This window comes from Neoarius graeffei, chromosome 1, assembly GCF_027579695.1.
Source record: "Neoarius graeffei isolate fNeoGra1 chromosome 1, fNeoGra1.pri, whole genome shotgun sequence".
NCBI lineage: Eukaryota > Metazoa > Chordata > Actinopteri > Siluriformes > Ariidae > Neoarius > Neoarius graeffei.
Window position 1 is genome coordinate 10,599,991 of NC_083569.1, and position 72,089 is coordinate 10,672,079.

Genomic DNA, 72,089 nt, shown 5'->3' on the forward strand with positions numbered 1-72,089 from the left:
TATGATTAGTCATAAGATCATCATCTTTAACACAAGATAACAACAACACAATGAGTAGATGTACAAAGTAGGAAGATATTCACAGGGTACATGACAAAGAAAGATAGATTCATTTCCAATAGTTTTCCATGAAGGAGTTAGAAAATTTGACGCAGCTGTTTATTGTAAGTGCAGAATACTAATGAAACTGAAATCCTCCAGCCTATTTTTTTATTTTTTTGTCTAAGGCTGGATGCTCAGGGATGAAGAACCGAGGGCCAAATTTCTGTCCTTGACCTGGGCATGATCCCTCACAGCTATCTGCATTCACATCTTCCTGCTCCTGGCCTTGAAGTAAAACTCATCATCTTTTCTTGCATACAAATCAAGGTCTATTCTTATTTTCTGAACACTGTGTATTAGGAGCACACACAGATCCGGCTTGTAAAAACAGGTCCTCCCTCAGTCTCAAAGACGATATATAAAAATAAAACAAAGTCTCAATTTTTGGCATCAGTGTTGTCTTATTTGCGATTAACAAACGACTTAAGGTGGATTTTTTAAATTTTTGTCTTTTGTGGAACCAAGAACATCAGTATTACCAACAGAATGGTATGAAGTAAAGTCTGGGGCTGATTTCTTTCTAGCCCACACTGTAGATTGACACAGCCTGTTGTTGACAATCATGTGAAACATCCCTTTGAATTTTACAATTTTAAAAGTCTGTTTTGATGACACATTTGTAATATGTTGCTATCAGCAATATTTTGCAATCATAGAATAAACTAAATGTAGGGATAAATGGCAAAACCATACATTTTAGGCCTATAATGAGATTCTGAAACTCAAATGGCTTAATAATAATAATTAAAAAAAATAACAACAGCAAATTCACCTGAACTGAATTCTTTACTGTTGACGAATTTAAAATGAGAAGACCCTAAAATGGAATTCAGCCATGGCTTCACAGTGCGCAACACTACTTTAATGCTAAGGTCTCACATAGCTGGAATCACTTCATGGTAGACGCTGGTAGATGATTCTGAGCTTTTTGGGGGTCAACTGGCACACATTCCAAGCCCTTCCATTGGAATATGTGACAGCCGGGGAGCTACCTTTACAACCGAGAGGGCATGGCTTCCATCCCTGGAAAGTTTAGTCATGTTGAAAATGATTGTGGGTTAAGCACTGGATGAATTCATCCATCACAACTGTGAAGGCATCTGTGAGCATCCTTTAGGTATACATGAGCATCCTTGAGGCATTTGTGAGGCTTACGTGGGCTACCGGGGGTTACTGTAGCATTCCATCGCAACCATCGAGCTCAAAGTGTTCACAGAACCACAGTCTGCAGAAAGTAATCTTGCCATGGCTATGCTGTGCTTCAGTCATGAAAACCGTACACACTGCCATCATTGCCATTAGGCCACACGTCACTATACAGTGGTGCTTGAAAGTTTGTGAACCCTTTAGAATTTTCTATATTTCTGCATAAATATGACCTAAAACATCATCAGATTTTCACACAAGTCCTAAAAGTAGGTAAAGAGAACCCAGGTAAACAAATGAGGCAAAAATATTATACTTGGTCATTTATTTATTGAGTAAAATGATCCAATAGTACATATCTGTGAGTGGCAAAAGTATGTGAACCTCTAGGATTAGCAGTTAATTTGAAGGTGAAATTAGAGTCAGGTATTTTCAATCAATGGGATGACAATTATGTGTGAGTGGCCACCCTGTTTTATTTAAAGAACAGGGATCTATCAAAGTCTGATCTTCACAACACATGTTTGTGGAAGAGTATCATGGCACGAACAAAGGAGATTTCTGAGGACCTCAGAAAAAGCATTGTTGATGCTCATCAGGCTGGAAAAGGATACAAAACTATCTCTAAAGAGTTTGGACTCCACCAATCCACAGTCAGACAGATTGTGTACAAATGGAGGAAATTCAAGACCATTGTTACCCTCCCCAGGAGTGGTCAACAAACAAAGATCACTCAGAGAGCAAGGTGTGTGTAATAGTCGGTGAGGTCACAAAGGACCCCAGGGTAACCTCTAAGCAACTGAAGGCCTCTCTCACATTGGCTAATGTTGATGTTCATGAGTCCACCATCAGGAGAACACTGAACAACAATGGTGTGCATGGCAGGGTTGCAAGGAGAAAGCCACTGCTCTCCAAAAAGGATATTGCTACTCGTCTGCAGTTTGCTAAAGATCATGTGGACAAGCCAGAAGGCTATTGGAAAAATGTTTTGTGGATGGATGAGACCAAAATAGAACTTTTTGGTTTAAATGAGAAGTGTTATGTTTGGAGAAAGGAAAACACTGCATTCCAGCATAAGAACCTTATCCCATCTGTGAAACATGGTGGTGGTAGTATCATGGTTTGGGCCTGTTTTGCTGCATCTGGGCCAGGACAGCTTGCCATCATCGATGGAACAATTAATTCTGAATTATACCAGTGAATTCTAAAGGAAAATGTCAGGACATCTGTCCATAAACTGAATCTCAAGAGAAGGTGGGTCATGCAGCAAGACAACGACCCTAAGCACACAAGTCAGTCTACCAAAGAATGGTTAAAGAAGTGTTCTGGCCCTACCAGCAGTTCTTATGTTAAAGTATGCAGAGACTTTTATTTTGCCTATTGTTTACACCCCACATTGTAGCTGCAGGAAATCTGTAGAGAGGAGAAGAAGAAAAAGTTAGACAGCATGGTTATAAGCAGCATGGAAGTTTGTTGTTGTGCTCCTCCTTCTGTGTAGCTGTTCAAAGGCATTCTCTGTAAGTAAATCATAGTAAAGTTGAGATCAAGTTGTGATGTTTGTGCCTGTGAAATTAGATTAAGATTATCTTTGAGCATTATGATTTTCAGCCAGAGTTAGCTATACCAGTGTATTTACCCTGTTAGCTTCTGTTAGCTTTTGTATCGATTGCACCTGAGCCAAACCTTTTATTTGGAAGATTCATATTTCTTTTATTGACTGGTGCATGTATCTGTGTTTTAGTTTCACAATTTTCCATATAAAGAGTCAACTTCACCCTCGGTGTCCCGGACTTATTGTGTGGAGTTGTTTAGCTTGCTGGATAGCTGAATTAGGACATTCTGTGAAGCCAGTACAGTGAAAAGAGAGACTTGTGAAGAGCTACTGATGACCAAACTGCAGTATTGTGCCGGCAGCCCGAACCAGTACGACAACTGCAACGTCGCTAGGAAGGATTGAGGTAAAACACATCCATAGTAGCCATGGACAGAGCAAATGCATCAGTCAGATCATCAGATTCCCATGTGAGTAGTGCTTCATGTAAAGTTGCATTGGCAGCAGCCACAGCACGTGCCAGAGCCCAAGCTGCGCATGCAAGAGCTGCTTATTCACGTAAAGAGATTGAATTAAAGATGGAAAAAGCCCGTCTTGATGCAACACTCATCGCCTTAGAAAGGGAGAGAGAGGCAGAAGCCGCCATGGCTGAAGCAGCAGTAATGGAGGCTGCAGCCGTAGACTTTGAAGATGAGTGCCGCAGTCGTGGACCAGAGTTACTGCCCAGGCAAAGTGCAGAACGGCGTACTGAGGAATATGTAGAAAGACACAGCCATCTCAGTGGCAGCTCACATTCACTCGAAGATTTACACTCATGTGAGGAGCAAATACCCCTCAATCCCAGTGCTTATGTATCTGTATGTGGAGATAAGGAAGGTGAACTCCCAACTCCTGATCACCATCAGCAATGTGACCATTTCGCAGATGGTAACCCCCATGTGGGCGATGTTCGTGCGAATACACAAGTGTGTACTGAGCCGATGAGTACCCAGCTGCATGCAGGCTTACCTGCTCACACACCCCGGCGTGCTGAACAAAGCGCGCTCAGGTCAGGCTTACCTGCTCACACATCCAGGCACGCTGACCACAGTCCACTCAGGTCAGGCTTACCTGCTTACACCTCCAGGCGTGCTGACCACAGCGCACTCAGGTCAGGCTTACCTGCTCACACATCCAGGAACGCTGACCACGGTCCACTCAGGTCAGGCTTACCTGCTCACACGTCCGGGCATGCTCACCACAGCCCACTCAGGTCGGGTTTACCTGCTCACACATCCAGACACGCTGACTACAGCCATTTCAGGCCAGGCATACCAGTTTATACACACAGGCACAACGACCACAGCCCCACCACATCTAGGGCTGCACATTGCCCCAGCGACACAGCCACATCTGACTTAGCGAGGTACCTAGCACGAAGTCAGCTAGTGTCATTAGGACTAACCAGGTTTGATGATAAGCCAGGAAATTACTTATCCTGGAAGAGCTCATTCCTGAACACCATTGACAGCCTAGATCTTACAGCAGGAGAAGAGATGGATTTATTAATAAGATGGCTAGGCCCAGAATCTGCAGCACATGCAAGGCGTATTAGATCAGTGAATGTGAGAGATCAAGCAGCAGGCTTATGGCTTGTGTGGGAGAGACTGGAGGAGATGTATGGCTCACCTGAAGCTATAGAGGGCGCTCTCTTCACTAAACTCGATCAATTCCCCAAAATATCAAACAAGGAGCATCATAAACTTAGGGAGCTGTCTGATTTGCTGTTAGAGATTCATTCTGCAAAACGTGAAGGATACTTACCTGGCCTATCCTATCTCGACACAGCAAGGGGCATAAACCCAATAGTGGAGAAACTGCCATACACGCTCCAGGACAAGTGGGTAATGGAAGGCTCCCGATACAAACAAGAATTCAGGGTCCCTTATCCTCCATTTGAATTCTTTTTACAGTTTGTACACAGGCAAGCAAAGGCACGCAATGACCCAAGCTTTAGTCTTCCTCTCTTAAGTACAGCAGTCAGGAAAGATAAGTTCAGTGAAAGCAGCCGAAGGACAGTTTCTGTGCATAAAACTGACGTTGCACACTCCGACTCCGCATCCACTGCCGAAGACCCAGAGAAGCAATGCCCTATGCATCAAAAACCACACTCCCTGCAAGTGTGCCGCGGCTTCAGGGAAAAGCTAATGGATGAACGAAAGAGAATACTAAAGGAGAATAACATATGTTTTAAATGCTGCGCGTCAAATAAGCATGTAGCCCGAGACTGTGAGGCAGCCATCAAATGTGCTGAGTGTGACAGCCATAGACACCCAACAGCGCTGCACCCAGGCCCAGCTCCGTGGGTCTCCAAGACCTCTCCACCCCCATCAGGGAATGGCGGGGAGAGCGATGAAGCATTAGAAACTGCTGTGGTTTCCAAATGCACGGAGGTATGTGGGGAAGGCTTCAATGGCAAATCATGCTCCAAGATATGTCTTGTGACGGTCTACCCGGCAGACTGCCGCAACCAGGGCAAAAGGATGTACGCCATGCTGGATGACCAAAGCAATAGGTCGCTGGCACGCTCAGAGTTTTTTGATATCTTCCATGTAGGCGGGCCCACATACTCTTACACTCTAAAAACCTGCTCTGGTGTTGGTGATGCGGCCGGCCGCCGAGCTACAGGCTTCGTCATCGAACCTGCAGATGGTGACATCAGCCTAACTCTGCCCACACTCCTGGAGTGTAACATGATTCCCAACAACAGAGACGAAATCCCCACTCAAGCCGCCGCGCACAGCCACCCTCACCTCAGAGCTATAGCCAATGAAATACCAGAAGTGGACATGAATGCTGAGATCCTGCTGCTTCTGGGCAGGGACATGCTGAGAGCGCACAAGGTGCGTAAACAGATCAACGGACCACATGACGCACCCTACGCACAGAGGCTGGACTTAGGATGGGTCATAGTTGGCGATGTGTGCCTGGGCAGCACACATCGGCCTCCCGAAGTCACCAGCATGAAAACATACATCCTTGAAAATGGCAGGCCAAGCCACTTTCCCCCATGTGAGAACCACTTGAAGGTAAAGGAGAAAATCTGTTCCCCTAATCAGCCCCAGCCTGTCAGCCGTGTGACATACAGTGACAACCTGGGCCTATCGGTTTTCCAGCAAACCAAGGATGATCACAAGCTTGCGCCATCAATGGAAGATCTCCTATTCCTTGAAACAATGGAAAATGAATTCTTCCAGGATTCGGCTAACAGTTGGGTGGCCCCGCTACCGTTCCGCCAACCCAGGATGTGTCTGCCTAATAACCGCCAATATGCCATGGGTCGGCTGAAGTCTCTGCACCGAACACTCAACAAAAATCCAGAGATGAAATCTCATTTTATGGACTTTATGCAAAAAATGCTGGACAGCCACCACGCAGAGCTTGCTCCTCCCATGCAAGATGGGAAGGAGTATTGGTACCTGCCCTTTTTTGGTGTCTACCACCCACAAAAACCCTCACAGATCCGTGTGGTGTTTGATTCAAGTGCACAGTTTGAAGGCAAGTCACTCAACAACGTGCTGCTCTCTGGGCCGAACATGAACAATAGCCTGCTAGGGGTTCTTATAAGGTTCAGGAAGAACTCAGTTGCATTCACAGCTGACATACAACAAATGTTTCATTGTTTTCTTGTCCGAGAAGACTGCAGGGATGTTCTACGCTTTCTCTGGCACAGAGATAATGACCTGAGTAAAGAGGTGGTGGACTACAGAATGAGGGTGCATGTCTTCAGAAACAGTCCCTCTCCTGCTGTGGCCATCTACGGATTACGAAGAGCTGCCCGCCAGGGAGAAGAACTGTATGGCAGTGATGTGCGGTACCTCACTGATCGAGATTTCTATGTGGATGATGTCCTCAAGTCCGTCTCCACCGTGGAGCAAGCAGTCGATCTACTCAAAAGAACACAGAAGATGCTGGCAGCCTCCAACCTCCGGCTCCACAAGGTAGCCTCCAACAAAGCCGATGTGATGGATGCATTTCCAGTCGAAGATCGCGCCAAAGACATCCAGGATCTTGACCTGTTTGTAGATGACTTACCAGATCAGCGAAGCCTCGGGGTGAAATGGAGCCTCATGTTAGACCACCTTACCTTTCATGTTCCTCAGGACGAAAGCCCTTACACACGCAGGGGCGTACTTTCAATGGTGAACAGCCTCTTCGACCCATTGGGGTTCTTGGCACCAGTGACTATCCAGGGCCGGCTATTGTTAAGAGAGCTGTCAGCACAGGCCTCGGACTGGGACTCACCCCTCCCTGAGGAAATGCGTGAGAAATGGACAGAGTGGCGAAGCTCACTGAGCCATCTCAGCAGCATTCATGTGCCCCGCACATACTTTTCCATTCCCCCCTCTGAGATACAAAGCATTGAACTATGCGTCTTTTCTGATGCATCTGTCAAAGCCATATCTGCTGTTGCCTACCTGAGAGTCACTAGCACCAAAGGGACAGTAGAACTGGGATTCGTCATGGGTAAAGCGCGGCTCGCCCCTCAGCCTGAACTCACAATCCCCAGGCTTGAACTGTGCGCAGCGGTCATGGCTGTTGAAATCGCAGAGGTAATAAGTGAAGAAATAGACCTCCCACTCAACTCCGTCATCTTTTACACAGACAGCAAGGTTGTCCTGGGCTACATATTCAACCAGTCAAGGCGCTTCTATGTATACGTAAACAACAGAGTTCAGCGTATAAGACAATCTACCATGCCTGAACAATGGCATTATGTGCCAACGGATCGGAATCCTGCAGACCATGGCTCACGCTCTGTTCCAGCCTCAAGACTCGGCAACACCTCATGGCTCACAGGCCCCTCGTTTCTCCTCAACTCTAAGCTTCCACCTGAGCAGCACACAGAGTTTGACCTTATCAACCCCGATAAGGACGTAGAAATCCGCCCTGAAGTCAAAACCCTATCCACACACGTCACTGAGAGCTTCCTTGACTCCAAACGCTGGGAGCGCTTCTCCACATGGAGATCACTGATCCATGCTGTGGCCAAACTCAGACACATAGCCCTGTGTTTCGCTCACTCACAGAATGATGGAGACTGTGCTGGGTGGCACATCTGTAAGAAGGCCATCTCCAGTGGTACTCTCGAAGAGGCAGAGAACCTTGTCATCTGGAGTGTGCAGCATGAAGTCTATGGAGAGGAGTTCCGTTGCATCACTGCGAAATGTGACCTCTCCAAGCAAAGCCCACTCATCAAGTTGAATCCCACCATCGACAGCAGTGGCCTACTGAGAGTAGGTGGTCGTATCAGTCAGTCAGGCCTTGAAGTAAAGGAAACAAACCCCATCATCTTACCTGGCAGTCATCACATCACCACTCTTATTGTACGACACCATCATGAGAGAGTGCAGCACCAGGGCAGGCACTTTACAGAGGGCGCTGTCAGAGAGAGCGGCCTGTGGATAATGGGAGCAAAGAGGTGTATTGGGAAGATATTAAACAAATGTGTGATTTGCAGACGACTCAGAGGCAAGATTGAGGTGCAGCAAATGAGTGAACTACCTGCAGATCGTCTTCAGCCAGGCCCCCCTTTCTCACATGTGGGCATGGACATGTTCGGGCCATGGGAAGTGTCCGCAAGGAGAACACGCGGGGGTCAGGCTAATAGTAAGAGATGGGCAATCCTGTTCACCTGTTTATGCACAAGGGCTGTCCACATCGAAGTGGTTGAAGAGATGAGCGCTTCTAGTTTCATCAATGCTCTGAGGCGTTTCTTTGCGCTGCGCGGCCCAGCCAAACAGTTGCGCTCAGACTGTGGGACCAACTTTGTTGGTGCATGCCGAGAAATGGGCATCAGCATTGTAGAGCAGAGTGAAGTCCAGAATTATCTGCAAGAAGAAAAATGTTCTTGGATCTTTAACCCACCCCATTCATCCCACATGGGTGGAGTGTGGGAACGCATGATCGGCGTTGCACGACGCATACTGGACAGTGTGCTGCTGCGTGCTGGACAAGCACATCTTACGCATGAATCACTCACCACTTTCCTTGCCGAGGTCACAGCCATAATTAACGCTCGTCCTTTGATACCAGTCTCATCTGACCCTGAGCATCCCCACATTCTGTCACCCTCCATCCTGTTGACCCAGAAATCAGGTACATCAGTTCCACCTTTGGGAAGCTGCAGTCCAAGGGAGATCTTAAAGAATCAGTGGAAACGTGTACAGCTGCTGGCTGACGAGTTCTGGAATAGGTGGCGCAAGGAGTATCTTGGCACTCTGCAGTCACGGCACAAGTGGCAACACAAGAGACCAGATCTCAAGCCAGGAGACGTTGTTCTTCTCAAGGAGAAACGGGTCAGGAGGAATGAGTGGCCTATGGGGGTTGTCGTTAAGACAGTCCCAAGCCAGGATGGACTAATAAGGAAGGCTGAAGTCAAGATTGTTCAGCAAGGAACAACAAAGAACTATTATAGACCTATTTCAGAACTAGTGTTCCTTCTATCCCCAGAGTAAGGTATCATTCTAATGTGTTATGGTATCTCTAAGATACCAGACGGGGAGTGTTCTGGCCCTACCAGCAGTTCTTATGTTAAAGTATGCAGAGACTTTTATTTTGCCTATTGTTTACACCCCACATTGTAGCTGCAGGAAATCTGTAGAGAGGAGAAGAAGAAAAAGTTAGACAGCATGGTTATAAGCAGCATGGAAGTTTGTTGTTGTGCTCCTCCTTCTGTGTAGCTGTTCAAAGGCATTCTCTGTAAGTAAATCATAGTAAAGTTGAGATCAAGTTGTGATGTTTGTGCCTGTGAAATTAGATTAAGATTATCTTTGAGCATTATGATTTTCAGCCAGAGTTAGCTATACCAGTGTATTTACCCTGTTAGCTTCTGTTAGCTTTTGTATCGATTGCACCTGAGCCAAACCTTTTATTTGGAAGATTCATATTTCTTTTATTGACTGGTGCATGTATCTGTGTTTTAGTTTCACAATTTTCCATATAAAGAGTCAACTTCACCCTCGGTGTCCCGGACTTATTGTGTGGAGTTGTTTAGCTTGCTGGATAGCTGAATTAGGACATTCTGTGAAGCCAGTACAAGAAGAATAAAGTTAATGTTTTGGAATGGCCAAGTCAAAGTCCTGACCTTAATCCAATCGAAATGTTGTGGAAGGACTTGAAGCGAGCAGTTCATGTGAGGAAACCCACCAACATCCCAGAGTTGAAGCTGTTCTGTACAGAGGAATGAGCTAAAATTCCTCCAAGCCGGTGTGCAGGATCAACAGTTACCGGAAACGTTTAGTTGAAGTTATTGCTGCACAAAGGGGTCACACCAGATACTGAAAGCAAAGGTTCACATACTTTTGCCACTCACAGATATGTAATATTGGATCATTTTCCTCAATAAATAAATGACCAAGTATAATATTTTTGTCTCATTTGTTTAACTGGGTTCTCTTTATCTACTTTTAGAACTTGTGTGAAAATCTGATGATGTTTTAGGTCATATTTATGCAGAAATATAGAAAATTCTAAAGGGTTCACAAACTTTCAAGCACCACTGGACGTTGCTGTTGCCACCATTGGTTTTACCAGCATCTTTCGTTGCTATCGTCATGGCTACTGTGGCTTCATTTGCATATTTACTCTGCCCAAATTTATGATAGATCGCCTCCAAAATCTGCCAGAATGGTCACCGTAGGTCTTAGCCACGGTTCCCATGGATCAACCGGCTTTGTATAACCTTAGCATAAGGCAGAAATTTAGCAGGACAGAATGAAAAAAAGTTTAAATTTACAATTCTTAGCCACTAGCACAACATCTAGGCATTTAGCACAAATTAGTAGCTATTTAAATATAAAAACCCTTTCACTGTCTCTGATCTTTTCAATAACATTTTTTTCACTTCGTTAAATGCTGAGCCAAAGCCAATTTGATTCAGAAGACAGAAAACAGTGGATCCCTGGCCTATGAAGCAACATGTGGCAACATGTGTAATTCCAGGTGGACAAAAAATTGTCATCTGGTGTTTTCATACTGATGTGAGAGCAATGGGTCTGAGAATGTTTTCAGAGATTTATCTTCTCGATTAGGATCATTATCTATAAGTGGGGATAACTGTATTGTAAAGTGATGGAAGGTGCTGGAAAAATAAGATGTACCGTAAGACTTCTGAACAGAGGGCGGCACGGTGGTGTAGTGGTTAGCGCTGTCGCCTCACAGCAAGAGGGTCCTGGGTTCGAGCCCAGCGGCCGGTGAGGGCCTTTCTGTGTGGAGTTTGCATGTTCTGTCTGTGTGGGTTTCCTCCGGATGCTCAGGTTTCCCCCACAGTCCAAAGACATGCAGGTTAGGTTATTTGGTGGTTCTAAATTGACCGCAGGTGTGAGTGTGAATGTTTGTTTGTCTCTGTGTCAGCCCTGCGATAACCTGGTGACTTGTCCAGGGTGTACCCCGCCTCTTGCCCATAGTCAGGGCCTGTGACCCTGTAAAACAGGATAAGCAACTACAGATAATGAATGGATGTGTTAGGGTTTTGCTGGGATTCGAACCTGGTTCGTTGGTGTGATGATCCAGCAAACCCCCACTAGGCCACCAGGGGAATGACTCAAATGCAGAGGCGTGAGGCGGAAGTAGAAAAAGTAACAAAAGGTTTATTTATACTATGTACACTATATACAATCCAAGGCAAAACAAAAAAAAACAAAAACAAAGAGTATAATTCAAAAAGAAAAAGGCAAAAATGCAAAAGCTCAGAAGATCCACAAAACACAGTACAAAGGAAACTGGAGATAAACATAACAGCACAAAGACTCCGTGACAAGAGGACTGAACTCAGGGGTATAAATACACAAACTAATTAAGGACACAGGTGAAGATAATTAGGACTAACAGGCAATTAACAAAAAAAAAAACACAAAACACAGGAACAGTGGTGGCCTCTAGAGGCCAAAATAAATATGACACGAAAAGGAAATAACAGCGGCCTCTAGAGGCCAAAACAGTCCAAGTCCTAACAGGACCCCCCCCTCTAGGAGCGTCTCCTGACGTTCCCAGGGCGATCCGGATGGGCCGAATGGAAGTCCCGACACAGTTCTTTATCCAGGACATCCCGAGCAGGAACCCAGCAGTGCTCCTCAGGACCATAGCCCTCCCAGTCCACCAGATATTGCAACCCGCCGCGGACCCGGCGGGAGTCAAGCAGGCGATGCACAGTGAACACAGTCTGCCCCTGGAAGATGCGGGGGGGTGGGGGGTTCCTAGGGGCAGGGGCATACGTAGACGTCAGTACAGGCCGCAACAGGGAAACATGGAAAGTGGGGTTGATCCTCAGAGTCCGGGGCAACTGGAGCCGGTAGGAGACAGGGTTCACCCTGCGCACCACCTTGAAGGGGCCAATGTAGCGAGGAGCAAGCTTGCGGTTCTCCACCCACAGCGGAAGGTCCTTAGTGGACAGCCAAACCCGCTGCCCAGGGCGGAAAGTGTGTGCAGGTCTTCTATGGCGGTTGGCCTGAGTCTGGTTGGTTCTGGAGGTCTGTATGAGGGTCTTCCTGACCTTGCTCCAGGTCTTGCGACACCGTCTCACATATTGGTTGACCGAGGGCACCCCCGCGTCCTCCTCCTGGTCCGGGAACAGAGGTGGCTGGAACCCGAATTGGCACTGGAATGGCGACAGCTTGGTGGCTGATGACTGCAGGGTGTTGTGGGCGTACTCTGCCCATGGCAGCCAGGTGCTCCACGATGTCGGGTTATCCATAGCCAGGCCTCGCAGGGTGGTTTCCAGGTCCTGGTTGAGCCTCTCCGTCTGACCATTGGACTGTGGGTGAAACCCAGAGGAGAGGCTGGCAGTGGCTCCGATGACCTTGCAGAACCCGTGCCACACTCGGGAGGAGAACTGGGGCCCTCGGTCTGAGACGATGTCCTGTGGAAGACCAAAGACTCGGAAGACATGATTAAATATAAGTTTCGCTGTTTCAAGAGCAGAGGGGAGTTTGCACAGAGGTATGAAGCGGCAGGCCTTGGAGAATCTGTCAACAATGACCAAAATGACCATGTTACCTTGTGACTCAGGGAGACCCGTGATGAAGTCGACTGCCACGTGGGACCAGGGACGCCGGGGAATGGTCAGAGGATGCAGGAGACCCTGGGGACGCTGTCGTGGGTTCTTGGTTCTGGTGCAAACCTCACAGGACAGGACAAATGACCTTACTTCCTGCTCCATGTTAGGCCACCAGAAGCGTCTTTTCAGGAAGTCCAGGGTCCTCCGAGCTCCCGGGTGGGCGGTGAGAGGGGAAGAGTGACCCCACTGGAGAACCTTGGCCCGGGCTTGATGTGGGACGTACAAGAGGCCCGGTGGCCCCGTCCCAGGACCGGGGTCCTGGCGTTGGGCTCGTCGAACAGCCTCCTCAATACCCCAGCGGACAGGGGCCACAATCCGGGACACCGGGATAATAGGCCCGACTTCATTCTCCCTGTTAGTGGCAGAGAACAGCCTGGACAGTGCGTCAGGTTTGGTGTTCTTGGAGCCGGGACGGTACGAGAGGGTGAAGTCAAACTGACTGAAAAACAGGGCCCACCTAGCCTGTCGAGGGTTCAGTCTCTTGGCTTGCTGGAGGTACTCCAGGTTCTTGTGGTCAGTCCAAACCAGGAATGGATGTTGCGCTCCCTCCAGCCAGTGCCTCCACTCCTCAAGGGCCAGTTTGACCGCTAGCAGTTCTCGATCCCCCACATCGTACCGGGACTCCGCAGGACTCAGGCGGTGGGAGAAGTAAGCGCAGGGGTGCAGCTTTCCTTCCGAATGTTGAGAGAGTACCGCACCGACACCACTGTCCGAGGCGTCCACCTCCACGATGAATGGTTGGGAGGTGTCCGGGAGGACCAGAATGGGTGCCGTGCAGAAGCGGTCCTTGAGGTCTCTGAACGCCTTTTCCGCCTGAGGAGACCAGACATAAGATCCACCTGTCCCTTTGGTGAGGTCTGACATGGGTGCTGCCACAGAACTGAAGTTCCTGATGAACTTGCGGTAGAAGTTAGCGAATCCTAAGAACCGCTGAACCTCCTTAACGGACTTGGGAGTAGGCCAGTCCCGGACAGCCAGGGTCTTGGCAGGGTCCATTTGGAGTTGGCCTGTCCGTACAATAAATCCCAGAAAGGAGACCTCGGGAACATGAAATTCGCATTTCTGGGCCTTGGCGAACAGATTGTTCTGTAGCAGCCTCTGGAGAACCTGGCGGACATGGTGGCGGTGCTCCTGCACGGTCTTGGAAAAGATAAGGATGTCATCAAGGTAGACAAAGACGTACAGGTTAATCATGTCCCTTAAGACGTCGTTGATTAGGGCCTGAAAAACAGCTGGTGCGTTGGTGAGTCCAAAGGGCATCACCTGGTATTCGTAGTGCCCAGACGGGGTGTTAAAGGCAGTCTTCCACTCGTCTCCCTGTCGGATACGGATGAGGTGGTATGCGTTCCGTAGGTCCAACTTGGTGAAGACGGTGGCGCCTTGGAGCAGGTCGAAAGCAGTGGACATCAGCGGAAGGGGATATCGGTTGCGCACAGTGATCTTGTTCAGGCCCCTGTAGTCAATACATGGTTGAAGCCCCCCATCCTTCTTGCCGACAAAGAAGAAGCCGGCACCAGCAGGTGAGGTGGAGGGTCGAATGAACCCAGAGACCAGGGCGTCTTTGAGGTATTCCTCCATAGCCTTGCGTTCTGGCTGAGAGAGGGAAAACAGTCTGCCACGAGGAGGGGTAGTCCCAGGGAGCAAGTCGATGGCACAGTCGTAGGCCCGGTGCGGAGGAAGAACGGCGGCCCTGCTCTTGCTGAATACCTCCTTGAGATCCCAGTACTCTGTGGGAACTTGAGATAACTCGGTGAGATCAGGGGGCTCGGCAGGAGACACAGGAGAGCTAGAGAGCAGACAAGAGGCATGGCATGCAGGGCCCCATTCCACAACCTGGCTTGTTACCCAGTCTATGCGAGGGTTGTGGCGAGTAAGCCAAGGAAGGCCTAGAATAACTGGGAACTCAGGTGAAGGAATCAGGTGCAGGGATATTTCTTCCTTGTGACCTTGAGACTGGAGGAAGACTGGAGAAGTAACTTGAGTGACTCTTCCATCACCTAACGCTTGGCCATCGAGGGCAGACACAGACAGAGGGACTTCAAGAGGTGCAGTAGGTATATTGATGCTTTGGGCGAAGTGAATATCCATAAAGTTCCCAGCCGCCCCTGAGTCTATCAAAGCTTGACAAGAGTGGACAGACTCACCCCCGGAGATGGAGACCGGGATGTAGATTCCTTGGCCAGGGAGTCCGGGAGAGAGGGTAGGCCCCGTCACAACCCTCCCTCGGCTGGACGGGGCGGTCCTTTTCCCAAGAGTTCGGGACATGATGCTCGGAAGTGACCAGGCTTGCCACAGTAGATGCAGCACTTGTCCCTCCTTCTGCGCTCCCTCTCAGATGCGGAGAGGCGAGTACGACCCACTTGCATGGGTTCTGGACAGTCACTGAAGGAGGTAGACGGTCTCCAGGTAGAGGTAGGGAGGCTGGGGGGGCTCAAGGCTTGGTGGCGTTCTCTCATCCTGTTGTCCAGACGAATAGCATGTGAGATGAGGGTTTCGAGGTCACTTGGGCATCCAATAGAGGCCAGACCGTCCTTGATGGGGTCAGACAGACCATGGTGGAAGGCTGACACCAGGGCAGTCTCGTTCCATCCACTTCCTGCTGCGAGTGTTCGGAACGAGATGGCGTAATCTGCGACGCTTCCTCCTTGCCGGATGGACATGAGCTTTCGGGCTGCGTCGGTACTGATGTCTGCCTGATCGAAGACCCGAAGCATCTCTTCAGAAAACAGCTGGAAATCAAAGCACTCAGGTCCCTGTCTTTGCCAGATAGCAGTAGCCCAGGCTCGCGCCTTACCAGCTAATAAGGTGATCACAAAGGCAATCTTGCGGCGATCCGTAGTGTAGGTGGTAGGCTGAAGCTCAAAGGTGAGTTGACACTGGGTAAGGAACTCTCGGCACTCACTGTGCTTGCCGTCATACCTCTGTGGTGCAGGAAGGCTGGGTTCGCAAGGTGAAGAAGGCAGCATGGCAGGAGGCACTGGAGCAGGAGTGGGAGCTGGATCAGGAACTGGATCAGGAGCAGGAGATGCAGGCAGAGATGTCAGCTGTGTCAGGGTTTTCCCAATTTGCTGAAGCAGTTCCTCGTGGCGAGCAAGGGCCTCACGTTGGCTGGTGAGCGTACATCCATGAGCGTCCATGGTCGCTCCGAAGCGTGTCAAAGCTGCCATAATTCCCTGAAGGTTGGCCGGGTAGACAGTTGAAGCAGCCTCTGCTGAGTCGGTCATGACGGAGTCTTTCTGTTAGGGTTTTGCTGGGATTCGAACCTGGTTCGTTGGTGTGATGATCCAGCAAACCCCCACTAGGCCACCAGGGGAATGACTCAAATGCAGAGGCGTGAGGTGGAAGTAGAAAAAGTAACAAAAGGTTTATTTATACTATGTACACTATATACAATCCAAGGCAAAACAAAAAAAACAAAAACAAAGAGTATAATTCAAAAAGAAAAAGGCAAAAATGCAAAAGCTCAGAAGATCCACAAAACACAGTACAAAGGAAACTGGAGATAAACATAACAGCACAAAGACTCCGTGACAAGAGGACTGAACTCAGGGGTATAAATACACAAACTAATTAAGGACACAAGTGAAGATAATTAGGACTAACAGGCAATTAACAAAAAAAAAAACACAAAACACAGGAACAGTGGCGGCCTCTAGAGGCCAAAATAAATATGACATGAAAAGGAAATAACAGCGGCCTCTAGAGGCCAAAACAGTCCAAGTCCTAACAGGATGGATGGACTTCTGAACAGCACTGAGAAAATCTCTTAATGACTACTATTAGGCTGTTTGCACAGGTTGTTTTTCCAAGCTAAAAACTGTAACATGGTAGAAATGGGTGGGATGCAAGAGCATAAACTCAGTGTATGTATTATTAAGGCAAATATAATAATCATAGACATAATCCATAGTGTACTGCAGGTCAAAATACAAGCAGACAGGGTCACTAGAGGTATATCCATAATCATAAGTAGGAGAACAACCACGAGTCAAGACATGAAACACAGAACATGGAAGTATAACTTGGGAAACAAGGATCAATAATGCATGAAACAATCAATAAAGGATAGTGTTGTAGTCTTGAGAAAGATCTCAAGACCACTTTTTGAAGGTCTCAGAATTGACTGCATTTTTATTTGGCCTTGTCTTGGTCTCAGACATAGAGGACTTGGGATTTTATTTTAAGACTAGTCAAGACCACAACTGCAGGGATTCACTAAATTGCCTGTGCATTGTCTGATTTATTTGTTAACATTGTTACTGTGATTGGATGTGAAATTTCCTGCTTCAAATGCGACCAATAACGTGACTCATTGCTAATTTGAAATTTTTCTTCTTGTTAATGGCTGTCACCCCTCCCCATCTCCACCCCCCCTTCACACCCACTGGTCTGGTCCTGGTCTTGACTCGGTCTCGCCCTGCCTTGGTGGTCTTGACTTGATCTTGACCCCTCGAAGTCTTGGTCTTGCCTTGATCTCGATACACTTTGGTCTTGGTCATGACTTTGTCTCGGTTCAGGTGGTCTTGATTACAACACTAACAAAGGAACAGTGTGAAACTAATTGAAATTCAACTCAGAAAAGATGCATACATTAAGTAACCAAACAACTGACAAGAATTTGGACAAGATATTGGAACAGGAGGGTAGAAAGAGGCAAATTAATTCAAAGTTATACTCAGGACAGGTGCACACATTAGGTAACAGACTGTGACAAAACAACAAGGCATAGCAAAGTCCATGCTGTAAATAGAACTCCAAACAAAAACATTAAAGGACATGGGACATGAAACATAAATGCATGCTATATCAGTTTCTTTCCATTAAAAATATGAATTAATTGCATCAACAAATACAAAATCATCTATTAAATTCAGCAAAATCGTTATATTCGTGATGATTATATGGCATTTCTGCTCGAGCTCCGATATGCATATTTTACAACCGGAAGAGCCGCTGTCACGTGATCATACGTCACAAAAACTTTCGGGCACAGCACAAGCGGGTAGATGAATGGAGAAGTGAATGACAAGAAAATTGTTTTTATAGTCTTTAACGTACATTGAACATCATGGTGTATTGTGCTGCTTATGGTTGCAATAATTCCAATGGGAAATGCCCTGGAGTAAGTTTTTTTGCATTCCCCAAGGACCCGAAGCTGAGGAAAGTGTGGGCTCACTACTGCCGTAGAAAAAACTTTGCACCTACTGTTTCCCACAAACTGTGTTCGGACCATTTCACTGAGGACTCTTTCAACATTAATACTCAGGTACTGAGCGATATTAATTGCCAAGCCAAATTTAAGAGGCCGTATAGCCGGGTTCATGGAGGCAGTGATAGCGCCATAATATACAGGGCCTAACATTCCTACAACTGTAGAGACAGTCAAGAAATCCTGTAACATTAATGGACATTTAAATAAATGTTATGTTGGTAAGTTTGTTTAACTTTTCTTAATTTTCATCTCTTTCGCCAAATGGCATAGTGTTGTTGGCTGTGTGATGGCATTTTGCCATTTTGAATGTTTTCATCTCGGACTCTGGAAGCATTGTATCTCAATCAATCTCGAAAAATATCAGCAAAAAAACCTAGCTTGCAACGGACTTTAGCTAGATCTATGATGAACTTTCAATGTATGATACAAAAATAATACTTCTTTCAACAGATCATTAGCCTTTGAGCAGAATTGTTTTTAACTTACCAGGAAGTGTTATCGAGCCGACCGCTTTCAGTTTCATGGGGATTGAATGAACTCTCACTCTCAGAATCATCTGACCCGTCAGAGTAAAGACAAGATCCATGTTCATGTGAATTTCCAGCTATCGGTTCGAATTGATAGGGTCTAACTTCACATCTCTGTGAAACATCGGGAATGTCACTGTCGATGGTGTCCATTTCGGTAACCTGTTTACATTAGATTCCCAAGCGCTGGCTCCTTGGAAAGTTTTTGTGACGTCACGGGTCACGTGACCACCTAGCTAATTAACGAATCATTGTTTTACGCTGATGTATAAAAAAGTTGAATAATGTGATGATTTTCACATTTTTGACACCCTGCAGTGATTTAGATGGCATTTCTTATGTCCTTTATACATAATTATACCCAGAAAAAAATCCATGTCCCATGTCCTTTAAAACACTTACACTACGTTCACACTGCAAGGCTTAATGCTCAATTCCGATTTTTTTGTGAAATCCGATTTTTTTGTGAGGTCGTTCACATTAACAAATATATGCGACTTGTATGTGATCCTCAGTATGAACGAAAAGCGACCTAAAAGTGTTCCGCATGCGCATTGCAGGATACGATGACGTCACACGCAGTGAGCATGGCCAGTGTTTACGGAAGTAACCTAAAGTTTCCTGTGTATGACAGTAGCCAGCATGGAGTACCTGGCGATGATGCAGTTGTTGTTGCGACGGAGCCAGAACATGCACAATAGCCTGATGTTAAGGAGGAGGTTGAGAAGGAAGAGGGCAAGGGTTTTGGCTCAGGCGTTCTGTGGGGTAGTGATTGCAACCTCCGTTCAAAGGAACGTGTGGGTGCGGAGTCGCATTGATGTCATGTGCCATGTTGTTGTAACTTTTTTTGAGAGACCCGCCGCCTACTTCAGTGCAGAATAGTGACGTTTGTGGCTTGTTGATGACGTGTAAGTCGGATGAATGCGACCTGGCGGTTCAGACTGAAGTCGCATATGAAAAGATCGGATAGGAATCGGAATTAGGACCACATATCCAAACGGCCTGGGTCGGATTTGAAAAAATCGGATCTGTGTCGTTCATATTGTCAATAAAAGATCGGATACAGGTCACATATGGGCGAAAAAATCGGATTTGAGTCACTTCAGCCTGCAGTGTGAACGTAGTGTTATTGTGCTAGGACATCTGTCACATGCTGAGAGCAGGAATTTGGGACAAAGAGATTTTGTCTAAATTAACAAATGACACCTGATCATGTAGTAGCAATGATTTCTTAATCAATAAGAAACTAGATACCATAAAATTCAGGCCAACCACATGGATGCTTGTGCACCGTTGTGAAGACCTTACTAAACATAATACAACATAAATTCTTTACTCAGCTTGGGTCATATCCTCATGTTTTAAATGTTAGCCATTGTTGAATTTGTTTTTCTTAAGAAACCTCACTGATGATGGGAACCTAATAGAGTATATAATTCCAGAGTTACTGAAGAATAGTGTTTGAGAAAACATTAAGAAAGCTAGTGCTATTAGTTTTTTTTTTTAATTTCAGATTAATAATAACTCATCCTATTCATGAATGTTGGCTCTTTCGTCATATTAAAGCCCTTTTCATTCTTTGCAGCAGCTATCCAAGATTAGTGATTGTAGATTGTTTCAGTAATTATACCTTTATCATGATTTTTTTTTTCATTTTGACCCACTAATCTTTATCTATTAAAAAAGAAAAGATGCTTATATAGATCCTGATTACCACTAATATATGCAGAATATTCCTTCCTGCATCAAAGAGATAGCTCTTTAATGAACCATGACCTACACTTTTTGTAGAGATGCAGATCTGAATATAAAATGATGGCATCCAAGTGAGATAAGGCTCTGGAATTGGCCAGTGTACATTCTATAATGATTCTGGATTAAGTTGCTCATTTTTGTCTTCATAAAATCACTACAGAGGAGACTCTGATCAATCAGCAGCGCCTGGCCACTTTCAAACTAATGGATTCTGGTTTAATTTTGATGAATGTGGACAATAAAATCTAGCCATGGTGCAGGTCTGGAGCAGATAAACAGCTTGTCTGGATGTTTGCATACCATTAAAAGGTCATCAAGCGAAGCCAAACAAATCCCAACCTTTACTCCAGTGTCATCAATCTGAGGCAGCTAAGCACCAGGCTTACATCACCTCCAATATGTGAATTGAAGCTTTGTAGGCAGAGATGATTGTTTTTGCTTGTTTTTACCTGCCAATTTTGGACCTCTGTGGACTAATCTAAAGGTCTTCCTGTTCAAAATGATACACGCAGCTTTGACAATCATTCAAGCATCCTTTCACATTTGCATTTCACATTGCAATGTGGGCCAGGCATCATCCATCTCTTCCCTTTGCTTTTCACAGACTGGAATTGTGCATTCTATTTTTCTGCATCTTACCATTCCCTCAGGTGTTCATGAGACATGTGGCATTTACACATGTCCGCAGAGCACAGGCTTGAAGATCCTTCCCTATTTAAATGACTGTGCTCCATCCTGTGACCAAGTAGTCTCAGATACTATAAGCACAGTTCTGTATACAAGATACAAGATGTTCTGTATCCTAGTACAGCAACTAGGATCCAAGGTCAAGACAATAAACCTTGAGGCCTGAAACTCTACATGTATTTTTGATTAGCTACATGGATGTGTTTCTAAAAACAGGTCAGTTACACATAAAACCCCTGTGTGCTGGCTACATATTGGTTTAGACATTAGCTAAGACACATTTAGCTTCAGCTTAAACCCCTATTATTCACCTAAGATCAATATTTGAATGAAGCATACCTTGTAGAAGCAAGATAGCCTCGATGTAGGAATTGCTCTAGGTAGGTATATGGACTGCTTCTTTTTCATCATCCACTGACCTGAAATTTTTAGACCATTAGCAAGTGATAAGTCAGAAAATGGAATTTGATGAACTTTAAAGCAGGTGATCTTGCTGCTTTAGAGTTCCAAGGTACCCCAATTTTGTCCTAAGCTCAGGTTACTGTCTGGAGTTTTGCATGTTCTCCCAGTGCCCATGTGGGATTCCTCTGGGCATTCCTGTTTTGTCCAACCTTTGGTAAGTGTACTAAGTTGCCCTTACATCTCAGTGACTCAATGTGTCTCAATTTGTGTGCTCCCATGTGATGAACTGCCATTGTATCGTTCTCCTGTTTCCAGAATCTACCATAACCCTAACCAAGATATAGCACTTACTGAAGATGAATGAATGAGTAAATTCACATTCATTATGTATTTGATTTACTGGCTTTTCAGTAATCATAAGGTAGATAAAGTCATAATGGTGATGGACTGCCACTTCAATATTTGCTTAAAGGTCCCATGGCATGAAATTTTCACTTTCTGAGGTTTTTTAACGTTAAAATGAGTTCCTCTGACCTTCTTAAGTTACCCCAGTGGCTAGAAATTTCATAATGTGTAAACCAAACTATGCCCAACATTTGAGAATGGCGCGTCAAAACGGCGCGTTGATAAGCTCTTCCCTTTACTACGTCAGCAAGGGAGATGATCCCCACACCCCCCCTCTGGATTCCCACCCACTGTATGGATTGCCCGCCCAGTTGTAGTGAGGAGACCATAGAGGACACAACAACATGGCATCACCTAAGCGAGCGAAACATGGAAATTGCGCTGTACATGGACGTGACAACACAGAAAAGAGTCTGTTTTTACTGCTGACGGGAGAGCCACTGAAGACGCAGTGGCTTAATTTTATTTACTCCAATAATACGCCGTCGAGTCTACCTAAGACGGTGTATGTTTGTCAGAAGCATTTTCCTGAGGAATGTTTCCACAACTTGGGACAGTACAGGGCAGGTTTTGCACATCAACTGTCACTGAAGCCTGGGTCCGTACCAAGCATCCCTGCCGCATCAGCAACAAACACCGAACAAGTAAGTGTATAACTGTTAAGTCGTTTTGCCGTGTTTTAAAATCGGTGCGTTAGCCTAGCAATGGCTACATTAGCTGTGCAGCTAACCGCTTCCTGCAGTTAGCCAGGTAATCTGCGCTACAAAACTAAAGAGCATGCAGCATGCTCTGTTAAACTGAGTTTAGTCTGGAAATTGACTGTAACTTATGAGCTTATGTTTGACTATTGCTCCGCAATGCATGTCTTCTGTTGGATAAGCGATATGTTGCTGTAGTTGCTGCTTCTATCCTCTTTGGTTATGGAGTGCGTGTTCAAGCCTAGGGTATTATACGTTTGTAAACTACCACTCCGAACACTCTCACTCTCTGTTCTCTGTGTCACGTTGAGTTTACGAAAGGAGTCCGAGGGAGAACGGGGTTTTGTCTTAGCAGCGTGGCTACAGGCGCTGATAGCAGCGAGTATGTGTGTGCGCAGCTTGGTCAAGCCCCTCCCCCTCCCCCCATGGCCCGCCCCCACCCTCTACCCTTCCCCGCCTCCTGCTTCTCATTAGCAAAACGACGCACTGGGAAAAGTGCTGAAATGGGGCTTTCTCCCAGGAGGCTATATTTACGTGCCGAGGGTTCATTTTGAGAAAGGCTGCGGATATAACATCCGGAAGCCTCCATGAGCCCGTTTAAAGCATCAACAAACCACCATGCCATGGGACCTTTAACTGACAAAAAACAGAGGTTATACTTAAAAACTATGACACAAATACACATTCTGTGATTATTTCCAATGCAAATACATTATCAATTTAGTGCTTTGGATTTCAATAACAGGATTAATCTGCGATAAATTAGAGATGACATCCCACCAAGGTAGGATGGAGTCAACCTTCAATCTGAAAAGGTCACTGGCTGTGACATGATGAGAGAACCTTCCTGGAAAAATCCATTAATCTCCAAATTTAAATTCTCAATCTTCTTCCTTATTACAGGGGGTTGAGTCTTGACCTCCGTCAGTTTCATAATTCCTTCATTTTCATAGCCATCATCGAGAGAGAACAAAGTGAATGATGAGAAAGAACAGAAAATTGGACACTTAATATACAATTAGTGATTGCACAGACACCAGAAAAGATTTCATACGGTGATGAAATTCATTAAACGAATGACTGCCATGGAAAGGAAAGCCTTTTAAAGTTTAAAGGACTTGTACAAGTAAGGAATAAAACAATTGAGGATGTGCTGGAAAGTAAATAGTCAATGGTGGGGTGGCGTGATGTGACTCAGTATGAAGCAGTGTCACTGTTACCACTTTTTCAAAGTTTATTATTTTCCAATAACAGTATACACTCACCTGTCACTTTATTAGGAACACCCATCCACCTGCTGTTTTATTTGATGTGGTTATCTAATCAGCCAATCCCTTGACACCAGCACGATGCATAAAATCATGCAGATACAAATCAAGAGCTTCAGTTAATGCTCACATCAAACATCAGAATTGGAAAAATTGTGTTCTCAAACTGTGACTTTCACTGTGGCATGGGTGTTGGTTTGAGCCAGATGGACTGGTTTGAGTATATCAGAAACTGCTGATCTCCTGGGGTTCAGTCTCTAGAGTTTACACAGAGTCATGAAAAAAAAAACACTGAGTGACTGACAGTTCTGTAGGTGGAAACAAATGCCTTGTTGATAAAAGAGGTCAGAGGAAAATGGCCAGTGGTGGGTTTCCCAAAAGCCTCTTAACGTTAATAGCATCTTAACTAGGAGAGAGAGTGTTCATTGTGCTGCTCACTCGATGATCTTTGTGCTATGATGCTTTTGGGAAACTTGGCACTCGTTGGTTTGCGCTACCAGGAAGGATACAATAACTCCTATAACTCTTTACAGTCATGGTGAGCAGAAAAGCATCTCAGCATGCAACAGCAGAAAACCACATTGGATTCCACTCCTGCAGCCAAGAACAGGAATCTGAGAATCAAGAACAAGTTCCTATTAAAGTGGCCGGTGAGTGTGTATTGAAGTGTTTTATTCTTTGTATACCACAGTCATGGGCGCCGCCAGGGGGGGAAAGGTTAGAACAATTCTAGGGGCCCAGCACTGCCATGGGGCCCTTTAAGGGGCTAATGAAATAACAACAATGCAATATTCCATCTGGTAAAATGAGCTAATTGAACAAGGTTGTCTATTTCTTGAGTTCTTCAACATAGTCATTTAACCCTCCCCCTTTTGCGAAATGGTACGGTCCAGTTCTGGTAGAAGTGCGATGCGTTAAATCTGTGTGCTGATCAGTGCAACGCTACTTGCTGCTGTGTCGTGGTGCAGCAGCCAGCCAGCCAGCAGTGGAGTGCGTACAGTCTATGATCGCTAAATATGAAGAGTGGCTGTCAAAAACGTAAAGAAAGGCAGCTGAAAGCTGAGAGGGACCAGAGAGGCAGGCAACTGGTCACTCAGTTTTTCCCAAAGAAAGGTAGCTATCGCTCACGTGTGTTCAAAATATTAGCAAATGGTAAATGAACAGTATGAACGTGGTTGGATTAGCCTATCAAGAGAACACTTTTACAGTTTGTACAGTGACATTTTTTCTATTTTAATAACTGAACTGACTTGTGTGATAAACAAGATGAAATATTATGTTATGCTGGTGCTAATAACTAGTGCTAATAACCAGTTTCATAACTAATGGGGTGCCCTAAATATGCACAGATTCAGCCTCAGGGGGACCTCCGCCCTACCAAACCACTGAACCCCCCTTTGGAGAAGGAGGTAAGCAGCAATACAACCCATAAATGCTTTAGGATTGAAGTTTTTAATGAGCGAGCACCATATACAGTTTGCTAGATTAAAGTGTTGCTAATAATGGTCCATGGAGGGGCAACCAATAGTCTAACTCTGCTTACGCTCAAATTTCTGTCTAGACACACTTTGCTTTGAACATATTCCCTTTTTGCAGAGCAGTACACACAGCTTTCTACCTAACACATAACAATCCATGGGATTTCCATAGGTATTTTGATGCTGGGTAGAAAACTTTTTCTATGATTTATTAGCAGTCACATCACACATTTCACTACCAATTGTCCTAGCACAAGAAGGCATGTGGCAAAATCTTGAATTTTCATTTGTGATTGTAAATGCACCAGAATTAGTCACTGACCAGTTTTCATCTAGTCCCTGGTAGGTTAATACATAAAATGTAATAACAAAGTCACAAACTTAAGGTCCATGGGCTATCAAAAGTCAAATAATGACAATAGTGCAATTGTGACGAGGGTGGGCAAAGTTGGGGGGCCCAAAATTCTAATCTTTCATAGGGCCCAAAATTTCTGGCGGCACCCCTGACCACAGTAATAATTACATATTTTTGTCTGATTGTAACGTCATACATTTGATCAGTTCTTAGTTACATTTAATGTTGTGGAACATCTACAAAACAAACTAGTTCCTTTTACTGTCAGGGATTGGGTAATAGACAGATGTAAGTGCAGAATAGGTTTTATTTATAATAGTGAAAACACACAGTCAGTCCAAATCGGCAAGCAATATCACCACAAATGAGGAACAAGCACAGGGTCAGGTGAGGCACAAACAGAGTATCACAGACAATGACAAAAACAGAAACAAGGAACAGGAACAGGATTTCATGAAACCAGGCAAACAACACAGGAAATAATGTTCGGTAATGTGTCCAAAAGAGCTCAATACTTTGCACTGAGCATGCATTTAAACAGTCTTCATATAGGTGCACCGATTGTGCCTTAATCATGAGGAGGTGTGCGTATGTTAAGAGCATGCGTGCGAGAGTCTGCTTGGCATGCACGCAGTCTGGAGCACACCCGAGAGTCCAACTGGTGCACGTGCCAAAGCGTGCAGGTCTGACAGTACCACCCCCCCAAAGAGCTCCCTCTGGGAGCGAAAATCCATCCTTGCTGGCCCTGGGGATGAGGGCCTGATGCTAGATGCCATGCCATTGGTGCATAGCTCTGAAATAACGTGGCACCAGACACTTGGCTCAGGTGGGGGCTTGGGCTCAAGCTCAGGACAGGACTTGGACTCTGGACTGGAATTGGGCTCAAGCTCTGGACTTGACTCGGACTCTAGACTGGAAGTGGGCTTGAGCTCTGGACTTGACTTGGACTCTGGACTGGAAGTGGGCTCAAGCTCTGGACTTGACTCAGACTCTGGACTGGAAGTGGGCTTGAGCTCTGAACATGACTTGGACTCTGGTGTGGGCTCGAGCTCTGGACTGGACCTTGGACTCTAGACTGGACTCAGGCATGGGCTCAAGCTCTGGACTGGACCTTGGTCTGGATGCAAGCTTGAGCTCTGGACCTGACTTGGACTCTGGACTGGACTCAGGCATGGGCTCGAGCTGTGTCTGCCCATCGCTTTGGTCCTGGTCAGGACCCAGCACTGAGATGATGACATCTTCATAGCCAGGTGGTGGCAGGACAATAACGTCTTCATAGCCAGGCCGCGGCAGGATGACGACATCTTCATAGCTGGGCGGCAGCAGGACAACGATGTCTTCGTAGCTAGCTGAGGCAGAGGCCACCCCGTCGTCCTCTGGCTCCAGTTCTGGAACTGGCTCAGGTTCTAGCACTGACTCTTGTGCTGGAGCTGGCACTGACTCTGGCACTGGCTCCGACTCTGGTACTGGCTCTGGCTCCGACTCTGGCACTGGCTCCAACTCTGGCACTGGCTCCGACTCTGGTACTGGCTCTGGAGCTGACATTGGCACTGGCTCCAGCTCAGACTCTGGTATTGGCACTGGCTCTGGCTCCACCTCTGACACTGGCACTGGCTCTGTCTCTGGAGCTGACATTGGCACTGGCTCCAGCTCAGAGTCTGGCATTGGCACTGGCTCTGGCTCCAACTCTGGTGCTGGCACTGGCACTGGCTCTAGCTCTGATTCTGGTGCTGGCTCTGATGCAGGTGCTGGCTCAGGTGCTGGCTCTGGCTTGTGCTCTGGTTCAGGCACTGGCTCTGGCTCTAATGCAGGCTCTGGCTCTTGCACTAGCTCTGACTCTGGTTCTGGTTCAGGCACTAGCTCTGGCTCTGAAGCAGGCTCTGGCTCTTGCACTGGTTCTAGCTCTGGCTCTGGTTCTGGTTCAGGCTCTGGTTCAGGCTCTGATGCAGGCTCCGGCTCTGGCATTGGTTCTAGCTCTGGCTGTGGTTCAGGCACAGGCTCTGGTTCAGGTGCTAGGTCTGGGATTGACTGTGGAACAGGCTGTGGGACTGGCTCTGGAATGCTGGCCTCTAGGAGGAGCTCTGGAGCAACTGTCTCCTGTGCTGTTGCTGTGTCGGCCACTGGAGGGATCTCTGGGGCAACAGCCTCCTCTGCTGCTGCTGTGTCAGCCTCAGATGTGATAGCCCCCTCCAAAAAAATTCATGGGGGTCCTCCTTCTCTAAAGTCTCATAGATAAACTGGAGCATGGCTAGAAAGGTCTATGAGCTCCAAAGGCACAGGTGCTCTACTCTGATGAGGTAATCTACCCATCACCCTGCTCATCCAGTAAGCAAAGTGAGCATGACGCTTACCCAGATAGGTTCTGGTGGCTTGGGCTCTTCGAGGTCTGTGTAGAAAATGTCACACTGCAGACTGAATCCCCTAGGATGATATATTCCCTCATAGGGTGCTGGCGGGCTCATTCCAAAACGCCGCTGGAAATAAAAGGAAAGGGGCTGAGATAAGGAAACCCGGAAACTGTGTGGAATGGCGTACTGGAATAATTCTGCTACATTCATTGTTTTGGCAAAGTATTCTGTCAAGGATTGGGTAGTAGACAGATGTAAATGCAGAATAGGTTTTATTTATAATAGTGAAAACACACAGTTGGACAGTCCAAATCGGCAGGCAATATCACAAACGAGGAACGAGCACAGGGTCAGGTGAGAAACAAACAGAGTATCACAGGCAACGACAAAAACAGAAACAAGGAACAGGATTTCAGGAAACTGGGAAAACAACGCAGGAAATGAGGTTTGGTAATGTGTCCAAAAGAACTTAATACTTTGCACTGAGTGTGTGTTTAAACAGTCTTTATATAGGTGCACCGATTGCGCCTTAACCATGAGCAGGTGTGTGTCATTAACAGTGTGCGTGTGAGAGTCCACTTGGTGTGTGCACAGTCCGGAACGTGCCCAAGAGTCCAACTGGTGCACGTGCCAAAGCGTGCAGGTCTGACATTTGTCACTTATGCTATAGCAGCATGTGCTCATGCCAATAACATAGATTCTAGTTTATATAATAATAATAATAATAATAATAATAATAATAAACTGTCCATGAACATGTAAGAAGGTACATGGTAACATACATTACACACTAGTTGGACTATTGCTCAGCTTTGAAGGGGCAATCATTTTAATCACTGCATGATTGTAATCCCTTTTTCCTTTGTACTTTTGTACTGACCCGAAATCACAGCCGAGCAGGACGTGCAAATATTCCATCAACGATATTTTATTTAAATGCCATACATTTTGCTTTACACTCTTGACATTTTTCTTTTGACTTTTTGTCTGATTATTATGGCAGACTTGACAAGCTTGCAGTTAGGGTCCTTTGCTGAAGCTGAAAGTCCAATCAGCCACTTATATGAGGCTGTTTAAGGTGAATAAAAGTGCAGAGCATTAATTAGGGCGGGAATTAATCAAGGGACTTTTCTAGCTGAGAGCAGTGTCAAGCGAGTCCTCGTGGCAATGTCATTAATGAAGCACAGCATGGTGGTAAGGTCTGCTAGAAACCATTTATGTGAGCTCAGTTTGCTAATTCCACTAATTACAGGCGTGATTTTTTTTTCATTTGGACATGTTGAAATGTCAGAAAGTTGAAGTAATACAGTATTAATATTGTGAATTATTCCTGACCTAGGTGGTATCTTAGTAGATACAGATACAAGTTCCTGTGTAAGGGACTTCTATCATTGTTCTATCACACTGTCTGACCTATTAGGAAAGGATGAATCATAAGAAAGAAGTAAAGGCTTCACATAGAGTCTACGTATCTGACTTTTCAGGCCCACCTCCTGTCTTGGCTTGAAGACTGAATGCCAAGCAGGACTGTTGAGACAGTACCAGCTTGTAGAGTGGTACCCCATGAACAGGATATGAATGCCAGAGGCCTTGGCATCTGTAAGACATTAGCATTCATGCCAAGCTACCATAGGCCGTGCTTTAGGAACCATATCTCGCGAGTCTCTTAGAGTTTGTTCCTGCCAAGTTCCTCAGCCCTAAAACTCCAGCATAATGCTCTGAACTAGGGCCAGCTTTGCAATTTTAGAGTTCACTTTCATTTACGCAGAATATTATTTCCCCATATGAGTACTTCCTTCTACTTCAGAGTGCCCACTATCAAGACTTTGGACATTTTGGCAACAACCATCTCATCTCATCTCATCTCATCTCATCTCATCTCATCTCATCTCATCTCATCTCATCTCATCTCATCTCATCTCATCTCATCTCATCTCATCTCATCTCATCTCATCTCATCTCATCTCATCTCATCTCATCTCATCTCATCTCATCTCTAGCCGCTTTATCCTGTTCTACAGGGTTGCAGGCAAGCTGGAGCCTATCCCAGCTGACTACGGGCGAAAGGCGGGGTACACCCTGGACAAGTCGCCAGGTCATCACAGGGCTGACACATAGACACAGACAACCATTCACACTCACATTCACACCTACGGTCAATTTAGAGTCACCAGTTAACCTAACCTGCATATCTTTGGACTGTGGGGGAAACCGGAGCACCCGGAGGAAACCCCCGAACCCAGACCTTCTTGCTGTGAGGCGACAGCGCTAACCACTACACCACCGTGCTGCCTGGCAACAACCAATAATAGACAATTCAGATCTTTGCTATTAGCACTTTTTATTGAAGAAAGAGAAAAGGAAAGGACTTTAATTAGCAGTACATTCTGTATGGAGTCACGGAACAGGTCACCCTCTATTCACCCCTGGTTTTGCATTCCTTCAAAGATGTTAAAAAAGTAATTACAGGAAGGTTGGTTGTGTTTACACTGTAGAAAAGCATGGGTATTTTTAATTAGGACAACCATACATTATTATTGACGTTCACTAAATTACAAATTCGAAAAGCAAACAAGACCTGAGCATGAGTAATAGCATCATTCAGGGAAAATGCAAGAGGGAAAGAAGATCAACATGGACAGTCTTAGGTTAAATCAAATTATGACATTTGAATTTCCTCGAATGAATCACTTTTATGACTGATTAAAAGGTGACTGCTCTACAGCATTTATATCATCAGTCTTAAAAAGGTCAAAGAAATGTTGCGTTTGATTTAACTGGGAAGTGACAAGTCAGAACTGGAAATTAGATCAATTTTGACCTCTGTGTGTTTGAGATACAGAGTGGGGAGAAAAACATGGATGTTTGTCTTTTGTTACATTCTCAAAACAAGTGAATGTGATGTTGATATTGTGTGTAAGCAAATGTAAGTATATACAGCATAACTCATTTCAAGGTGCTACATTATTTACTGCTGATACTGTGAGCAGCCATTTTGATTCAAAGTATGTGGAACTCATGGGTGAGGAGATCTTACCAACTTTCCAAATAGGAATTCCAAGTTTTCTTAGTTTTTTTTTTTCCATGGGAGAAGCCAAGTTACAAGTTTTAGTTGAATGGAGCAAAAGTATCAAGTGACAAAGGTTTACTTACAGTTGGAGTAAAAGCATAGATGATCGACATTTAAAAATATATCTTTGGGAAGAATAAAACACATGTTGTATCAGAACAAAGACATTTAAGATGTACGCCTTGAGCACTTGTTACCTTGAGGTTGTGTTTTTGCCTCCATTTGTTTGTTTGTCTTTTCCCAACATAACTCAAAAAGTAGGGAATGGATTTTGATGAAATTTGGAAGAAAAAGTGAGCCATGGGCCAAGGAACAGCTGATTCCATTTTGGTGCAAATCTAGATATATATGTGGATCCAGGATTTTGTTGTCTGTTCCTAACATAAGTCAAAAAGTAGAGAACAGATTTGGATGAAATTTGGTGGAAAGGAGAGCCATGGGCCAAAGAACAATTGCTTAGATTTTGATGAAAATCTGGCAATGTATGTGGATCCAAGATCCAGATATGTGTGCGGATCCAGGTTTTTTTTTGTTTGTTCCCAACATAACTCAAAAAGTAATGAACGGATTTTGATGAAATTTTGTGGACAATTTTGGTATTACCCTAGGTTCAAATGATTTTATTTTGATGTTGATAATATGCGGTGGGTGGCACGGTGGTGTAGTGGTTAGCACTATCGCCTCACAGCAAGAAGGTCCTGGGTTTGAGCCCAGCGGCCGACTGGTGGAGTTCTGTGTGGAGTTTGCATGTTCTCCCCGTGTCTGCGTGGGTTTCCTCTGGGTGCTCCGGTTTCCCCCACAGTCCAAAGACAGGCAGGCTAGGCTAACTGGTGGCTCTAAATTGACTGTAGGCATGAATCAGAGTGTGAATGGTTGTTTGTCTCTATGTGTACCCTGCCTCTCACCCATAGTCAGCTGGGATAGGCTCCAGCTTGCCTGCGACCCTGTACAAGATAAGCGCCTACAGATAATGGATGGATGGATAATATGTGGCTTGGCGTAGGTATGCAGTCTAATGCGTGCCCTTCTAGTATTTTTTTTATGTTTTGTCATGTGACTTTTTGTGGTGCTGTTTTGGTTTTGGGCCTATTTGCACTCACTCATTTCACTGGTCTGTTACCTATTGGGTTCACCTGTTTCATGTCAGCCCATTTATAGTCTACTAGTTTTTCTACTTATTCTTGACTTGCAAGTAATGTCAAAGCAAAATAGAAACCTGGATGTTGGCCATGTTGGTGGATATACAAATGCGGGGTGAAGTGACATTCCATACAAAACATAGTCATGTGTGCGCAACTCTCTTTGCTTTTCCATTGCTTTAAGCAGTGGAAAAAAATAAGCTTTTAGCTATGCCATATCTTTGTGCTGTATATGGTTGTGGTCACAACAGTACTCGTGACCATGGCATGTTCCAGTTTTTTAGAATTCTGTCCATGATTCAGAAAGAAGGCAAGGAAACTCTGGGGCTTAGTATGGATAGGAGACGAGGGGATCAGGACACTTCGTCCAATGGCCATTTCATCCAATAGTTAAGATGTTTCCTCCAAAGCCTTTTTCATATGCACTATCAATTATTTTATATTTCAGGTATTCTGGTGTTCGCGAACGAAGCCCCCGTGAGAGCGTTGCTCTGCGCCTAAAGATTTAACATGATTCAGCCAGCTTTAAAAATGAATAACTCAGCCAATGGAGCTCACAGCAAAGCCAAATTTTACACGCAACGCCCTCTAAGCCTCCCCCTTCAAAAGAGCATGGTCTTGGGTCGGTAGGACTGCACCTCGGCCCGGGATTCGTGAACGAAGCCTTCTTGAGAGCGCTGCTCTGTGCCTAAAATATGATCCAGTTGGAAACATAGACATGTAAGCGAGCAGCCTGCAATGATAAGGGAGTTAACTCATCCCAGGGTCAACAAGTGGCACAGGCCTACGTGGTTACCCCCCTTAGTATGCTCTTTAGTGTTGAAGCGCAAGTACTTTGGCATTCGTTTACTTTACAAAAATGTGTTGGACGAAACGTCTTAACCATTGGACGAAATGGTCATTGGACGAAATTACCTGTATTCATACTCAATGGTCGGTAGAAGCATCTTATCTTCAGAAAAGTCTGACTTTTTAAAATAATATGGGTCAAAACCACACATATCTATCTTCTCTTTGTATCGAATCTTTGCTCGGTCATTCAAATCGTGGTAATACTGAGAAAATTTAGCATGTTTTGCAGACACACTTTCAGTAGTTGCCATCTTAGTTGCTTTGTATATCCACCATCATGGTGGACGCTCATGACGTCGCACATTTTGATCACATGTTTGCAAGTCATCTATACTCTGTCTATGTCTTGTTGAGAAGTCTTGTGTTTTCTCAGTTCTTGCTTTCCTGTATATTCTGTTTTGACTCCAGTCATTGTTGATTACGGATGGCACTATGTTAACTCGGTCTGCCTGTGCATTGACCCTTGCAATAGACTTTGGCTAAATCCTAAATCTTTAGGTAATGTATAGTATGTTCAAGTAGGCTGTCCTTCTTTGAATGTCAAGACCCGGCAAACCTCACCTTAAAGACATATTTTGCTGTGCTAAGAAGTTGTTGGTTGGCACATTGCAACCTATAAAAGAAAAATACACAACTCATTTCAGGTTGGTCAAGCCATAACGGGGTCCTTTTCCAGGTTACCCATGAGAGTCATGGTCATGAGGTGATGACTTTGCTATTTGTACTCCAGAAAGAAATGAGCACATGGGAATCTCAAATAGTTCAGAGGGAAACCACACCGGGACAAAAGGATGTAGAACTATAAATCACACTGTCAATGCTGTACGTCAGTGTTCTGTCTTTTGTTACTACCAGCTGTCCATGTGACTAACCCTACACTATGAGGGCACTTTAACTTTCATTGAAGATGTTGTCAGGTTTGGACCATACAAGAGAACATCTTTGCACTTATATTATGGTTAATTACAGGTATCGATATCTATATCTAATTTATTAATGACTGTATATCATGTAATTGTATGTAGGTATTTGTGTCTCTGTGATCAACTCCAGATGACCAGATGAATTACTCTTTTGGGTTTTGTTTGGCAAAACCTGCATTCCCTTCTGAAAATATAGAGCTACTGTATTTTTAGGGGTATGTATGTGTGCACGCATGCGCACAATTATCGTTCAAAGAACAGAGAGCCTCAAACAGAATCACTGCGCACCAGAGTCATTTTCCATGATGGGATTAGTGTCATTTTGAGCTAATGGCCACTTTGGTGTCTTTGTGGTCATGACCAGTGACCACAATAGTGACAGAAAAGCACTGAGGAAAGGAAGAAAGCAAGTCATCAGTGTAAAATGACTCCTGTGGTCAGATGACTCTTTAAAAACCCACAAAAGTCAAAGTCCTGTAAAGTCATTAACCTTTGTTTTCTGTTGAGGTCTAAATAATGTAATTGATTCTTTTGGTTTTTCTTTTTTTCAGCATATCCTTAGGGAAATTTGTGCTCAATTATGGGCTTTTCTGTGTCTTTTTCTACAAATGTTATTTTTATTACTAATAATTAAGCTAAAACCAGATCAACTTGATTGCATGCGAAACAAGTTAAGACACGGCCAGGGTCAATGGGACATCCATTGCTATTTAGGTAATTTAGATGTGGACTGGATGTGGATGGACTAATTACAAGCTTTTAATAGAATAATAGAAAGAAGCAAATTTCCCAATTGCATCATAATTATTATTAATGAAGGCTATGGTGGTTCACCAATGGTGTTCTTGCTATAAAGCTAAATGAGAATACTATTTAATCCACTGGCTGTCAAATCTCACTCCTGTTCCTTCAGCACACTGGTATGTAAATGCTTCCTGGCTTTAAAATAACTTCCTTATGAGATCATTAAACGACCCAATCCCAAATAGCCATTTTTCATTCATGTCATAAAATATTAGCAAGGACAAAACTGAGACTATTTAATACAGTGCCATGACTGTAATGTGCAGTTAGTGAAAGTCTGTAAACTCAGTGTTTACTTTGTCAAATCAAAGCATTGTCAATATCCATACCTTGGAGCCAGTCCACATGCAGGCAACATCAGCATTCACTTACTGGCCACTTTAATAGGAACTTGTTCTTGATGCTAAGATTCCTGTTCTTGGCTGGCAGGAGTGGAACCCAATGTGTTCTTCTGCTGTCACATGCTGAGATGCTTTTCTGCTCACCACGGTTGTAAAGAGTTGCTATGAGTTACTATATCCTTCCTGGCAAAAAAGCTCAAACCAATCTGGCCATTTTCTTCTGAGCTCTCTTATCAACAAGGTGTTTGTTTCCACCCACTAAACTGTCACTCACTCAACTCAATGTTTTTTGTTTTTCGCACCATTCTGTGTAAACTCTAGAGAGTGTTGTGTGTGAAACCCCCAGGAGATCAGCAGTTTCTGAAATACTCAAACCAGTCCATCTGGCTCAAACCAACACCCATGCCACAGTGAAAGAAAGTCACACTTTGAGGTCACAATGTTTGAACATTGTGAACATTAACAGAAGCTCTTGATTTGTATCTGCATGATTTTATGCATCAAGGGATTGGCTGATTAGAGAACTGTATAAAACAGCAGGTGGCTGTATGGGTGTTCCTAATAAAGTGGCCAGTGAGTGTGCAGTATTCAAAACTGCTAACATCAGAATAAGTCAGTGCAGTAATGCTCACAACTACACAGAACTATTGGCAAGACTTCGCAGTGAGGAAAAGAAATGACAGGGCATAAATAAACAAATCAAGGTGAAACAGAATGAGTGAACACAATGCGGTGGAGATCGGACTGAAACCAAAAACAAAGGTACATGTCAAAACATAAAAGCACATGGAGACTGAAGACAATAACACGCAGTGCTCACTGTGCTGTTTTCTTCCACTGATCGATCACACACACACACACAAGTGCAACATACTGAGCTAAGAGGGCAAAACAATGCAATTTGATTCCCTGAAACACCTGACTGAGTGAATATTTATGTTCCGTTCCAGGCACCTAATCCGCACCTAATCCACAAATAAATACAAAACATGACTTCCTGTTGCATTCCTGGTTGTGTGTGACAAGTACAAAAAAAAAAATGCTGAAATGTATTCATATTGCAAAAAAAAAAAGCTTTACAGCTTACAACTTGCTCTGCCCTGACTCCTTGGCTACTGCTGGAAAATTCACCACATTAAAGTTTTTTTAATGTAAGTTATGAGAACACGGGATACTGTGTAAATAATGTATACATACAGAATGTAGTTATAAATAAATAAATAAATAAATGTAACTTCATATTACTAAGAAACTTCATATGAAATAGTTTTGTTAAAGAATGCAACAAATACACATTAATTATTTATCAGACCTCATAACATTCTTCTGGGGAAAGGGAATTAGCTAGGAGAGTACTGGAGTTGTTGCATTTTGTCATGATTATTGCCTCTGAGCATGATGAAAATGCGACTCGGCAAAAAATATTACAATAGAGGATGTGAAATAACGAGCACCACTGTTAATATTCAAGTCAAGTCAAGTTTATTTGTTTAGTGCTTTTAAACAACAGACATTGTCACAAAGCAGCTTTACAGAAAATTAAAGTATCCCTTATACATTTGTCCCTAATGAGCAAGCCTGTGGCAATGGTTGCAAGGAAAAACTCCCTCAGACGACATGAGAAAGAAACCTTGAGAGGAACTAGACTCAACAGGGAACCCATCCTCATTTGGTTGATAACAGATAGCGTGATTATAAATAACTCACTTCCATAACCATGTCCTATATAGTCACAAGGTAGAACTGTGTAACCAGGAAAATCATTGTAGTTTTAGCATGAAGTCTATTTTGTTGGAGTTATAAACTGTTCATTGATGGAGACTTGAGTGCAAAACTGTTCATGACAACTGCAGTCCTAAAGTTATCATAGCAATTAAGTCATCATAGCAAAACTAAGTGTCCAGAGCCATCTTCCAAGTGCATCTTTCGACCATCCATATGGGGCCGTCCTCTACAGGAGCAATGTCATGAGACTCTAGCTAGACGTAGGGCATCAGGATGGATCAGGCAGGTCCAAAGAGCAGAAGTGGTCAGCATTACTAGTGTCTCAGAATCGACATGTAGCTCAATAGAGAGAGGACACAGTTTGTTAGGTATGCCCAATGTCACCTAATCAGTATGAACCAGTATACAGTCTTAAGAAAAGTATATTCATTCTTGATTTTTAAATTAGGGAATTTTAAAATTAGCGAAACTTCATGCTCATGCTCAAATGGTCCCAACCGAACAAGATGAAGATTAAGATTAAGGTTAAAATCAGGGTTATAATTTCTAATTGGTCAGAAAGTGTTGATTAATTAAATAATATTGGCTGGCTTTTTTTCGTGGCATATCAGCTATATTCCATTCAGCTAGCACGATACTGAACGAGTCAAAGACAAGTTCAATATCATGCTAGCTGAATGGAATATATCTGATATACCATGAAAAAAAGCCAGCCAATATTATTATTATTATTATTATTATTAGCGGAGCGCCATACTTAAGAAAATATGGTAACCCATCGAGTTGATTTTTCATGGTCACACAGGGATCCCAGCCATGTACGTCCGTCCGTGCCCCTCGTGATTCTGATTGGCAGGAACTAGAAGCATGAGCACGCCTACATAACTTATTTTTTTGTCTCCAGATAATTTCATATTTATCGTTTTTTCCACCGCGAACAACTCAGACAGCGCAACAAAATAATCATCATTTTTACAAACTTTAATACAAACTTTAAAAAGATGTCAGAACAAGTTAACCAAGGAGAGAAAGATGAAGTCAAAACCGGGAAGAGAAAGAGAGTTTTGACAGAGGAAGAAAAGCAAAGAAGACATGAAAGAGCTAGAGAAAGGTGAATAAATCTTTCACAAGAAAAGTGACAAGCTGAAAGAGAAAGAAAATGTGTAAAAATGAATTAATAGAAATGAGGAGTGGGCGGCACGGTGGTGTAGTGGTTAGCGCTGTCGCCTCACAGCAAGAAGGTCCTGGGTTCGAGCCCCGGGGCCGGCGAGGGCCTTTCTGTGCGGAGTTTGCATGTTCTCCCCGTGTCCGCGTGGGTTTCCTCCGGGTGCTCCGGTTTCCCCCACAGTCCAAAGACATGCAGGTTAGGTTAACTGGTGACTCTAAATTGACCGTAGGTGTGAATGTGAGTGTGAATGGTTGTCTGTGTCTATGTGTCAGCCCTGTGATGACCTGGCGACTTGTCCAGGGTGTACCCTGCCTTTCGCCCGTAGTCAGCTGGGATAGGCTCCAGCTTGCCTGCGACCCTGTAGAAGGATAGAGCGGCTAGAGATAATGAGATGAGATGAGATGAGATGAGAAATGAGGAGTTGTAGGAATTTAATTCTAAATAGTGATGTTGATTTTGAAATCACTGCGAAATCCTTTGGGATCTGACAAATTGACCTGAATCCACTCAGTGTTTTCATGAATCGTGTATCTTTTGTTTTCAAAACATTTTGCTATAAATCCCTAAAGCACTATGTAGTTTATAGTAATAAAAAGAATAATATACATGTGAGTTTGGAGAAATTTATCTTCTCGTGATAAAATTGAAACGCATCAAAGTACATCACATCATAGGGTTAACACAGAGACAAACAACCATTCACACTACAGTCAATTTAGAGCCTTTAATTAGTCTAATCCACATGTCTTTGGACTGGGGGGGGACCAGAGCACCCCAAGAAAACCCACACAAACACAAGGAGAACATGCAAACTCCGCACAGAAAGGTCCTCGTCAGCTACTGGGCTCAAACCCAGGACCTTCTTGCTGTGAGGCGACAGTGCTAACCACTACACCACCGTGCTGCTCCATAAAGAAGCCCATTGAGTTGTTTTCTGATAGTTTTGGTTCTATGTGTGCCTGCCACCACAGGAAACCCAAACAACTAGCGAAGTGTGAAGTAGAGTCGTAGTCGGGACAGTATAGTAGTGAATAACTTGTTGCTGTTGTCGCCTGATGTTTTGTACAACATAAGGAAACAGTATAGTAACTATAATGGTAAATAAAAAAAACAAGAGAGGCTAGCTATGATATAAGAAAATTCTACAACCCAGAAACAGATGGGAGCTCTGCTTTTAGGCAGTGCCTAAATATATTATTATTATACATCCATGCTCTTTTCATATCAGCATATTAGCATTCTCGAAGGCCAGCGCTAGCTTACCTGCAAGTTAGCGTGGCAGTGAAGTCATCTTCCAGCCGGTGTAGGGCTTATTAGCATGGCAGTGGAGTCATCTACAGCCAGTGTAGCGTTCATCAGCGTGACAGTGAAGTCACCTTCCAGCCGCTCTGGCATTTATCAGTAGCACAGGTTAACGACCGAGAAACTAAGGCCCTGTCCACACGGCAACGGATTCAGGTGAATCTGATAAAATTGTTTATCGTTTCGGCCTGGCGTCCACACGGCACCGGCGTTTTGGGTTCCCCAAAACGAAATCTTTTGAGAACGGGTTCCAAAGTGAAAAAATCTGGCAACGGCACTGTTGCGAAGTCATCTGGATGAGTAGAACGGATTTGTTTACGATGACGTCACAACCACATGACTGTCAGTGCTTCACGCCAGGTAGAAGTGTAACGAACTCGATGCAAGTTGTCAACAAATCCTATAACTTGGTTCATGAAACGCACTTACAAAATATTTTCACTGTGAATATTTATTGTGTAATGGTGCAAAGTGAGAGAGAGAGAGAGAGAGAGAGAGAGAGAGAGTGAGAGAATAGGCCTTAGGGCAGAGTCTTTAGTCCAAACACTGCGGAAGCAGTACCAAACCGCGCACCGCCCATGCGCTTTCCAAAAGCAAAAACAATCCCGCCAGCAAACATAGGAAAAAAAAAGGAGCAATCTCACCTCTTCAGATGTTAGTTAAGTCCGACAATACATTCCTCAAAAAGGGCGTAGAAGAACAAAGTAATCCATCAACGTGTAGCATTCAATTTATTCCGGACCATTAAAGAATTCTGGAGGATATCAGAATGTTGGCGTACCGGCTTCCATCTACCCCCGTTCATTCCTCTTTCCGCGTCTTTCGTTTTACGCTACTGATTAATAATCAAAACTTTGTGTGGTTAATGCTACAGAAGAAGGGGTTTATGCGCATGCGTCTACTTCTTCTATTGTTCTGGTGTCTCCGATGGGACCATCTTACAGCGCATGTAGTGGTGTGGCATGTGTATTGCATCATTTTCAGCAAGCGTTGCGTTGCCATATGTACCTGAAATTTTACTGATCCATTGCCCATGTGGACGCGATATTTAAAAAAAAAAATCTCGTTGCCGTTGTCGTGTGGATGTAGCCTGAGACTTCTGTCTCCAGACTCTTCTTCCATGCACACTCCCCACAGTATTTTTCACTTATACTTAAATATTCGGGCGGCACGGTGGTGTAGTGGTTAGTGCTGTTGCCTCACAGCAAGAAGGTCCGGGTTCGAGCCCCGTGGCCAGCAAGGGCCTTTCTGTGCAGAGTTTGCATGTTCTCCCTGTGTCCGCGTGGGTTTCCTCCGGGTGCTCCGGTTTCCCCCACAGTCCAAAGACATGCAGGTTAGGTTAACTGGTGACTCTAAATTGACCGTAGGTGTGAATGTGAGTGTGAATGGTTGTCTGTGTCTATGTGTCAGCCCTGTGATGACCTGGCGACTTGTCCAGGGTGTACCCCGCCTTTCGCCCGTAGTCAGCTGGGATAGGCTCCAGCTTGCCTGCGACCCTGTAGAACAGGATAAAGCGGCTAGAGATAATGATATGAGACTTAAATATTCATTTCCTGATGTAATTTACTTAGTTACTTTTAAACTCAACACCGACAACTACATGCAATGGAGTGACCTGGCAGCAAAAATTCTCTCAAAATATTCCGCTTTTAATGAAAAACCTCGCAGCCATGTTTCTTTACAAACTGTCAGAGTCACTTGCTAGCATGGAAGTTTTACATCTTCAACGTGTCTCTTTTCCAGTTTTTCAATGTCTGTTGGCATGTTTTTCTCTTGTAAATATGTGTGAAGAATATACTGTATAATAAAGTTTTGGTAGCCTTTCGGGCATTCAGTGCATCTTTAGTTTCAGCATTCAGTTTATTTATTTAGTGCTTAATTATAGCATAGCTAATCCTAGCAGTAGCACTGGATTAGTTTCATCTTCTCTCTCTCCTGATGGACAAATAAATGATTGTGCACATGCACAGCAAAAGTTTTATCATTGGATATTCGCATGAGCTCTGAAGTGTAATGTCATGTTGTCATGTATGTACTGTACAAAAGTCTTATGCACAAGTAAAGAAATACTGTAGACCAAAAATGGCTTAAAATAATGAAAAGAAATGCTTCAGCATAAAAAAAATACTATAAACAGTAATTAGTAAACCATAATAAATGAAACAAAGTCAATATTTGGTGTGAGACGACCCCTTGCTTTAAAAAAAAAAGCATTTAATACTTGCTTCTTAATTTTGGACCAAAAGCCTTCATTACATTTTCTTTTTTAATCTGAAAAGTCCTTGCTTATGTAATGTGCTGCTCAGATACAAACTTTATTTTCCTGTAACATTTAAATTTGTGCTGGAAAACGAATGTTTGGAACTCAAAAATGCTTTTGTACTGACTCAATAATGCAGAAGTCATAAATTAGAAATCTATAACAAAGTTTATGTGAAAAAAATAGGGGGCCTAAGACTTTTGCACAGGACTGTATGTATGAAAATTGTAAGCCTTGGCATTTTGGATATTATTATATTATGAAGAAAGAAATGTCAAGCACAGTTCAAACCATGATGCTCTGACGTTAACATTGCACCAATGAGGAATAACCCAATTAAAAGAACTTTCAATGCTATTGAAGTTTTCTTGGTCTGTTCCTCCATTTTGTAATAATTCTGACTCTCGTTATCTAGCTGTCGGCTTTGGATTAAAGACCTCTTTTAAACTCAGCTAAGAGGAGACTCTGAACCGTCGCTGGTGCATGGCCGCTCTCTGAATATTGAATTTTATTGATTAATGTGAGCAATCAGTTCTAGTAGCAGTGCAGGCCATGCAGCTTGTCTACATGCTCCCTTTCCATAATAAGGTCATTAATTGAAATCTAGACAGAGAGTGGAGACAAACAAATTACAACCTTTATTCTTCTGTCTGAGGTGGTTTGAGGAAACGTCTTTTAAGGATGGCATCTATGTGACCGAATCCATGCATGCAAGTGAACCAAGTCATTGTATCACTTAAAATACAGTACTGTGCAAAAGTCTTAGGCATCCTATTTTTTTCATACAAACTTTGTTAAAGATTTCTATTTTATGACTTCTACATTATCGAGTCAGGACAAAAACATTTTAGAGTTCCACATGTTTGTTTTCCAGCACAAAATTAAATATTACAGAAAAAGGTTTGCATCTGAGCAGCATATTCCATAAGAGAGCACTTTTCAGATTAAAAAAGAAAATATAATGAAGGCTACTGGGTTTTGCAGCAAAATTAAGAAGCAAGTATGACAGTCCCAGTGCAGAACTGGGGCTGGTTCTGCAAGATGCTCAGTAAAACCTACAGCTCATTTCCTTATAAAACTGCACTTGTACCTGAGAATACTATTTTTTTTTTAAAAGCAAATGGTCGTCTCACACCAAATATTGACTTTGTTTCATTTATTATGGCTTACTGATTACAAAAAAATACTATAAACGGTAATGTTGAAACACTTAATTTCATTATTTTTAAACCATTTTTGGTCTACAGCATTTTTTTTTACATGTGCCTAAGACATTTGCACTTCTGCACAGTACTGTAACTCTTTAACTTAATTTCAATACTGAATAGAATAAATCATGCAGTTATCTGGCTAAAAATGCAGATGATATACACATTTTGACCAAAAGAAAAAAAAATTAATGACCTTAGTTGGTAAGAGTTAGCTAGTATTTACGATAAAACTAGTAGTTACACCCTGGAATAGATAAATGATTCTGTTTTTGTTATACAATAAAGAATGAGCACAAGGGTTTCCAGAAAAATAGCAAGACTTTGAACACCACTGAGAAAATCAACAGTATATTACAGCTGGCAATATGCCTCTAACCAAAATAAGTAATTAAAACTGTGTAAATAAATAACAACACAAATCCTTAGTGAAAATTTGTCACTGAGGGGCCAAATCCAAAAGTCCAGCATTTCATTAGTGTCCTGTTTTTTTTTTTTTTTGCTGAAATAACATCTACATCTCAGAAGGGAAAAGTCTTTTTAATGAAAAAAGTTCCTTTTTTTCCAACCCAGGTGCTTGCTACAATTTCCCTTAATACCAATTAAGGGCAAAAGACAAAACAAGCTGATTTTCAAGGCTGCAAAAGTTAACACAGCTTGAGTTTAAAGCATACAGATAACTATATAATCCAACTTTTTATTACTTTATGCTATATTTGGTGCCAGTCCATCCAAACTGGATAATGTGCAACTCCTCCTTGGAGGAGTTGTAGATTAGAAAGTAAACAAAAAAAAAAAAATTTGAGAAGGCAAACAATGAGAAACAATTCCTGTACAAGTGTTGCCAGGCAAAACAAACCTCACACAGCAGCACTTATTTTATACCTATATGTTGATCATGGTAATATTTCTCAATCATCAGCTGTCAGGTTACAGTCCTATGAAAATCCATGACCTTGAGTTTGACATTTTAATATCATTCAAGGTCAAAGATCATGGTGCCAAATGAAAGCCCATATGCCACTTCCTATAAGTTGATAAAGGTAAACATCTGTCTATCAGCAACGGTTTGAGTTATAATGGAAAATTATGTTATTTTGACCGAAAGGTTGACCTTTCCAGTGACTTTGACTGTCACCTTGACCTGATTACCCCCAAAATTTAATCAGGCAATTTACAGACCATTGCCCACCTACCCTGAAAATTTGAAGTCAATCGGTGCAACCGTTGGCGGGACAGTGGTGTAGTGGTTAGCATTGTCGCCTCACAGCAGGAAGGTCCTGGGTTCAAGCTGGCGAGGACCTTTCTGTGTGGAGTTTGCATGTTCTCCCCGTGTCTGCATGGGTTTCCTCCAGGTGCTCCGGTTTCCCCCACAATCCAAAGACATGCAGGTTAGGTTAATTGGTGACTCTAAATTGACCGTAGGGTCCCCGGTTTGATCCTGTGCTTGGGTTACTATCTATGCAGGGTTTCGCATGTTCTCCCTGTGCTTACATGATTTCCTCCAGCTTCTCCAATTTCCTCCCAGCCCCCAAAACATTCTTTTTGGCTATACAAAATTTCTTCTAGGTGTGAACTACTGTGTGGTGCCCTGTGATGGACTGGCATCCAGATCTTGGAGGATTCCTAACTTACAGCCAGTAACCAGTATGTTAATGAGATTTAAAAATATATGTCATATTACAGAGGCAGTAAGTGCAACACCCTTTGTCATGGGTGGGCTTATAAAGGCTGTTTTCTGACCTGTTACAACATGCTGACACTGGAGACTCATTCTAAAAACAGACAAATAAATTCCTCTTTACAGAAAACTTCATATTAGTGATTACATACATTTAAAAATCTGTTTATATTTGTATATAGCTTCTAATCTACAAGTTTCTGTGTAAGTTTTTACTATAGAAATGATAAACAAACAAATTAATTGAAACCTTCTGACCAATCAGAACTGAGAATTAAAAATCGGATAGCTTAGGTATGCAACAAATTTAACAGGTCTATATTTTGAGCCTCATGGCCAACTGGGACCTTTCTGTTTGGAGTTTGTATGTTCTTCTCATGCCTTTGTGGGTTTCCTCGGGGTGCTCTGGTTTCCTCCCAGAGTCCAAAGACATGCACATTAGGTCAATTGGTCACTCTAAATTGTCCATAGGTTTGACTTGTGAACGTGAGTTTGAATGGTTGTTCATCTCTGTTTTAGCCCAGTGATAGATTGGCGACCTGTCCAGAGTGAACCCCACCTCTTGCATGAAGTCAGCCGGGATTGGCTCCAGCTTCTCCTGCAACCTTGATGGATAAGCGGTATAGATAATGGATGTGTCTACATATGGACATTAAGTCCCTCCTGTGCCAGGACCTGGTCTTCCCAGGCAGTCTCACGTCCAAGTACTAACCAGGCCCTTAAGGCACATTGGGCAGCACTGATCTCCATTTCTATAGCCCTTGGCCTCTCGCCTATTACACAGCTAGTGTTACAGTTGGTCCTCTGGTAACCATGAGAGTTACTTGCATCTGTATTGTGGCATGCTTTGCCAGATTGAAGTCAGTACTATTTTTTTGATGGTTTCTGATATGACCTGGGCTGCACGGTGATGCAGTGGTTAGCACTGTCGCCTCACAGCAAGAAGGTTCCGGGTTTGAACCTCATGGCTGACGAGGAACCTTTCTGTATAGAGTTTGCATGTTCTCCCCGTGTCTGTGTGGGTTTCCTTCAGGTGCTCCAGTTTCTCCCACATGCAGTTAGGCTAATTGATGACTCTAAATTATCCTTGACTAAAAGCAGTGCAGCAGAGGAGTGGTTAGCTGGCCATACTGTACATATTTAGCCAAGAAACCCTAGGAAAGGGGCCCAACACACTGGATGGGCGATGAAGAAGGTATGACTCGACCACAAGTAGAACTGTTGAGAGGTCGAGAGGCGGATACACTAACCACTCGGCCAGCTCGCGTTCCAATGGACGTAAGGTTAGGATAATAGATAAAGTGGAATAGCTTGGCTGTGTCTCATAGAATTTTTGGAAATTTAGAATGATAACTGCTTGTTTTTGCCATAGTAATCCTTAGTTTCCTCAGTGGGACTTCCCTGGGTTTCCCTGAGAAGCAAGCTATTTTTGTGGTTTGAAGGAGGAGCAACATCAGATTTCATAGAGGCAAATAATCTTTTAGCTCATCAGTGGGAAGTGGTGCCCTTCTTTTTGCACCGCTGGCCCCCACCTTGAGGGAGTCTTGATTGTAGAGGGCTGAAACTCCCCAAGACAGGTGGCAGATCAACTGATGATGATGCTGGTGACAGCACAGGGCAATTCTATCATAGCATCTGTGTATACTCAACTTTTTGCCATAGTATGCTTACTAACTCAGTCATCATTTGAACCACAGTGTTGGTTAAGAGACATATACCATGAGAGGAAAATCCTTTTAAAAATGTTTTTAAAAAGTCTTCTATTCAGCCTCTGCTAGGTATTCATGAAGTCAAGAAGAACCAGGCCATCACAAGGCCACACTAATGAAAAGTAATTCGAATAATTTAGCATGAGTCAGGGTGCTCTGGGCTTCATGGGGCTTCTGATTAATGAGTCATGCCATTAGGAGGGAAAATGCACCAGGGGATCGCAACTAAAGCCCAAAGCTCAAACAAAGACAGAGTATCAGGCAGCCATGATCTACTAAAGGGTCTACTAGAAAATTCGACCTACTTGTTATGTGTAGTGAATGCTAACATACCGTACATACAGTATTGTGTCCGACACCATATTTTACATCTGTTGTGGATGCTTTACCTTGTAGGCAGCATTTTGTGGGCTGCACTTTGAAATATCTTTCATGTAGATGCTTGTTGGGGGAAATTACGTCTTCATAACACATTCATAGACATTATGTAAATCTTTTATACAGCAATACTGATGCGGGAATAAATGACAGGGAGTGCTGTTATAGGAAAATAAACAAAGACATGGCGGTTTACCAATAACATGACAAAGTGGTTTATTCTCACTCACACACATACACACACACACACACTTGAGCAATATGAGTTTACTATATACAGCCTCTATTCATCATGGCTCTCCCAGTAGAGAGGTCTGAGGTATGGTCTGCCGAGGGCAAGTTTACCAGGACACACTCACCAAAAGGCAGTCAAAGGCATCACAAGTGTAATTAGTGCGTGCGTGTGTATAAAAAGTGCGTATTAACGAGAAGCTTTAAAAAAGTAAAAAGTTTCTCTTTAGCTTGCCATCAGTAACCTCGTAATCCTAGTCTGTCCTTTTTTCCAAGTTTTTCCAAGGATTGCAGTATGAATCTTATGAGCAATAACCACAAGACAGTCTCATATGTTTTAGATGTATGAAGTAAGTAATTAATCATAATGAGATAAGACAGCTGCTGTACTGTTGTTTACACACGCTTATTGCGTTTGGTCTCAGTAATTTTCATTTGCAATTGTGCTTTACTTTTACACTGCTTCCCAAATTGATTTTTTATATATTGCCAGGCATAGATAATTACAGTCAGAACTGCAGCAAACCACAACAAATCAAATAAATTCCCACACTTTCAAAAGGAAATGAGTGTCTGATGGATTGCATTGCTCAGGAAATTGACTCGAAAATAAATCAAAGCAGGCAATAATATTTCAGGTTTGAAAGTTAAACAGAAGCTCTTACCGGGTGTTGAACTCATCATTCTCTCTCTTTGGGATTCTCCCACTGTGTTCAGTGGGGTGTACATTACTTTTTTCCCACTTTTATACACCGTGGCACATTAGATGCTTTTGGTGTCAGTGTGTTATTATGGTCTATTACAAGGTAGACATGGATTTTAATGTCAACCATGTTTGTTCAACCAAATGTGATCCTTGCAATATGCTACAGGCCAAAACCTGAATTTCTGTCTTTTTTAGTTGGCTGCCAGAATTCAGCATTATCCAATGGGTGAGTTATAATAGTGAATCCTCTACATGGATATATAGACTCATATCCAATCAGCCAATCATGTGACAGCAGTGCAATGCATAAAATCCTGCAGATACAGGTTAAGAGCTTCAGTTAATGCTTACATCAAACATCAGAATGGGGAAAATGTGATCTCAGTTGCTTTGACCCTGGTATGAGTGTTAGCACCAGACAAGCTGGTTTAAGTACTGTATTTCAAAAAAACTTCAGATTTTCAGACATTGCAGCCACCAGAGTTCACAAAAAATGGTGTGAGAAACAAAAAAACATCCAATCAGAGGCAGTTCTGGGGCCTTGTTGGTGAGAGACATCATAGGAAAATGATCAGACTGGTTACTCAAACTAGAAGGGCACTCAGTGGAGTGCATTCCTCCACCAAGCCACATATCAATATGAAAATCAAAATCACTTGAATGAATCTAAAGCTGTACACCAAATTTCATCAAAATCCATTAATTACTTTTTGAGTTACATTGGGAACAGCCAAAAAAAAAAAATAAAATACTGGATCCATATACATATCCAGATTTGCATCAAAATCCAATCAATTGTTCCTTGGCCCATGGCCCACCTTTCCTCCAAATTTCCTCAAAATCCATTCACTAGTTTTTGAGCTACATTGGGAACAAACAAACGGAGGGAAAAACATAACCTCCTCCAACAAAGTTGGCAGAGGTAATAACTACTCTTTACAAATGTTGTGAGCAGAAAAGCATCTCACAACTTTTCTAACCTTATGGTGGATGAGATACAAAATCAAACGACCACAGCAGTTTCTACTCCTGTCTGCCAAGAAAAGGCATTTGATGCTATAGTAGGCACAGGCTCACTGGACAACTGAAGATTGGAAAATTGACCAGGAGATGTTTTTCTAATCTGCAACCATCTAGTTTCGGTGAACCTTTCTGTGAAAGTAATGGCCAAATAACTTTCACAGCAAATTTCTCCAGTAGAAGGACTGAAAGCAGACTGTTTGTGATGGAGTATCTCGAAAATAGATCACTGAATCAAATGCTTCAAGGCCTTGTGGCTTCTCACCATGACAACATGCATCTACAAGAAACAGAAGGACACCTATAAGAATATGGCAAGCTAAGATGGGAAAGGAGTGCAAATCTCCTCGGCTTTGCATTTTTCATCTGACTTTGTGCATTTTGGCTGTAATCTTCCCAAACATGTGCTTCAGAACTGCCTGAGGTGCTGAGATATGCACAGTGGAAATGGAAGTCACTGAGGCTGTGATACAGTGTTGTTTTGCTGTGATGTTGCCAATGGGTTGTGACAGAAAATTTTCTGTCACAGCTATGGTACTTAAAGAAGCTGTATGGACAAATATTTAAAAAAAAAAGATGTAACAAATGAAACAAAATGTTTATTTTGGTTTGATTACACATTTAACCAAGGCAAATTGGGTGTAATGAGGATGCCATGAACACTACGTGACTATGCAAGAAATAAAACACTAGGGGGTGTGCTGTTATAGGATAGCAATCAATGGCAGGGTGGTGTGATGCATCCCAAAGCATAGCAGTTTTTTTTTAGATTATTTTCCCATAACAGCATGTCCAGAACAGTTTTATTTCTTTTCCACTTCAAAAATTCGCAAACAATTCCAACACATCATACTTTAACCCTTTGATGCAAAACATATGCACACCCCTTCTAATGCACAACATGGGTCAAAAATGACCCGCATTCATTTTCCAGGTTATTTCATGCTGACTGAGTTTTTCTTTGCTCTATCTTTTGAAATCAATTTATTTTATGATTGAATATTCCAAGTATTCTTTAAATATCTTGTTTTTAATTACCACAAATCATTAATTTAATTTTTTCTTTCCTACTTTATGAACAAAAATACTTTTTAGATTACTACACATGGGTCATCCAAGTGTGATTTAAAATTAAATGTCTTAATACTAGAATAATAATTTGTTTCAAGTAATTACTTTAGCAGTGAATGGGGCCAGGTATTTATTTATTAACTATGTAGTTAGCTAAGCCAACTACAATAAAATTAGCTAACTAAAGTAGAATATGTCAACAGCTCGGTAGCTAATAGTAATTACTTGTAACTTTCTGACAAGTAATCTACTCACTCTCAAGGTAACCTAAACATAATCAATTTTTTTCTAAAGCCTCGGTCACAACCGGCCGTATGTGCTCCTACGGCCGGTCTACGTGCAAAAAACGCAAGAAACGCACAAAGGGCGCGCGTGTGACGTGCTGATTTTCGAGCCGCAGACCGGCCGCAGAGGTTCTTTGTCATGTCAAACAAACTCTACGGGCGCTTACGTTTTTTTCAGGTTGCAAGACAAACTTACGGCCAACGTGCGTCTTTCTCCACGAACAAAAAAAAAAAAAACGCAGCGATTTGGGAAACGCCAAAAATCGCACGGCCAAAAAATCGTACGTCCGGTTGTGACCTAGGCTTAAGGTAATGTTAGAACAATTCAAAAACATTACTGACATGTATTAGATGGGCAAAGGGCGCTGTGCTGAGCTGTGAAATGTCTGACGCAAGCACAATTCACAGTTCCCACCAAACGCTGGAGTAAAGGCATGCGGGTCGTTTCTGACCCATGTGTGTAAACTTGATGTAGAATTACAAAAGCTGCGCTTGTTCATAACTTAAGAAAGGAAAAATAAAAATGATGATTTGTGCTAAACAAAAACAAGATATTTACTGCATATTTGGAAAAGTAAATGGCAAAATGAATTTATTTCAAAAGTATATCATAGAAACACTCAGCCATACATGAAATAACCTGGAAAATGAATGCAGGTCGTTTTTGACCCATGTTGTGCGTTAGAAGGGTAGTGATACAAAAAGGGTTTTTATTCAAAAAGTAAGAAAGGAAAAAATAAAATAAGGATGTATGATGATCAAAAACAAGTTAATTGAGGAATACCTTGAATACTGAATGATGGAATTAATTTATTGCAAAGATATACAAGATAAAAACTCAGCCGGGTCACTTTTGACCCATGTTTTGCATCAAAGGGTTAAAAAAACACTTGTTGCATTTAATGTTGTGGAACATCTGCAATGCAAGTTATTTCTTGTTATCACTTCCTTATAGCAGATATAACCAAAATTTCTGCTTCTCATGTTACTGTGAAACTGCAAAAACAGTTACCAGTTCACCCTATCAGTGCAAGTTGTTCTCCCAGTGCTTTTGTTTACGTTAAAGTCATGTGCCTTTGTTGTGGTTCCAGTCCTTTCCCCACCCTTATCTTATCATTGGTTTATTACTCTAATGTGTGCACCTGTTCTGTGTTCAGCCATTAATTAGTTTGGTTATTTATACCTTGTTGTGTCCAATCCTTTCTGCAAAGTCTTGCCAATTGTGTTGTTCATTTTTGAGCATCGTTTCTTATCTATTGTTTTCCAGTTTTCTATCTAGTGTCTGTGTTCCTGTTTTTGAGTCTGGATGATCCTTTACTGTGTTTTCCCATTGCAGAAACCCTACTGTAACAAAGTGCTGACACTGGAGACTCCTTATGTTAAATGTCTCCTTGCAGAAAATGTTTTCCATTTATTATTCTTTGTTAAATAACGAAACATATTACTTTTAGATTATGTGGCACATCGGACATACAAGCTCTTATGAAAGAGTTACTACAGAAACAATATCATATTAGAACGAATGCATTACATTAAACCAGTGATATGAATTACAGCTGGAAATACTCAGACCCATTGTTCTGGAAAATTAATCACCTCATTCTGACCATTCAGAATCAAATATTCATCTGTGCAGTGGTATAAGTGCACAAGGCATAAGTTATAGCACTACTAACCACTACTAGACATTTCCATCTCTGTGGTGCAGCATTATACATATAATGCAAGCTTTCGGAGGGTTTTCCACCTGATCTCATCTACAGAACCTTGGGCTTCCTTCCAGAGCTCATACTTTTTTTGCACACATAATTTGGCCTCTATGCCGTATACGGTTTTATGAGATGGCTCAAGTGTGCTTCATCATTCTGGCTCTAAAAAATTCACTTAGCCAGCTCTGTTTGTGTTCTCTGGGCCTTGAGTCAAATATCTCACTGATTTAATTAAGCAAATGAGAGAAAAAAAACCCCACACACCACAGAACAAAAATATCAGATACCGAAAACAGAAATAGTAATAAGGATGTGATGAAGGTTAATGCCCCCCCTTTTTTTTTTACATTTCTGTTGTTGATATCTAAAAGAAGGAAAACAGTCATGTTTATATTCATGTGTGCAATTTTCCAAATAATTAAAGTGAACTTTTTTGTGGTATTCTAGTTTCATTATAATTTTATGACTTTGTCATGATGATTCTTGGATGCTTGAAAGAATTTCTGATTCAGTGCTTGCTCTCTATGGAGTACAAGTAAGGTTGAACTGTGCCATATTCATATACCATTTCATGGCTTACTGATAGAGCTTGTGAGTGGGTGCCTTCTCAGGCGAGATTTTTTTTATTCGACTTTATCTACCTTTTAAAAGTTTTTAAAAGCTATACTTTATTTAATTATTGATACATTTGCAATTGTTTTTATTGTCTTCTTATGTATAGGAGGTGTAGCATTCATTCATTCATTCATTCATTCAAAGAACTAGAGCCTAGAGGTTTAAGCTGTGAAACGTGGAACAGATGCGTCGCATGGTGAGTGGTAGTGCCAGTCTGATGGAACATGGGTTGATTACCTTTATGATGAAGAAGGGTCCTAGGTACCTGGGAGCCAGCTTGCGGGAGACAGTTCTGAGTGGCAGATGGCGTGTGAAGAGCATGACTCGTTGCCCTACCCGGTAAGTGGGCGCCTTAGAGCGGCGTTTGTTGGCCTGCCTCTTGGATGCTAGGGCGGAGCAAATGAGTTTTCTCTGGGCAAATGCCCACGTCCTCCTGCAGCGGCGTATGAAGATCTGGGCAGAGGGTACAGCAACCTCCTCCTCTTGGTTGGGGAAGAGTGGTGGTTGGTAACCTAGGGAGCACTGGAAGGATGAGAGACCTGTGGCAGATGAAGGAAGTGTGTTATGAGCATACTCGATCCAGGGTAGGTACTTACTCCAAGAACTGGCATCCCTGGACGCCATGCACCTGAGTGCAACCTCCAAAGCCTGGTTCGCCCGTTCTGCCTGGCCATTGGTCTGTGGGTGGAAGCCTGAGGAGAGACTACAGGTGGCCCTGATGAGTTTGCAGACAGCCCTCCAGAATTGTGCAGTGAACTGAGGACTCCAGTCAGAAATGATGTCAGTGGGCAGTCCATGTAGACGGAAAATGTGCTGGATGAGTAGTTCAGCAGTTTCTTTGGCTGAGGGGAGCTTGGGCAGAGGGATGAAATGAACGGTCTTGGAGAAACGGTCAATGACAGTGAGAATGCATGTGTTGCTGCCTGAGTTGGGGAGTCCTGTGATGAAGTCCAGGGCGATGTGAGACCAAGGTCGATGTGGAGTCGGGAGGGGTCTTAGCAAGCCAGCAGGGGGTCAATTGGCTGTCTTGTTCTGGGAGCATGTGTCGCAGGCTGCCACAAACTCCTGGACGTCCTCCTTGATGGATGGCCACCAAAAGCACTGCTGGATGAGTGCCAGGGTTCAGGCGGCTCCCGGATGACAGGCCAGCTTGGAACCATGACCCCACTGCAGCACCTGGGTTCGCACAGGACCAGGAACAAACAGATAGTTAGGAGGAATGTTGTTGGGGTTACCTTCACTGGGGTCCTGCTCCAGGGCCTTCTGCACAAGCATCTCAACCTCTAGAATGGCAGCTCCCTCCAAGCAGCGTGGAGGAAGGATGGTCTTGGGTGGCTTGGACTCCTCTTGGTGGGAGGAGAACATCCTGGACAGGGCGTCGGGTTTGCCGTTCTTGGAGCCTGGGCAGTAGGAAAGTGTGAAGTTGAACCGGGAGAAGAAGAGAGACCAATGGGCTTGACGTGAATTAAGGCATTTGGCGGACTTGAAGTACTCCAGATTCTTATGGTTGGTCCAGACTAGGAAGGGGAACTCCGACCCCTCAAGCCAGTGCCTCCACTCCTCCAAGGCTAGTTTAACAGCCAGTAGTTCTCGGTCGCCGATGTCGTAATTCCGTTCAGCTGGGGATAGCTGGTGGGAGAAGGAGCATGGGTGGACCTTGTCATCACTGGCCCTCTGGAAAAGTATAGCTCCGACCCCTGACTCGGAAGCATCGACCTCGACAATAAACTGCTTGGTTGGATTGGGTATGGTGAGAATGGGTGCTGTGGTAAACCTGTGCTTGAGCATGGAAAAGGCTTTCTCTGCTTCCTCCCCCCACTTGAATTGGGTCTTGGTCGAGGTCAGGGCTGAGAGGGGTCTGGCCACCATGCTGAAGTTGCGAATGAAGCGCCTGAAGAAGTTGGCGAATCCTAGGAAGCGCTGGAGCTCTTGTCTTGAAGATGGTGTGGGCCAATCGGCAACTGCCTCGAGCTTGAGGGGGCCCATCTGGATCCTTGCCAGGGAAATGATGAATCCCAGAAACGAGACAGAGCTCTGGTGAAATTCGCTCTTTTCTGCCTTGACGAACAACTTGTTCTCTAGCAGGCGCTGGAGGACCTGCCAGACGTGACCCCGATGTTCCTCCAGGGAGCAGGAGAAGATCAGGATGTCATCCAGGTACACAAAAATGAAAATGTTTAGAAAGTCCCTTAAGACATCGTGAACGAGTGCCTGGAAGACTGTGGGCGCATTGGTCAGGCTGAAAGGGACCACGAGGTACTCGTAGTGACCAGTGGTGGTGTTGAAGGCTGTCTTCCACTCATCCCCCTCCCTGATCCTGATGAGATGGTATGCATTGCGTAGATCTAGCTTGGTGAATACCTTGGGTCCCTGGAGTAGTTCAAAGGGCGTGGTCATGAGCAGTAGTGGGTAGTGGTTCTTGACCATGATGGCATTGAGACCCCGATAGTCAATGCAGGGGTGGAGTGACTTGTCCTTTTCGATGAAGAAGAACCCTGCCCCTGCTGGCATGGAGGAAGGGCGGATGTTCCCAGCTGCCAGCGATTCGGTGATGTACTTTTCCATGGCTTGTCTTTCAGCAGGAGAAAGAGAGTAGAGGTGTCCCTTGGGTGGCGCTGTCCTGGGTAGGAGGTCAATACCACAGTTGTAGGGTCTGTGAGGAGGGAGGGACACTGCTCGGGTCTTACTGAAAACTAACTTAAGGTCCAGATATGCCGGAGGCACGTGAAAGAGGTTGGGAAACTCGCTGGCTGAGGGCTGTGGTGGTTTGGCAGGAGGCAGAGCAGAGTTCAGACAGGAGGCCAGGCAGGAAGAACTCCAGCTTAGGATAGTGTTATTAGTCTAGTTAAGGTGGGGATTGTGCTGCATTAACCATGGTAATCCTAGGACAATGGGCATGTGGGGGTTGTTCATGACATGAAGCTGGATGGTTTCTGAGTGGTTACCAGAAATTCTTAGGGTGAGTGGGGCAGTAAGGTGGGTGATGCTGGTCAAGCCAGTGCCATTGAGTGTCAGGACAGTGAGAGGGATGTCAAGAGCAAGTAGCTGGATCCCCAGACGCTTGGCAGTGGCAGAGCAGATCAGGTTCCTGTCCGCCCCTGAGTCGACGAGGGCCTGGAGGTGGTGATGCTGGTTGTCATGGATAATGATGACAGGAAGTAACGGACGATTAGTGGGGGACTGGTTCTGAGCATTGCCCACCAGGGCCCTTTGATTCACTGGTGGGCTTGTCCTTTTAATCTCTCCAGTGTGTCCTGGGTCTGCCCCGGGGTCTCCTCCTGGTGGGGCATGCCCAGAGAACCTTCCCTGGGAGGCGTCCAGGGGGCATCCTAACAAGGTGCCTGAAACATGTCAACTGACTCCTTTTGATGTGGGGGAGCAGGATCTACTCTGAGTCTCTCCTGAATGACCAAGCTTCTCACCCTGTCTCTAAGGGATTACCCACAACACCCTGCAGAGAAAACTCATTTTGAACACTTGTATCCACGATCTCATTCTTTTGGTCACTACCCACAGCTTGTGACCATAGGTGAGGGTGGGAATGTAGATGGACCTGCAAATTGAGAGCTTTGCCTTTTGGCTCAGCTCTCTCTTCACTGCAACAGACCAGTTTAGCATCTGTATCACTGCTGATGCTGCCCTGATCCATCTGTCCAACTCCCACTCCCCCCTACCTTCACTCATGAACAAGACCCCAAGATACTTAAACTCCTCCACTTGAGGTAGCAACTCCCCCTGACCCGAAGTAGGCACTCCACCCATTTCCAGCTGAGCACCATGACCATGGACTTGGATGTGCTGATCCTCATCCCAGCCACTTTGCACTCGGCTGCAAACCATCCCAGCACATGCTGTAGGTTACAGATTGATGAAGCCAACAGGACCACATCATCTGCAAAAAGCAGAGACGTGATCTTGATGCCACCAAACCAGACACCCTCTGCCCCTTGGCTGTGCCTAGAAATTCTGTCCATAAAAGTTATGAACAGAACTGGTGACAAAGGGCAGCCCTGTTGGAGTCCCACATGCACTGGGAAGAAGTCCGACTTACTGCCGGCAATGTGAACCAAACTCCTGCTCTGGTCATACAGGGTCTGAATGGCCTGCAGCAGTGGGCCCTGCACCCCATACTCCTGAAGCACCCCCCACAAGGCACCCCGAGGAGCCTTCTCCAGGTCCACAAAAGACATGTAGACCAGTTGGGTAAACTCCCATGCACCCTCCAGTACCCTTGCAAGGGTAAAGAGCTGGTCCAGTGTTCCATGACCAGGACAAAAACCACATTGTTCCTCCTGAATCTGAGGTTCAACTATTGGCCGAACTAACTAACTAACTAACTAACTAACTAACTAACTAACTAACTAACTAACTAACTAACTAACTAAACAATATTGATTAAGTATTAAAAGGTATATTCTTTTTTATAAGAGGTGTAGCATTCATAACATAGGCTATGTATAACTAACTAACTAACTAACTAACTAACTAACTAACTAACTAACTAACTAACCACTCACTGTTGGTTAAGTATTAAAAGGTAACTGTTGCCACCATTAAGTCATGTAACAAAAATACTTCCTGATTCCAGCGAATGCCACATCATTTCATATGAATTGATCAATGCATATAAATTGCAGTTAATTGCTGTATATTTTTATACACTTTTTTAGAGACATCAGAAACAATGTGTATAACAGCAGTTTTATGGCAGTATTAGGGCAGTTATGAAATTGTTAGACTGATTTTCCTTTTTTGCCTTAATTTCCCCCATTTGATCCCATACAACAATTAAACCATTAAAGTTAGCAAGAAATAAAAAACTCAAAAATTAATAAAAAGTAAACACCCAAAGTAAGTAAAACTTTCATTCTTCTTGTCATACAGCTTCCCATTAAAATTTCACAGCTGAGCCATAATGGCCGTACTGCTGTCCATCCCGCGGGAATGACATTTAATAACACCAGCCGTCACAACTGTTCACTAAATCTGCTAGGAACCGTCTGCCCTCGCACATACTGTCCCTGTGTGTTTCCCCAGATGGGACTGAGATTATTAAAGTGGCTACTAACCCAAGCCAAGCCCACCGCCATGGAACCTGTATCACTGTGAAAGCGGCATCAAAATCTGCAGTGTTAAAAAAAATAATGTCCCTCACTCTCGTACTAACTAACAAATGCTCACTGCAAACAAATATCTTAGCAAGTGAAAATATCTTCAGTATAGGTATATTTAATCTCTTCTTTCTTATTTTTTCGATTAACCACTGTCTCTATTTACTGTAAATTGAGGTGTGAGTCATGCAACATCACCCCCTATGGACACACTATGAAGACTTCCACACAGAACATCCTGCTCACAGTATTAATCAGACATAACACATTCAGGTTCATGGTGTTCTATTTCAGTGCAGCTTTAGAAGTATCCACAGGTTCATTGTCCTGTTGGAAAGTGATCCTCTGTCACAGTGTCAAATCCTTTGCAGACTGGAACAAGTTTTCTTCTAGGATTGCCCTGTATTTGGTTATCCATCAACCTTACCCTCAAGCCTAACCAGTTTCTCTGTTCCTGCTCATAAAATAGCATCCCCACAACACGATGCTGCCACCACCATGCTTCACTGTATGAATGGAAGTCTCAGTGTGGTTCTCACCAACCTTATAAATAACAGTACACAAATATGTGCCATTACAAAAAGCTAAACATTACATATTATAATCATAACAGAAGCTTGGAATTTTTCCTATTTTACTTTGTCAAATCACCATGTCCTGAACCTCTGATGCTGGTTACAGATAACCTCTGCTGTTCTATGGTGATCACGATGCAACATGCTTTATACTGTACCATCCAAAACAGCAGTTTAAAATCTTGATTTTCATTCCTTCTGATACCTTACACAGATTGAGGATGACATTTGTGAAGGAAATTTAGTGAATGAACATTCCTATTCTCTGTGTTTCTGTGTGTTGAGCTCAAGTGGCCTAGTGTACTGAGAAAAATTGTTTTCCCACAAGCTATAGAGAGCGTGCACGTGACGTCACGAGGTCACGTGATATTTGTTTATCTGCCATCTTGGACGGCATGGCCACGCATAGAACTTAGACAAACCCGTTCTAATTATCAAGTGTGTGGGAGTAGATCTTTTGAGAATGGTTACATCTTGTTCAGCATTTGGTTGTACCAATAGACAGGGCCAAAAGGAGGGCCTGTCATTTTATAGATTCCCTGCAGACGAGGAGAGACGCGCAAAATGGGTGTCCGCTGTGCGAAGAGAAAACTGGAACCCCAGTTCTACCAGCCGAATTTGTAGTGAACACTTCATATCAGGTAGGTGTAATCTTCTAATTCAATACTCCTAGTACATCTGTTAAGTTGATTTTTGGATTGAATGATAACTGCATACTTAGAAACTAGACAGAACAGTGTTTGTGGCCGTCAGTCCGCTTGATTTCTAACGTTTAAAATGGCTATGCCTAGTCCTACTACCCTGGCCTAGTCTATGACAATGTTTTATCTTTTTGGCTCATATATGCCTTTGAAAGGCCAATCCATAGTAGGGATGGCGAAAACTAAAAAAAATCTTGACCGACCACCGAGCCTCATTAGCCAGTTAAAGTCGGTTAACCTATGAGTTTAAACAGGGATGCAAACGGCGCGCCTTTTGGCGGATGCCGCCTTTTTCACGGCTGAATCGTGCAGATACGATTTTTTTTAGGGGGGGCGTTGGAGTGTCTGAATAATTTCATCAGAGTAAATTCTGTATTAAAATTACTAAATAAGCAAATGCCGTTACAGTCCATGAAACATAGGAAGTATGAGAAGAAAACAGTAAATCAGAAAGCTGCGCACATTTTCGCGGAAGGTGCGCAAATGTGCGCAGCTTTCTGATTTACTGTTTTCTTCTCATATCTGGAACTGAGTTTAGATTTCGAACATTCTTACGATAAAACGTCCTGCATAGTCTCTTTATGATAAATGTCTTAATGCCATTTACCCGTGAGGTTATCAAGTAGACATTCTTCTTCGGAACCTTCCAGAGGTATAGTTGGGATACCCATCCCGCAACAAAATATTTATAAGCTTCCAGGCTCTTGTAAGCTTTGAGGGCTTTGCCAGTGTAACACGATTCACGATTAACAAGAAAATTGTAAATGTCGTGGTAGGCCAGATCGGGCAAATCGCTGGCACCGCAGCTCCGAATTTCCCTGACCAAGGATTGCGGCAAGTTGTACGGATCTGCAATCCCCAACCTGGAACACTTTTCCACGTAACGCTGCCTCACGTCACCTTCAAGATGCTGAACAAACTTAGACAAGTTATCGTGCGATGTAGATGGGGTATTTTCTGAATTTTCTTGGGGATTACTCCCTGGATCCATTACGCTCACGCAAGGTAAACAATCCTGAAGCCGTCCAATATGGCGGAGTATACACGGACGGGTCACGTGACTGCACATCCTCTATAATCGCTTTTCTGTGTCCTTGGCTCAAAGGCTGGTGATAACAGAAACGAGGCAGCCTGCTTATGTTATGCCTAACCATGCATCCGCTGCGCATCTCAGAGCACACCAGGCACATGCTCTAACAAAGCTTCAAGGGAAAGCCTCGAGCCAATCATGTGAAGACGCAAGCAGTAACCGAATGCCTTTAGAGTATAATAGATAACAGCCACTAAGACACAACTCAGAGTGTGCACTCTCGGCATCACCTGAGGTGGTGTCTTCTTCTTCTTCTTCTTCTTCTTCATTTCCTGTTTTATATCTCTGTTTTATATGATCTACTATAATAAATAACTGAAAAGACAACTGCTAAGCATTCTGAAGTGTTTATTAGAAGTTTCCATTACACATTTAAATCATTTTCTTTGCATCTTTCATGCTTCCAGGTTGACTCATAATCTTTTACCATGATTTATTGTAGGATGACGTCCAGCAACTTAATTTATGATACATAATTGCAGGGCTCTGCAAATGGCCCTATTGTACTTCTACTTCTTATATATATATATATCAGTGTTTCATATTTGATTGATTGCTCATGTCTTAATTACTTATTGAAATACTGTAAGGAGAAGGAGAGAAATTGCAGATCTGAGGTGATTGGACCAGTAGGGAAGGTCCTAAAGTTTTCTGGAAAAACGGTTACACATCAATGTAGAATATTAGTTGAAAATTCCAATGTACATGTACTAATGGCTGTTTCAGTGGACCTGTTGTTGGGAATGCCTTAACTTATGCATAGATATGCATGTTCAAATGATGAAAAAAAAACACCCCCCAAAACACAGGAGCTACATTTACATGTACACACTTGATTTCTGACATGTGCAGAATCCTGCATAGCTCACATGTTTCCTGCCATGTTCCATTGCATAAAGGTATATGGGACATGTGGAGATGTTTACATTCAGAAATTTAATTCCAATCGAGCTTGAATACAATTCGTAATGGGTTATAAAGGTCCGTGTAAATGTAGTTACTGTTAGCTAGATATTGTAGTCTAGAGTTCCTTGGTTAATCTTAAAACAGTCTACTAATAAGTGCAAATCAGTAGCTCCAGCTAGCTTGATACCAAACTGGACAAAGAATTCAGTCCAAGCCATTCGCTTTGAGCAAAACAAAGGGTACACAGTAGATTGTGTTATCTCCAGCAAGCCACAGATTATCAACATCAAAATCAAATCACTTGAACCTTGGATAATACTAAAGATGTACACCAAATTTCATCCAAATCTGTTCACGAGTTTTTGAGTTACGTTGGGGAAAGAAAAAAAAAATCCTAGATCCATATATATATCTGGATTTGTATCAAAATCTAATCAATTGTTCCTTGGCCCATGGCTCACCTTTCCACTAAATTTCATCACTACTTTTTGAGTTATGTTGGGAGCAGTCAAACAAACAAACAAACAAACAAACAAACAAACAAACAAACAAACAAAGGCAGAAACATAACCTCCTCCAACAAAGTTGGCGGAGGTAATAAACAACAGTTCATAAACAAAATGTCTGTTCAGAGAACCTGCTTAATTTGCATTAAGTTTGTATAACATTTTACTATTCTGGGGCTATTTTACTCTTTTTTTTATTGCTTTGTCTTTTTTAGTAGCTATGTCTGTTTATTTTCTGAACAAATTATTAAATTTTTTCAATTTCTATGAATTTTTATTACTGTTACTAATTGTATTTTAAAAATGGATTATTAATTATTACATTTACTAGTGGGCGGCACGGTGGTGTAGTGGTTAGCGCTGTCGCCTCACAGCAAGAAGATCCAGTTTGAGCCCTGTGGCCGACGAAGGCCTTTCTGTGTGGAGTTTACATGTTCTCCCTGTGTCCACGTGGGTTTCCTCCGGGTGCTCCGGTTTCCCCCACAGTCCAAAGACATGCAGGTTAGGTTAACTGGTGACTCTAAATTGACCGTAAGTGTGAATGTGAGTGTGAATGGTTGTCTGTCTATGTGTCAGCCCTGTGATGACCCGGCGACTTGTCCAGGGTGTACCCTGCCTTTCGCCCGTAGTCAGCTGGGATAGGCTCCAGCTTGCCTGCAACCCTGTAGAACAGGATAAAGCGGCTAGAAATAATGAGATAAGATGAATTAATATAATATGTTAGTGTTTCAGAGACCATACCAATTAAATGTGTGTGTTACAATAAAATAGATTGTCGGTCTGTGACCGGAGGGCGGAGTCAGGGAAGGTAAGTGGCAGAATCACTGCACCTGATGTCAGTTAACATGTGTTTGTGTGTCTTCCCCAGTGACCGCGCCCTATATAAGGAGAGAGAGAGCAGAGGAAGAGAGCTCTCTCCCCAAGCAGATGACCTGTGTGTGTGCATGCATGGCTGGGAGAATAATGTCACTGTAAAGTGTCCAAATAAAGAGATTTTGTTGAATTCAGTTCTGGCCTGCCATCCTTCTGTGCTCCACCTACCCGTCCGAATTGCAACAGTGGTGCTGAAACCCGGGAGCGGAGCACAGAGAAGAACAGCCCCATGGAGTCCTCCCCCTTCGCGGACCTGGTCCACGCCCTCGCCATGGCCCAGCAGAGCCAGCACCAGGCGCTAGTCGCCCTCCAGAAGGAGCAGGAGCAAAGGTTTGAGGCCCTGGTGCTGGCGCAGCAGGAAGATCGTCAGGCGTTCCCCACCTCACCCTAATGAAGATGGGCCCGCACGACAACCCCGAGGCCTTCCTCACGCTCTTTGAGCAGGCTGCAGAGGCCTCGGGCTGGCCGGTGGAACAGTGCGCGGCGCGCCTCCTCCCCCTTCTAATGGGTGAGGTGCAGCTGGCCGCGCTACAGCTCCCCGCCGACAGCCGGCTGGTCTACACAGACCTCCGCCAGGCTGTCCTCCAGCATGTAGGGCGCACCCCCGAACAACATCAACTATGAGGTGAGGCGAACGGACAGGGGTGGGGCGCTACAGATTTACCACCTCAATCTGCTCAAACTCTGGAACGAGGAGGCATTGGTCCATGGCGTTGGTGTCAGTGGTTCCGGAGAAGGTGGAGCTGGGGCTGGAGGTTCAAAAGGGAACATTGATATCGTGTACCTCTCCGTTCCCCTGTGGAGACCACCTCTCCCCGACCCAACTCACGGAGGTTGCCCAGTTGCAGACCGAATTATCAGATGTGTTCTTGCCCCTGCCCGGCCACACCGGCCTCAAAGAACATCACATTGAGACGCCCCCGGGGGTGGTAGTGCACAGCCGCCCTTACAGGCTACCCGAACACAAGAAAAAAGTGGTTCGGGAAGAACTCGAGGCCATGCTCGAAATGGGCATTGTGGAAGAGTCCCACAGTGACTGGAGCAGCCCAGTGGTCTTGGTTCCCAAGGCCGACGGGTCGGTCCAGTTCTGTGTGGACTATAGAAAAGTCAACGCGGTGTCTAAATTCGATGCATACCCAATGCCTCGTATTGACGAGTTGCTGGATCGACTAGGCATGGCTCGCTTTTACTCAACACTGGATTTGACAAAGGGTTATTGGCAGATCCCCCTGACTCCACTATCCTGAGAAAAAACGGCCTTTTCCACATCGTTTGGCTTACACCAATTTGTTACACTTCCTTTTGGGCTGTTTGGGGCGCCCGCTATGTTCCAGCGGCTTATGGATAGGGTCCTCTGCCCCCACGCCACCTATGCGGCCGCGTACTTAGATGATATCATAATCTATAGTAATGACTGGCCGCGGCATTTAGAACACCTAAGGGCCGTCCTTAGGTCACTGAGGCGAGCGGGTCTCATGGCCAACCCGAAGAAGTGTGCGATTGGGCAGGTGGAAGTACGGTATCTGGGCTTCCATTTGGGCAATGGGCAGGTGCGTCCCGAAATTAACAAGACTGCAGCGTTTGTGGCCTGCCCAAGTCCCAAGACCAAAACGGGGGTGAGACAGTTCCTGGGGCTGGCTGACTACTATCGTAGGTTTATACCTAATTATTCGGACGTCACCAGCCCGCTGACTGATCTCACTAAAAAGGGGGCACCAGATCCGGTCCAGTGGATGGAGCAATGCCAGCGGGCTTTCTCGGAGGTGAAGGCTGCACTGTGTGGGGGGCCACTGTTACACTCCCCTGACTTTTCTCTCCCCTTTATGTTGCAGACGGACGCGTCGGACAGAGGGCTGGGGGCTGTTTTGTCCCAGGAGGTGGAGGGGGAGGATCGTCCAGTGCTGTATATCAGCAGAAAGCTGTCAGTGCATGAGGGGGGCTACAGCATCATCGAGAAAGAGTGCCTAGTCATCAAGTGGGCAGTCCTCGCCCTCCGCTACTACCTGCTGGGACGCCCTTTCACCCTCTGTTTGGACCACGCACCCCTCCAGTAGCTCCACCGCATGAAGGATGCCAACGCGTGGATCACCCGTTGGTATCTGGCACTCCAGTCCTTTAACTTCAAGGTGATCCACAGGCCGGGGGCGCAGATGGTCGTGGCGGACTTCCTCTCCCATCAAGGGGGGGGAATTTGGCTGCAGGCCGGACAGCCGTCTGGCCTGAGTCGGGCGGTGGGGGTATGTGGCAGCGGGGGCGTGGTCAAGCGTCGGTCTGTGACCGGAGGGCGGAGTCAGGGAAGGTAAGTGGCAGAATCACTGCACCTGATGTCAGTTAATGTGTGTTTGTGTGTCTTCCCCAGTGACCGCGCCCTATATAAGGAGAGAGAGAGCAGAGGAAGAGAGCTCTCTCCCCAACCAGACGACCTGTGTGTGTGCATGCGTGGCTGGGAGAATAATGTCACTGTAAAATGTCCAAATAAAGAGATTTTGTTGAACTCAGTTCTGGCCTGCTGTCCTTCTGTGCTTCACCCACCCGTCCGAATTGCAACATAGATAAATAAACAAAATCTATATAAGCAGAATATTCAGCTATATCTCAGTTCCATATGAGGATTTCTGAGAAAAATGTGTGCTTTTAATAACATTAATTATGATTGAATATTATGGATTTATTGAGTAAAATAAGCTCGACCTCAGGATCTCCTTCAAAATACTCACACATCATTAATGAAAGCACAAACACACTCCAGTAAATGTCTGAAGGGATGTTTACAATTCTCCCAACATTGTAGCTTGATATCTCTCTCTCTCTCTCTCCTGGCTGTTCAGATCTTTCCTGTTTACTGTTTGACTCGATGAGGAAAGTCAGCATTTGCACCCACGAATTGAGCAGCATGTGATTGAACAGTCCTTTTTTGCCTGAAAAGTCATTAAAAACCATTAAGTGTTGGGTAATTAATCAGATGCTGGCTAAATGAGTAATTGATTTGCCATTAAAAAAAAGAGGGTGAGAGCGAGAAAGAACTCCTGCTTCTAGTCAGCAAAGTGCTGTACAATAATTTAACATTTATTTAGCATCTGACAACAGCATTTGAATATGAATTTCATATATTTGAATTATATACACATCAGGCTTGTAGTACTCGAGTCCAGGACTTGGACTAGAGTTCGATTCATGTCCTAATTTTAAGGACTCGTGACTTGACTTGGGGGCGGCACGGTGGTGTAGTGATTAGCGCTGTCGCCTCACAGCAAGAAGGTCCTGGGTTCGAGCCCCATGGCCGGCAAGGGCCTTTCTGTGTGGAGTTTGCATGTTCTCCCCGTGTCCGCGTGGGTTTCCTCCGGGTGCTCCGGTTTCCCCCACAGTCCAAAGACATGCAGGTTAGGTTAACTGGTGACTCTAAATTGACCGTAGGTGTGAATGTGAGTGTGAATGGTTGTCTGTGTCTATGTGTCAGCCCTGTGATGACCTGGCGACTTGTCCAGGGTGTACCCCGCCTTTCGCCCATAGTCAGCTGGGATAGGCTCCAGCTTGCCTGCGACCCTGTAGAAGGATGAAGCGGCTAGAGATAATGAGATGAGATGAGATGAGACTTGACTTGGACTTGAGCACTTGGACTCGGACTCGTGCATTAACTGCATTTGGACTTGTAAATTGGAGACAGCGTAAATGACTTGCACCTGCACAGGACTAAGGCACAATCAGCACACCTATATAAAAATTGTGAAAACGCACTTACTTTGCAAAGTATTGAGTTGTGTTGCTGACACATTGCCAAGCCTTATTTCCTTGTTTGGTTTCCTGATCCCTGATTTCCTGTTTCTCATCTTTGATTCTGCTGAGTCTACGATAGACTGTTTGTGCCTCGCTCGACCTACTGCCTGTTTCACTGTTTTATGATTTTGCCTGACATTCTGGATTGTTTACCTGTCTTCACTTGGATTAATAAACACACCTTCTGCACTTACATTCATCTCCCGACCATCTGTGACAGAATACTACGCACTCCGTGACAAAGAGAATGCACATTCACCTGTTCATGCATCATGTTCAGGAACAAACTAATGTTAAATGACATTAAAACAGCTACCATCAAATGGTGCAGTTGGAGTCTTGTTCTCGGACTCGGATCAATAGTGGACTCGACTCGGACTCGACTCAGATCAGTAGTGGACTTGACTCAGACTCAACTCGAAACTTTTTTTAATGACTTGGACTTGACCCAGACTTGAACACTGGGGACTTGAGATTGGACTCGGACTCGAGGTTTAGTGACTCGACTACAACACTGGTACACATCACGTTAATTAAAATTCTTGATTGTTCTGTGGTGTACTTAATAAATGTACATTTTTGACAATGTAGTGTATGCATCACACCACCCAGTTGTTGATTATTAGCTCATCCAGCTGACAGGTGATGAGTTTATGCCATCATGTGTTGTCTGTTGTCCGTCCAGCGTCATCCACATTTCATGAAAATTGCTTCTTCTCTCTCAATTCTTCACTGATTTTTATTCTTTTTGGCAGGAAGGGAGGTCTGCCTGGGGCACATATGGCTTCTACCCAAATTTGCATAATTGCAATTAATAATGAAGATATGGAGTAATTAAGCCCTAATGAGCAGTTTCCACACAAATCGCTTCTTCTCCCACAATTCTTCACGGATTTTGATTATTTCTGGCAGGAAGGAAGGGGTACCTAGGGTGCATATAACTTCCACCCAGATTTGCTTAATTACAATTATTAATGAAGTTATGGACTAATTAAGCCTTAATGAGCAGTTCAACAAAAATGACTTCTTCTCGGTCAATTCCTTGCCGTTTTGGATTCTTTCTGGCAAACAGGTTGGTATTCCTAGGGTGTATATAGCTTCTATACATAGCTTGTATATAGTGTATATACTGTAGCTTGCAACATTTTTTCGCAAGGTGGCCCAGTTTAGATTGTTCCTTCTGGACTAGACGGGGCCGGATTGAGCGACGCAGTCATTGGCGGTCTCATTTTCCTATAGCATGTCTTGTATTCCTTACACGTGGAATATCAAACAGAACTGTATATAGACAGTAAAACATAACACTTTGATTTGGAGGTAAAATGCCTAGTGGCTTTATTGATTACAGGTTGGCATTGTGAAAAGTGCCATGGCCACTTAAGTTTACACACAGAGGAAACAAAGATCAATTGTGTATTCTGTGTGTTTTATGGATGTGCATGTTTCTCTAACAGTACAAATATAACCAGATTACAGATGCACATCTGAGAGCACAATTCATTCAGAGGTTTGAGATTATATTTCCATATTAGCAGTATAACATAACTGAGTCAGAGGAAGAATAAGATCCCCGCACAAAAAGTCTTAATGCAGATGTTAGCGGATGATCCATAATCAACCTTGCAAGGAAGGCAAAAGTCAATAAACACATTCAATGTTAATAAAAAAAGGACTTGCTAGGAATGGCAAGACTTTGCAATGTACAAAAAAAAAAAAAAAAACCTTAAATATTTAGAAACAGGAAGTAACCAGGAAATGAAAGTTGCGCTAGAACTCACTACACTACAACCTCTGGCCTGATCTTTCATCACAAACTGTCATTTTATATATATATATATATATATATATATATATATATATATATATATATATATATATATATATATATAAATGAATGAATGAATATTTAAGTCTCATCTCATTATCTCTAGCCGCTTTATCCTTCTACAGGGTCGCAGGCAAGCTGGAGCCTATCCCAGCTGACTACGGGCGAAAGGCGGGGTACACCCTGGACAAGTCGCCAGGTCATCACAGGGCTGACACACAGACACAGACAACCATTCACACTCACATTCACACCTACGGTCAATTTAGAGTCACCAGTTAACCTAACCTGCATGTCTTTGGACTGTGGGGGAAACCGGAGCACCCGGAGGAAACCCACGTGGACACGGGGAGAACATGCAAACTCCGCACAGAAAGGCCCTCGCCGGCCACGGGGCTTGAACCCGGACCTTCTTGCTGTGAGGCGACAGCGCTAACCACTACACCACCGTGCCGCCCATATATATATATATATATATATATATACAGTGGTGCTTGAAAGTTTGTGAACCCTTTAGAATTTTCTATATTTCTGCATAAATATGACCTAAAACATCATCAGATTTTCACACAAGTCCTAAAAGTAGATAAAGAGAACCCAAACAAATGAGACAAAAATATTACACTTGGTCTTTTATTTATTGAGGAAAATGATCCAGTATTACATACCTGTGAGTGGCAAAAGTATGTGAACCTTTGCTTTCAATATCTGGCGTGACCCCCTTATGCAGCAATAACTGCAACTAAATGTTTCTGGTAACTGTTGATCAGTCCTGCACACCGGCTTCGAGGCATTTTAGCCCATTCCTCCATACAGAACAGCTTCAACTCTGTGACGTTGGTGGGTTTCCTCACATGAACTGCTCACTTCAGATCTTTCCACAACATTTCGATTGGATTAAGGTCAGGACTTTGACTTGGCCATTCCAAAACATTAACTTTATTCTTCTTTAACCATTCTTTGGTAGAATGACTTGTGTGCTTAGGGTCGTTGTCTTGCTGCATGACCCACCTTCTCTTGAGATTCAGTTCATGGACAGATGTCCTGACATTTTCCTTTAGAATTCGCTTGTATAATTCAGAATTCATTGTTCCATCAATGATGGCAAGCCGTCCTGGCCCAGATGCAGCAAAACAGGCCCAAGCCATGATACTACCACCACCACCACCACCACCATGTTTCACAGATGGGATAACATTCTTATGCTGGAATGCAGTGTTTTCCTTTCTCCAAACAGAATGCTTCTCATTTAAATCAAAAAGTTCTATTTTGGTCTCATCTGTCCACAAAACATTTTTCCAATAGCCTTCTGGCTTGTCCACGTGATCTTTAGCAAACTGCAGACGAGCAGCAATGTTCTTTTTGGAGAGCAGTAGCTTTCTCCTTGCAACCCTGCCATGCACACCATTGTTGTTCAGTGTTCTTCTGATGGTGGACTCATGCACATTAACATTAGGCCAATGTGAGAGAGGCCTTCAGTTGCTTAGAAGTTACCCTGGGGTTCTTTGTGACCTCACCGACTGTCACTCTTAGAGTGATCTTTGTTGGTTGACCACTCCTGGGGAGGGTAACAATGGTCTTGAATTTCCTCCATTTGTACACAATCTGTCTGACTGTGGATTGGTGGAGTCCAAACTCTTTAGAGATGGTTTTGTAACCTTTTCCAGCCTGATGAGCATCAACAATGCTTTTTCTGAGGTCCTCAGAAATCTCCTTTGTTTGTGCCATGATACACTTCCACAAACATGTGCTGTGAAGATCAGACTTTGATAGATCCCTGTTCTTTAAATAAAACAGGGTGCCCACTCACACCTGATTGTCATCCCATTGATTGTAAACACCTGACTTTGATTTCACCTTCAAATTACCTGCTAATCCTAGAGGTTCACATACTTTTGCCGCTCACAGATATATAATATTGGATCATTTTACTCAATAAATAAATGACCAAGTTTAATATTTTTGTCTCATTTCTTTAACTGGGTTCTCTAGGCAGAAATATAGAAAATTCTAAAGGGTTCACAAACCTTCAAGCACCACTGTGTGTGTATACATACATACACACATATATATATATATATATATATATATATATATATATATATATATATATATATACATATATATATATATATATATACACACACACACACACACACAGTGGGGCAAAAAAGTATTTAGTCAGCCACCAATTGTCCAAGTTCTTCTACTTAAAAAGATGAGAGCCTGTAATTTTCATCATAGGTACACTTCAACTATGAGAGACAGAATGGAGGGAAAGAATCCAGGAAATCACATTGTAGGATTTTTAATGAATTAATTGGTAAATTCCTCGGTAAAATAAGTCACCTACAAACAAGCAAGATTTCTGGCTCTCACAGACCTGTAACAACTTCTTTAAGAGGCTCCTCTGTCCTCCACTCGTTACCTGTATTAATGGCACCTGTTTGAACTCATTATCAGTATAAAAGACACCTGTCCACAACCTCAAACAGTCACACTCCAAACTCCACTATGGCCAAGACCGAAGAGCTGTCAAAGGACACCAGAAACAAAATTGTAGACCTGCACCAGGCTGTGAAGACTGAATCTGCAATAGGTAAGCAGCTTGGTGTGAAGAAATCAACTGTGGGAGCAATTATTAGAAAATGGAAGACATACAAGACCACTGATAATCTCCCTCGATCTGGGGCTCCACGCAAGATTTTCACCCTGTGGGGTCAAAATGACCACAAGAATGGTGAGCAAAAATCCTAGAACCACACGGGGGGACCTAGTGAATGACCTGCAGAGAGCTGGGACCAAAGTAACAAAGGCTACCATCAGTAACACACTACGCCGCCGGGGACTCAAATCCTGCAGTGCCAGACGTGTCCCCCTGCTCAAGCCAGTACATGTCCAGGCCTGTCTGAAGTTTGCTAGAGAGCATTTGGATGATCCAGAAGAGGATTGGGAGAATGTCATATGGTCAGATGAAACCAAAATAGAACTTTTTGGTAAAAACTCAACTTGTCGTGTTTGGAGGAGAAAGAATTCTGAGTTGCATCCAAAGAACACCATACCTACTGTGAAGCATGGGGGTGGAAACATCATGCTTTGGGGCTGTTTTTCTGCAAAGGGACCAGGATGACTGATCCGTGTAAAGGAAAGAATGAATGGGGCCATGTATCATGAGATTTTGAGTGAAAATCTCCTTCCATCAACAAGGGCATTGAAGGTGAAACGTGGCTGGGTCTTTCAGCATGACAATGATCCCAAACACACCGCCCAGGCAACGAAGGAGTGGCTTCGTAAGAAGCATTTCAAGGTCCTGGAGTGGCCTAGCCAGTCTCCAGATCTCAACCCCATAGAAAATCTTTGGAGGGAGTTGAAAGTCCGTGTTGCCCAGCGATAGCCCCAAAACATCACTGCTCTAGAGGAGATCTGCATGGAGGAATGGGCCAAAATACCAGCAACAGTGTGTGAAAACCTTGTGAAGACTTACAGAAAATGTTTGACCTCTGTCATTGCCAACAAAGGGTATATAACAAAGTATTGAGATGAACTTTTGTTATTGACCAAATACTTATTTTCCACCATAATTTGCAAATAAATTCTTTAAAAATCAGACAATGTGATTTTTTGGATTTTTTTTTCTCATTTTGTCTCTCGTAGTTGAGGTATACCTATGATGAAAATTACAGGCCTCTCTCATCTTTTTAAGTGGGAGAAATTGCACAATTGGTGACTGACTAAATACTTTTTTGCCCCACTGTGTGTGTATATATACACACACACACACACACACACACACACACACACACTAGTGCATTTCAAAAAACTACAATATCATGAAAAAGTTCAAGGTGTTTTCATAATTTTTCGTAATCTTTCATATATTCTGTGTCCGTTACATGTAAAGTGAAATATTTCAAGCCTTTTTTGTTTTAATTTTGATGATTATGGATTTTTGCTCATGAAAATCAGAAATACAGTATCTCAAAATTTTAGAATATTTCCTAAGATCATTCAAAAAAGGATTTACAATACAGAAATGTCCAACTTCTGAAAAGTATGTTCATTTATACACTCCATGCCTGGTTGGTGCTCCTTTACCCTGAATTACTGCATAAGTGCGGTGTGGCATGGAGGCGATCAGCCTGTTGCACTGATGAGGTGTTATTGAAGCCCAGGTTGCTTTGATTGCAGCTTTTAGCTCATCTGTATTTTTTGGGTCAGGTGTTTCTCATCTTCCTCTTGACAACAGCCCATAGATTCTCTCTGGGGTTCAGGTCAGGTGAATTGGCTCACTAATCAAACACAGTAATATCATGGTCAGCAATGCATTTGGTCGTAGTTTTGACACTGTGGACAGGTGCTCAGTCCTGCTGGAAAAGGAAATCGGCGTCTCCATAAAGCTTGTTAGCAGATGGAAGCATGAAGTGCTCTAAAATCTCCTGGTAGACAGATGCATTGACTTTGGACTTGATAAAACACAGTGGACCGACACCAGCAGATGACA

At 43.7% G+C, this 72,089-nt stretch overlaps 1 protein-coding gene across 3 annotated transcripts; it reads left to right on the plus strand.

Annotated features, from left to right (window-relative positions):
* The first annotated feature begins 2,574 nt into the window (after positions 1-2,574).
* On the plus strand, positions 2,575-29,872 carry LOC132891705 (uncharacterized). 3 transcript variants are annotated; one of them, XR_009655357.1, is made up of 5 exons: positions 2,575-2,765; positions 2,990-9,541; positions 24,384-24,500; positions 25,200-25,259; positions 29,839-29,872. XR_009655357.1 is itself a non-coding variant. In XM_060929567.1 (2 exons), exon 2 carries the CDS (start codon positions 3,229-3,231, stop codon positions 9,295-9,297), a length of 6,069 nt encoding a protein of 2,022 aa, XP_060785550.1. In that variant the 5' UTR covers positions 2,575-2,765; positions 2,990-3,228; the 3' UTR covers positions 9,298-9,757. The 3 variants fall into 3 exon arrangements, 1 of the variants encoding a protein (XP_060785550.1); XR_009655355.1 differs by lacking the exons at positions 24,384-24,500; positions 25,200-25,259; positions 29,839-29,872 and adding an exon at positions 9,766-10,163; XM_060929567.1 differs by lacking the exons at positions 24,384-24,500; positions 25,200-25,259; positions 29,839-29,872 and having other exon boundaries at positions 2,990-9,757.
* Positions 29,873-72,089: the final 42,217 nt, after the last annotated feature.

Excerpts from the sequence above, each read along its gene's own strand:
- LOC132891705 (XM_060929567.1), top strand. The coding sequence starts at position 3,229 with ATGGACAGAGCAAATGCATCAGTCAGATCATCAGATTCCCATGTGAGT.